The following is a 56,867-nucleotide window of genomic DNA, read 5'->3' on the forward strand; positions in this document are numbered from 1 at the left end:
TGGGATTTCCTACAAGCAAGTGTAGTGTGTGGGCTGTTTCGCTGAGCGGAGATGTGCGGGGTCATGTGTGGATACGTGGGAGGGAACGTACAGTATCAGGTTCTAAGTATATTCACTGGAAGCCACAGCGAACTAAAAGAAGTGCTGGCAAATCAAGTGTAGTTAACTTAGGAGGAAATGATCGCTGACACAGATTCCAACATAACAATACAAACGTGTCCTTCTGCAGACATTTTGCATTAAATCTTGAAATCTGTGTTTTTCTCAAGAATTCAGGGACATTGGATTTGTTTTGCTTTTGACAGTTTATGTGATCAAATTGTGCCATCTAGTGGAGAATAAATGTGACCCACAGAACTGAGCAGCAAGTTTGAAGACCCAGTTCTGTAGCTGTAAATGCCGGTTTACTGTACATAATAACAAGGGGTTGTTATTTTACACTGGGTTTCTGCAGGGCATAAAAAAGCATTAACAGTCATTAAATTGATTTTGTGAAAGTTAAGGCCTTAAATGAAATTAATAGCCATAAAATTTGATTCTCAGTGAAATTAAAAATTCTTTCTGCAGTTTTCAAGAAAAATATTTGACAATAACAATACATAGAGTGCAATTTGTCAGATATGTGCATCTGCATAAGCATGCCGAAGCATTGCAATAATTGTTCCGGTCAGTCGGCTACAATTTCCAAAAACTGCATGTTTGGAAAGTGTCCAGCATGGTGGACCAGGTGGAGGAGAGCTGGGAAATGGGTAAATGCAAATTCCAGCAAAAATGGCTAGAAAACGTGGAACTCAGAGAATGACTACAGCCCGTGGGTGGTCAGGGGTGATTTCCAGATTTACAAATAGTGAAATGTAGGGACAGTTTTCATATAAAAATCATCTTTTACAATAAAATAAATCCTTGTAATTTATTGAGTTCACAATCATGGCATTACAATTTTTACAGTATAACATTAAAATGGTATTAAAAAGCATGAAATTTGACTGTCTGATGTCTGAACACCCTGTTTACAATACTTTAATTGATTTAATAGAATAGAAGAGATTGATGACATTGTAAGAGCAGCTTATTTGGTGTATTAAGAACTATAAAACGGTAGCAAAACTGATGTTGCACTTCTGGATGATGCACATTACTGAACATGTAAGAGAATTATGGCTTAAAATAGTGCAAAAAGTCCATACAAAGTACAGCTGTATGTAAACACGCAAGTTAAGTATATAAATACAAGATGCAAAAGGTGCAGCGCATGTTTATGTAGAATATCTTAAATAAATGAAAGACTAAATAAAGTTAGGATAGATAACCCACAGTACAAAGACAGCACAAAGCAAAGACCGGCTAAACAAGTCCATCATAAACGCCTGACAATTACAAGGTGACCCTGAAGGCAGCAGTTACCATGACAACAGTACACAAACTCAGCTGCTCAGTAGCTCGAAGAACGAAGCAGGTTTGTGGTTTTCCTCTGGTTGCTGTGTGTTTGAGCAGCATTTTCAGACAACAGGTTAAACTCATTATGAACACTACACTTAAAAATATTTTGTTCATGCTAACATTTACAGCAGCTACGACCCGCTTAAGACAACACACACAAACTCAGGCTAACCTGTTGCTGCTAGCTTGGCAAGCTAATAGTTAAACTTCCTGTGAGGGCAACTAGCTACCACTAGTTTATGTTTAAGGCATGTTTTATAAGAGACACTAAAATTTAAAAAAATGTTCGTCCAAAACACAAATATTTTAGAATTAGCGTGCTAAACGACGAATTTTACTTCAGAAGAAAAAAACAGGGTAATGTAACTCATTAAAACCAGCCTACAGATAACAGGGCTAACGTTTTATCTGCATACTATTTACGGCGAAAGTCAAAATGGCCGTGTTAAAATCCACTTAGACACAAAATAATTAAACTGTTTAATGTGTTGGTAATATCAAACATGGAGATTTCAGTCCAGATTAATTAATGTGGGAATGTGCAGCATATAAGCACAATAAAAAATACAATATAAAAACATAAACAATGTGACTTTTTAAGACTTCTTCCTCAAAGGTTTAACATTTTAAATGGCTGAGATTATAAACTGATTACTACAGTTTCTCTATGAATAATCCCATTTAATCAAAATAAGCATGGCAGAACACTTTACCTTCTGCAGCATGTTTCATTCATATATCTCCCAACAGAAACAACAGCAAGTAGGAACCAAAATTACCCTCAGCCAAGTGAGTTGTAAATAAGATCCTCAAATGTTACACATATAAATATATGTATAAACTAGATACAAGTGCTCCAGCTGATTATATGTAATATGTACTTGTGTAATGAATTTAACTATGCGAAGTCAAAAAATAGTAGGAGTTATTGTGGGCTTTTCTCAATTTAACAACCCAGGATTGTAATGTGTGTACACAATAACAAAGGTTACAAGATGTAAACAGCTTTGCACACAAACAAGGCTGCACAATAAAGACAGACAATAGAATAAAATTATTAAAAACCACATAAATACACCTAGCCTCCACCCACAGGTGTTTTCACATATGCCTGATCTGGATGGCCCAGTTACCTTTATTCTTCATTTTAGTGCACTAAGTCTCACAGAAATGATTGCACATTTTCACCCAACGGTATAAAAACACGTCTTTGTTTGTTCAGAGCCTGTAATGCTAATAAATACATTATATTACTGTAATTGAGGACATCAGTCTGACTTTAAAGGTGTTAAATGTTCAGAAATGTGAATGACTTTGTTCTCTTTTTCCAACCTGCATCCAAATGAAATGCTAAACTAGTGCAGCTCCAGATGTCAGAAGTACCTGAGAAATATCGACACCACAGCAAAGCAAGTTTCTGTTATGATGCCATGCTTCACACATCACAAAATTACTACAGTTGATGACTGATAATTAATTTGTTCTATTAATGACAAGATGTTTCCAACAGAAGGAAAAAGAGACGTCTTCTGGCGTCTTGGCTGTGTCAGAGACTGATAATTCTGCCAAACTGCCAAAAGCAGGTAAAGTAGGCAAAATGGCAGATCTGAAGAATATAAAATAGAAATAATGAAACCTATAGAAAACTATATGCAAAGTTTTTTTCTTCATTCCAATGTGTGTAGGGATCAGGAAGAAAAGGACACAACTGAACCCGTTCAAAGTGCCAGACAGTAACAGCATTTTTCTACTGAGTGTAAACGAAAGAGGGGACCAAAAAGAGGTCAGTGTTTGAGCGCAAAGCTTTTCTGTCCACTGAATTATAATCATTTGCAGAATGTGAAAAATGGATCTTTGCTCTGTAAAAGTCATGCTGCTGTTTGCCTCGATGCTCAGGAGAGACGTAAATTTTTGGCTCTGCCAATTGATGAGAAGACAACCCACGCAGTGAGAATGATGGCCAAGCTGAAGAATGAGCTGGTGGGAGAAGTGGAGGAGGAGGAAGAGGAGGAGGGAAATGAGCAGATGAAGGATCTAAAACAAATCAGGAGTAAGACAGTTCTCCCTAAACAAACACCAGGCAGACACGAGCTGAAGATAAAACGAGGCAAGTAGAGTAGATAAGTGTATAGAAGGTGCTACTTCTAGCTTTTTAAAAACCCCTTTTGTGTGGTTTAGCTAATGTCTGCGCTCACTGTTCCCCAGAAAAGATTGCAAAAGACAACAAGTATGACTTAATTTCCATGGAACGACAGAAGGCCGTGTTGGAGGTAAATGATTTCAGGAGTTGCTTAGATGTTTGACTGAACCACAACCATCAGCTGAACTCAGTTGTTGATCTAAAATACTTCTTGATTTGAGATGATGGATATTTGTTCTTTCTGGCAGAACGCATGCAGCACTAATCTGACTCAGAATTTGTGATATTTGATAGTTTTTCCATTATTTCTAATCTTCCTGTAATCAAGTGTTGCTGACTGAAACAGATCTTGACTCCTTCCTTTCCTGTGATGCCTTAAGTCTCCATAAAGCTGAGATATATTAAAGCATTTTTTTTCTAGTCAAAATTGATGCAGAAGAGGTTAAAATATTCTAGCATTTAGTCCTCTATATTGGTAAAGCTCCAGAACCACCAGATTTTACAATGACATTTATCTGATTCATTACAGCCTCCCTGCCTGGTAAGTGTCCACATCTGTACGACTTGCTCCTGAATGTTGTCCATAAATTAGAATCAGCAGATAAATGCTGTTAAAAGTAATAATCAATTTCTGTTTTCTATTAAATAAACTGAAATGTTTAGTAAGTAGCCAGGATTTATGACCTCTGGGATACTGAATAAGACGTGTGTGAAAACAGATCAGCAACAGATTGACAAAAAAACATGAAATTAAGGAGGCAAATGGAAGAAGTATAGAAGTAACACACGTCTTCTTAAATTTACCTTCATCGCTTCATTTACCCTCATCTTCCTCTCTTCAGTTATCTCTCATGACAAAGAGGTCTGAGATTTTGAGGATGGACAAGGCCATTGCAAAAGAGGAGCGACAGCTGAAGCAGCTTGAAAAGACCATCGAGCGAGACAACCTCAACTTTGAAGCGTTCCTCAGGGAGAACGAGAAGAAGTCTGTGGAGGCCAGAACGCTGTGAGAACTGTCTAGATGTAAAACAGTGGCTTGGTATTGTCACTATAAATCAGATTGCTGTTGTTGAAATGGTGTTTTGATAAAAACTTGTATGATGTTTAAAAGCTGCATAACAAGTAGTTCTGTTGTCAGATTTGAACAGGAAGCCAAGTTGAAACAGGAGAGGAATACTGAGATCAAGAAGCTAACTGCTGAAACAGGAACAATAAAAAGGTAGCATTCCAAAAATCATGAAAAAATCCAACGTATGAGTGCATTTTCCTGTATTTTAGTGCATACAGTGTTTACCCAGAATACGAACTGAGACAAACTACAAGTAGAAATGAACACATTTGAAGGAGCAATGTTATGCCATGTGGATTTAAATCTATCCTTTTTGTAGTGAAATTGCCAAGTTTGAAGAAATCCTGATAGATTACAAGCGATACAAGGAGCTTCTATTCAAGCTGTCTCCTCCAGAGTGGCAGGAGGCCCAGAAGACCAAGAAAACTGAAGTCCTGTCTGGCAAAGATGCACAGCACAACCAGAACCTGGAGCCTGAAGAGATGGCTGATAAGAACAGCAAGTTAAACCCGAGTAAATCCACATGAAATACAACACAAACACTAGCGTAGTGGCTCTGTACTTAATTTCCTGATATTGTTTTAACAATTTTATTTATCTAGTCTAATTTGTTGACATGCTCACAGGTTTGGAGCTCCAAGTGTCCAGTCCTGGCAGAGAGCTGCCCTCCACCAGAGAGACCGGACCATCATCAGCCTACAGCAACACTCTGTATGAACAACAACACATGCACTTCACCCACAACATGTGTTTGTTTAGCTGCACATCAAGTGTTTTGTACATTCATTCAATCTGAAGCTATAGTGAACATGACCCATGTTTTCTACTAGATGTTCAGCACAACCTACTAACATGTACTACTGTTCAAAAGTTTGGGGTCATCCGGACAATTTGATGTTTTCCATGAAAACTCACACTTTTGTTCATGTGCTAACATAACTGCACAACGGTTTTCTAAACACCAATTAGCATTTCAACACCATTAGCTAACACAATGTAGCATTAGAACACAGGAGTGATGGTTGCTGGAAATGTTCCTCTGTACCCCTATGGAGATATTCCATTAAAAATCAGCTGTTTCAGCTAGAATAGTCATTTACCACATTAACAATGTCCAGACTGTATTTCTGATTCATTTAATGTTATCTTCTGTCACGCCCTCCTGCTTCAGCGAGCCGACTAATCAGCGGCATAATGATGAGCGTCTGCACTGAGGACACAGCCGGCTCGTATCAGCAATTAACACTGAATAAAGCCAGACTCCCTCCTTCCCTCCGACGCCGGATCATTCATCCACGCTCCTCCGTCCATGCGATAATGCACTCCGTTGGAATCCCGCACTCCGTTTATCGCAGGGGTGTCAAGATCCGTTCCTGGAGGGCCACTATCCTGCATGTTTTAGATGTTTCCCTCTTCCAACACAGCTGATTCAAATGATCAGGCTCGTTATCAGGCTTCTGCTGAGCTTGATGATAAGCTGATCATTTGAATCAGGTGTGTTGGAAGAGGGAAACATCTAAAACATGCAGGATAGTGGCCCTCCAGGAACTGAGTTTGACACCCCTGGTTTATCGTCTCCCGCACGTCGCCTCCTGGACTTTGCCCCCCTCCCTCGGATTACTCTGCCCGTCTCCTTGTCAGGTCTCACCCCCTCCTGTGTCTCAGTCTGCTCTGCCCCTCTTGCCACCCGACAGACACTGGACTATCTGGACTTTCAGTGAGTTATTTTCCCCGCTATTTAGTTCAGTTTTGGTTTAGTTCTTCTCGACCTACGGGTCCGCCCTCTGTTAGTTTACTTTTTTCCTCTCCATTGTTTCCCTCCGGCTTCCTTCTCTCAGTGTTTCTGTCAGGGGCGGAAGGTCAATAGAGGGCGCTAGGGCGCCGCCCCCTCTGTGTCACATCATGTAGTGTCACAGCCCTTCCTTTAATAAAACATTTTTAAAATTACATTTACATGTATATCCTATGTTTTTTAGCAAGCAAAATGGATAATAGAGCCTGTAGAGTTACTAAAATGTATAATTTGTAATAAAAAGTCAGATTAGAAACGTCATATCCAGCCCGGGGCGCCCCATTGACTCTCGTTATAACTTTGACATGCGCAGTTCGTTCCTCTTCAATACAAGAGATTTTTTTTTTTCGGGTTAAAGGTTTTTTTTTTATTTTTTTTTATTGAAAGCGTCAATACAAACATTTTAGGCATATTCTACAAATTAACTATAAAAGGTGTTGAAACAGCTTTGACGATAGGGAAAAAGAAAGGAACAAAACAACAACAACAAAAAAAACATAAACCAGTGAGGGATTTTATTCGTGGAGTGAGTAAAGTTCAAGTAGCGAGTAAAGTCTTAGGGCATTATTATTCGACATGAGAAATAAGGATTTCTTGTATAAATACAGTTCATTCTTCCATCCGTTGATGTGGGGTTTGACCTTGAGAAACTTGCATCTGTGAATATAATATTTACCAAGTATAATTAAATTGTTCACCAAGAAGTCCAAGTTTTTTTCTTTTAGCTGTACTCCGACCTTAACTGACATCCAGTTCAGTTGTTGCAAGGAGATTTGTTTGGTTGACATCCAGTTTCGAAAAGCCAGAATTCCAAAGTACAATCACACTCAAAGAAAACATGTTCAACAGTTTCAATGTCTCCTTCACAAAATCCACATGTATTATTTTCCACATTAAATCTTGTGTGTAAGAAATGGTTAGAAGGATAGATATCATTTAGAATTTTAAATACAACCTCTTTTGCTTTAAGGGGGATTGGATAAGACAAGTATCGCTTCCTTATCTTCTTTGCTTCTACAGCAGAATAATCACTTAATACATATTTTCTTTTTAGTTGACAAGGGTAGTAAAGAAAAGTCAAAACATTTCTAATGAATTTGTTAGAAAAAGGTTTGCTTCCCAAACTGATTCCTTCCACACAGAGTGATCTCAATACTGGGACATTAGAGTGTATCACCAGTTGATGAGTCATTCTTATAAATGAAGTTGGAATGGCTTTCATTACTTTCTCATATTCTCTGATACCACATTGCAGGTTATATTTAACATAAAGATTATCGTGGGTTAGAAGATTGCCCTGATCATCCATGAGATGCGATACTGCCCAAATACCCTTGTCTAACCAAGATTTCAAAAATAATGACTTACGATTGGACAAAACGTATCTGTTATTCCACAATGGAGAATTGTGAGGAGTGAAATTGTGTTTATACATCAGATTCCAGAAAAGGAGAACTTGCTGGTGATAATTGGAAAGCTTCACAGGCAATTTACATATATCATAGTCACAACGTAATAGAAAGTCAATGCCTCCTAATTTTTGAAAGATTGCTTTTGGAATGGTAAACCAAAAAGAGTCTTTGCGCAAAATAAAAGAACTGAGCCATTTTAATTTTAGAGCACCATTCATCACTGAGAAGTCTAAAGCGTTTAAACCCCCGTCTTCGATATTCTTTACCACATCAGCTCTTCTGATGTACTGGCATTTGTTCTTCCAAATAAATTTGAAGTTTAAATTGTTAATAAGTTTAGTCATTTTGTCAGAAATTTCAAGTGAAAAGGCAGGATAAATAACTCTTCACAGATTCTCCATTTTAGAAAGCAAAACCCTCCCAAACACAGTAATGTCTCTCTGTAACCAAGAGTTCAGAATAGATTTACATTTATCCACATTTTTACAAATATTTTCCCTCTCACTTAGTTCTTTATTCTTAGTAATAACTATACCCAAGTATTTTACATGACTTTTGACTGCAATGTTACATATTGACAGAGCCGGCTGATCATGAAGTGCAAATATTTCACATTTATCAATGTTTAGTTTCAAGCCTGATGCTTTGGAGAATATGTTGATGGAATTTAATACTTTAGGAATTTGCATTTCATTTTTTAAAAATAGAGTTGTGTCATCTGCAAATTGACTTATTATTATTTTCCTTTCTAAAATATTAATTCCTTCGAAATCATTATTTTTTTTTATCAAGATTGATAATAGCTCGGCTACTAAAATAAATAATAAGGGAGAGCTGTTGCATCCTTGTCTAATACCCCTATTTACTTGAAATCTTGGGCAGGTGCCATGTTCCAAAGCCACACAACTATTAATATCTCTATATAACATACCAATCATGTTTATGAATTTCTGACCAAAGCCAAAATAGTTTAAAGTACTTAGTATGAAGGGGTGCTCTACTGAATCGAAAGCCTTATAGAAGTCAAGGAAGAGAATGAATCCCTCCTCTGACAATACATGACTGTAATCAATCAGATCCAAAACCAATCGTATGTTGTTGTGAATAGATCTTCTGCCCAGGAAACCAGATTGTGTTTCATCAATGAGTTGTGACAAACCATTTCTAAGTCTAGCAGCAATACATCCTGAAAGCAATTTATAATCAGTGTTGAGGAGTGTAATAGGCCTCAAGTTGTCTAGTATTCTTTTATCTTTGCTATGCTTGGGAATTAGTGTTATCAGACCTTGCTTCATACTGGGCATTAGCTCTTGCCTCGTAATGCATTCTTGTATAGCCTTGAACAACAGATTTCTAATGTCTTTCCAAAAGAACTGGTAAAAATTTGCCGTGAGCCCATCAGAGCCTGGGGCCTTGTTAAGTGGCAATTTCAAGAGGACCGTATCTAATTCTTCTCTTTTTAAATCTGAATCACACAGTATTTTAAAAGAATTATTGATGTTTGGTTTAAAATTTGTAATTTGGTCAAAAAAGTTGTTTGAATCAGTAGGAGAGTATACAGAAGAATATAATTGTCTATAGAACATAAAAACTTCTTTCTCAATAATTTTGCTATCCTTGCATTCACTTCCATTAATCAACAAACTAGATATTGCTTTATTCTCCTGTCTTTTTTTCTCCAACTTGCTGAAGAATAAAGTGTTTTTTTCTCCTTCTTCCATCCATTTTGCCCTTGACCTAATAAAAGCACCCTGTGCTCTCTTCATATAAATATCATCAATTTTGGATTGTAGAAGCAATAATTTTTCTTTGTCTTCGCTAGACAAATCTGGTTTGCCACAACACTGATTGATCTTACAAAACAAATTGATTTCTTCTTCTCTATTTTTTTTAATTAATTCTTTACTGGTTTTAATAGAGAATTCTCTAATTTTGAACTTAACGAATTCCCATTTATTACAAAAACTGTTTATGCTATTATCATTCTCAATTTCAGAAATAATAATTTTTATTTTGGAAGAATAATCTTTGTTTTAATAGGTTAGAGTTAAATTTCCAGTAACCTTTGTTTTTCTTTTTCTTATAGTTCGAATTCAAAGTTATTTCAATAATACAGTGATCAGTTAAAGGGGCTTTGGAGATTAAAGCTTCAGAAATAAGTTCCTCCAGCATAACCGAAGCAAGCCAATAGTCAATTCTAGATTTGGCGGTACCATTAGGTTTGTACCAGGAGTATTGTTTTTTCCTTGGGTTTTGAGTTCTCCAAATATCAACCAAGTTGTTTTCTCTAATAAAATTTTCAATAAGGGGATTAAGATGGTGATTATTGAATTTGGAGGGCCATCTATCTTCCCATTCATCTGGCACCATATTCCAATCGCCTCCTATTACAATACAGTGGGATGGAGTGCTTTCAGCTCATTTATCTCTGAAGTAATATCTTCAAGCATTTGCCTGTTTAGAGAGACCGACTTATGCCCATATATATTAATTAAAATCAGAAAATGACTTTCAAACTTCAGCACAGCAATTAGCCAGTGACCTTCACTATCCGTTCTGTGAGTTATTAAATCCCCTGGAAATCTATGAAAACAAATAGCAACACCAGCAGACCTGTTGCTTCCATGGCTGAACAGAATTCGATCACCCCACATATTAGACCAAAAGTTCACATCTGCAACAGAGGAATGAGTTTCCTGTAAAAGTAGACAATGTGCTTTCCGCCCTTTGCAAAACAAGAATAAAGATTTTCTTTTAACCAAGTCTTTCAGACCCCTCACATTTAACGAAGCAAATGAAATAGTGCACTTAAACATTCAGTCAAAATAAAAGGAACAAATGTAATAATAACACTCACAGTGCTTACAGGTGAAAAACTTAGCTTACTCTGAATAACAAGCAACTGAGTCCCGTATTACCATATTACACTCTTATTGTATATTCTTTTAACAAAAACTGTCATTTATCAGCCAATTTTCCGACCCTCAATGTATCCATGCGGCCCACGATAGTAGGCTCGTTTACCTTCCCGTCGAGCCTGTTCAATCTGCGGCCACAATTTTTTCCTCGCCTCTCTGTCTTCCAATGGCATCATCTCCGCAAAGCGGACGCCTCTCTCTTTGCACACCGGGGAATCCTTGCTTTTGCGCCAGATCTCTTCTTTGACCAACCTTCGCACGAAAAACACAAACGGCGGTCTGTTGTGATTATTCTCCTTCTTTCCGACCCTGTGTACGATGTCGACCGCATCTTCTAGTTGGCGTACCTCTAGGTTCGGGGCGATTTTCCTGAAAAGTTGTATGGTGTCTGCTCGAATGTTCTCCTCACTTTTTTCCTTCAAACCTTTCAGCTTCAGGCACCACCGCATCTTGTATCTTTCCTGCTCCTAACTCTCTCCTTCAGTTCGTCATTTTCACTTTTGAGAAGTTGGTGTTGTTTTTCCAGTTCAATTACTTTTTCCTTGCATTCCTTCACTTCTTCAGCATTAAACTGCACCGCTTTGGTCAAAGCAGCTAGCATGCAGCTAGTTTGTTTAGCCTGTTCTTTTAACTCGTCAAAATTCTTTTCCATACCTTGAATGGCTTCCAGTATGGTGAGGTTAGAGACCTCAGTCTCGCTTTTGCTTTTCTTGCCGGATGGAGGTTTGCTCGGGGTCGGTGGGGCGGACCCAGCGTCTTTTCGTTTGGCTTGCTTAGCCAGGCTAGCCTCCATGGCATAGTCGTGGTCGCAGGCTTGCTCTGAATTAGATGACATTTCCTCCAAATCGTTTGGCACCTGAGTCTTCAAGGCGTTTTTAGTTTTTTTTTTTAGTTTTAGTTTATTTAAAAGGACAATGTGCAGTAACATTAAAAAGATGCCTGCACCAGATTTAGCACGAAGCTAATTTCCATCTGCAGTCCTTTGCACAATAAAAATACATAACACTAACAGGTAATAAAATATTGCAGTCATAAAGATGGCATACAACATAGAATACAAATATTACATTAAAAACACATAAAATTCATAACAAAATACACATGAAATTCATAGAGAACAAAAAAATGCACAAAAAATGCAGAATAGTCAAAATGTAAGATAATAATGTGCAACAGCTTTACTATTACTGTCTGCTCCATATTTTAGTGAGTGCAAAACTGTTGCTCTAAAAGCCAATTTTTGACCTCACGTGAGAAGTTTAGAAAATCATCGTTATTCTTTAGATTGTCAGGGAGCTTGTTCCATTCATTAGTAGCTTTAACAGAAAAGGCTGACCTTGAATAGGCAGACTTTCTATTAGGAACACTGCAATCTCCCCGTGATACAGAACGCAAGGCTGTGGTTATTTTTTGAGAGCGACGTTGTACATATGTTCTTAAAGGTGGTGGGGCAGCATTATGTATAATTTTATGTACCAAGCGGATGTCTGAGTATCTGATCAGATTGTCGAAACTAAGTAAATTATATTTTTCAAGTATATTACAGTGATGATATCTCAAAGATTTTTTATCAAGGATTTTTAAGGCCTGATTATATAGCGATCTAAGCGGTTTTAAAGCAGTCTGACTAGCTTGAGACCATGACGACATACAGTACAGAATATACGAAATGATCATTGCATTGAAATAAGATTTTGCCGCTTCTAATGATAAAGAACTTCTAATGTGACGAAAGTTGAAAATACTATATTTCAGTCTATGACATAAATTCTTAATATGGTTTTTAAAATTAAGAGTAGGGTCCAGATACATGCCTAGATATCTTACTTCATCAACATTTTGGATTATCAAACTATTTACGTGAATATTAGGCAGAAAGCTTTTGATTTTTTGTTAGAGAAATACATTGTGACAGTTTTCTCTGTGTTCAGAGTAAGGCAAGACTTGTTAAGCCAATCTGCTGCTTTGTTCATAGCAGCAGATAGCTTAGCAGCAACAAAGTTTGCATCAGGACCATGAGTAAATAAAACTGTGTCATCAGCATACATCACGATCTCAACATCATCACAAATAGAAGCGAGGTCATTGATGTATAAACTGAAGAGCAATGGTCCCAAAATAGAGCCTTGGGGTACGCCTGTTGTACATGGTCTGAATGGTGAGACTTTATCGTCTATTTTTACGCACTGGGAGCGGTCAGCGAGATAAGATCGAAACCAACTAATGGTATTTGCCGATAAATTGAAGGTTTGCAATTTTTTTAGCAGCACTAGATGATTAACGGTGTCAAACGCTTTACGCAAATCTAGAAAAACGGCCCCAACTACACCCCCTTTATCTAGACTGGATTTAATAACTTCAAGAAAATAAACACAAGCTGTATCAGTTGAATGTTTGGACCGGAAACCAAATTGCATGGGATTCAGCATGTTGGTAATATCAAGATGCTCAATCAACTGTTCCGCGACAATTTTCTCAACAACTTTGGAAACAGCAGGTAGTATACTAATAGGTCTGTAATTCCTAATATCTTTTCTGTTTCCTGATTTAAAGATGGGAGTTACAATTGCTGTTTTTAATGAGGAGGGGAAGACACATTCTCTAAATGATTTGTTTATTATGTACGTTATTGGACCTGCAAAAACATCTTTATATTTCTTTAATAAGAGCGGGTCAAATCCCCACGAGTCCTTAGTTTTTGAGTTTGATAATACAGAGATAATATTAAGAACTTTCCCTTCATTTACATGTGTCAAATCCAATATTTCCAACGAGGGGGATTGTTGTCCTTCAGTGGGACCCTTGGCCATAGCCCCCATGGAGGTTACAGATATCGGAGACAGTACAATGTTTAGAGGTGTGCTTAGTTCCAAGATCGAGGTCAAAAAATAGTCATTGAACATGTTTGCAACAGTTAAGCTGTCTTTCACAGTGGCTTGTGTATAAGGTATAGATGTTCCAGAGTTACAAGACTTTATATCAAGTTCAATTAATCCATTTTCAGTCCGTTCCCTTCCAGATAAAGTGTCAATACATTTCCAAATCATTTTAGTATTCCCCTTGGCTTGTTTTATTATATCTAAAAAAAAGTCTGCTTTTGGTTTTCTAAGCTGTCCTATGACTTTATTTGTAAGAGTTTTGAAAATCAGCTGGTCAGTCCTCAACCTGGACTTCAGATACTTTTTTAAGGCAGCATCTCTGTCCTTCATTAAAGACCATAATTTCCCATTAAGCCATGGTAAAATGTTTTTGCTTCTGAATCTTCGCTGCTGTGTTTTTGTAAATTTAAAGAGGATTTGGGAAATAGCATTTTAAGGGCACTACAGGCCTGGTCACATTGCTGCCCAGAGACTAGATCATTTTGAACAGTTGTTTTTATCTCAGCATATAAAAGCTTCATATCACGTTTAGGAATAAAAGATATATGGGTCTTTTCTCTATTCTGATTTCTGTAACGGGCTTTAGATAGTTTTCTGGACACCAATGTTAAATTATGGTCCGATAAACCAGTTATTAGGTTATAGGTTTTATTAATATGGTCTGACTTATTAGTGAAGATCAAATCTAGTAGGGTTTTTGTAGAGCTGGTTAATCTAGTTGGATTTTTTACCATTTGGGTTAGATTAAATTCTTTGACAAGGAGCCTTAACTTATTGGAGCTTTTTTTCTTCAGCCAGTCGAGGTTGAAATCACCCATTAAGATGGTCTCCTTATTGTCACAAACTTTAAGTACTTCTTTTAGTGAATCAAAAAATTCATTATTCTTGTCATTTGGTGCCCTATGTAAGATTACAACATTAAAAGACATTTCTGGAGATAAACAAATCGTGGCTCCTACACATTCCAGGTTATTTTGAGGTAGTTCTAACTGCTTACATTGAAATTTTACGTGGTCTGTCTTTCCTAAAAATATTGTAATTCTGCATAGTATAGACACCAACTGGGGTTTTCTTTTTCAACCAAGTCTCTGAAAGCCCTAAATAATCCAAGTTAGAGTCAAGCAGTAGTTTTTCCAGTTGTTCAGTTTTAGATCTAAGGCTTCTAATGTTAATGTGTCCACCAAGAATCCCTTTTGGTTTAGCTTCTGGTTCCCAAAGAATTTTAGCATGGTTTACAGTTTTGAATAATTTCGTTTGGGATTGTCTATGACATACCTTAGCTGATATAGGTTTTAGAGCTGAAATTTTTATTGGACCTGATGTTAAATCGATGAGCCCCGCTTGAAGTGGCGCAGGTGTTGGACTGTGCCCAGTCGCCAAAAGCAGTGGCTCTGCTCCCGGCCCGCAGCAATTTCCCGATGATGGTAACAATGGGGTTACTGTAGCTTCTCCATGGACTATGTTGGACCACTGATCCACAGGCGAGGGTGATGCCACTCCCGATGCTCTCCAACCCAGAGCGCGTCTCTGGCGGAGGGAAGTAAGGCAGACACGGTGCAGCACAGGAGAACAAGCCGTACAATCCGCTCCTAGTGTTAGATGAGTCGGGGCTGCCAACCGCCGCGTCCACGCTGATCACCGGTGCCTCGACGACACTCGGCAAAGAGATGGAAGAAATACTGAGATGAGATTGCCCAGCCGTGTACATCGTTGTAAATAATGTGCGTACCTGTAGGTTTTCTGCGGTGCTCCCATTGCCAGTGGTTGTAGAGAGGTTGTTTCTAAGCCGGGGTCCGTGATAATCAAAAACTTTAGTAGGTCCGGGGCATTGGTGGATGTCTCCGGACAACAAAAGGCAGATACTAATTATTAGTGCAAAACTTTGTTTTGGTTTTAGAGCGGTATTTGTCTGTTTCGTTGTTCCTCCGTGTAGAAGTGGTTGAATGAATGAAGCTGCCAAGACATATTTTCCGTATCCAACGTGCTTGATCGATTTGATTGCCTGCAAGTATCCAGACAGACATTTAAAGTTGTCGCCGTATATATTGTATAAATCCTTCAAGATTTGTCCCGTGTCAGTGTAGCTAAAGTTGCTTGTAAGCATTACGCAAATCAGGAGAGCTGCTGCTACTCCCTGCACACCGGGCGCTGCTAAATTGACAATACCACCAGGTATTGTCAATTTAGCGGGTTTCAGAATGTTACTCGGATTCATTTCAAGGTTCTGCATGTAATGTTAGAAAGAGAAAAAAACAACTTTGGGACTAAATGTTGCAGCCTCCAAATCGAGTTGCTGTTCAACACGCCATCTTGCCGGAAGTCAATACAAGAGATAGGAGACCGCGGGGCGCAGGCTGACAGTGTCGCTACCCGATCCGTCCCGGAAACCCGATTTGTACTGCGCATGTGCGAAAAGTACGTCACTTCCGCTACTCGTTTTTCCATGCATTTTACAGCATTTTAACCTTTAACCCGAAAAAAATTGAATTTTCTGTCAATTACTTAATGATTCAAGAATTATAGGGTTAAGCTAGTAGTAGGAACCTTTAGTAGTAAAACTGGGCGCCATCCTCCTCACTACAGCGATCTGCTTCTGTCAGAGGAATCACTCCGTTAAACTGCGGCCAAGTGAGCCGCTGGGCGTTGCGTGGCTATTCTGCGTAATACCGTAATGTTATCACAGGTGCTGAGCAGCCAGGCTGACAGACGTCCGCTGCAAATACATGCTGTTATTCAGATTTTGACTTTCAATATCTTCAAATCCTGAGGCGGTGACAAAGATCTCTCACTATGGCCTTGTCAGGGGTCATCCCAGCTAGCACCTGCACAGTATCACCTGATTTTACTGTAAAATTTTAGAGAAAATTAATGTCAAAGTATGCTGAAATTTCAGTTGTGTTGATGCATAATGGCTGATTCTCAATTCAATTCAGTTCAATTTAAATTTATTTATATAGCACCAATTACAATTAAAATGTTTCAAGACGCTTTACAAACCCATATGGCCTGAAACCCCCAGAGGAAGCCCTCAGACGACAGTGGCAATGAAAAACTCCTTTTTAACAGGGAGAAACCTTAAGCAGAACCTCTCTCATACGGGCCAGCCCATCTGCCGTTGGCCAGCCGGACGATTGAAATTTCAGCATACTTTGACATTAATTTTCTCTAAAATTTTACAGTAAAATCAGGTGATACTGTGCAGGTGCTAGCTGGGATGACCCCTGACAAGGCCATAGTGAGAGATCTTTGTCACCGCCTCAGGATTTGAAGATATTGAAAGTCAAAATCTGAATAACAGCATGTATTTGCAGCGGACGTCTGTCAGCCTGGCTGCTCAGCGCCTGTGATAACATTACGGTATTACGCAGAATAGCCGCGCAACGTCCAGCGGCTCACTTGGCCGCAGTTTAACGGAGTGATTCCTCTGACAGAAGCAGATCGCTGTAGTGAGGAGGATGATGCCCAGTTTTACTACTAAAGGTTCCTACTACTAGCTTAACCCTATAATTCTTGAATCATTAAGTAATTGACAAAAAATTCTTTTTTTTTTCGGGAGTAGCGGAAGTGACGTAATTTGCGCACATGCGCAGTACAAATCAGGTTTCCGGGACGGATCGGGTCAATGACGTATATATAGAGCTAGACCGCTCACTGCTCGGCGGACAACAGCAGCGCCATGGCAAATCGGCGCTGACTTCCGGTAGTGGCAAGAAGCTGTGGCGCGCTATTTGATCCTGTGTAAATACACCAACTTCAAGGCCTGCTTGTCATCAGTGATGGGACAATATGTGTTATGTTATGGCTTTTACTGTTAGCAGACAATAAAATCTCTGTCCTAGGCATGTTTTCACGGCAATCACAGCGTTGTTTAGCCCTCACAGACAGAGACAGAGACCACCACACAATAATGATTGCTGAATGCTGATGCAGTGATTGTGTCAATAACAAATGTTTCATACTTTCTGCAGCATTAGTGTTTCACTTACCTGGGCTCTAAAAAATATTCGAACCAATGCCAAATAAGAAAATTAGTGTTTTGAACAATTTTTCTCCAATTCAAATTATTCAGTTGGACTTTGAAAAGCAGCACATGCAGTAGAAAAAAATTCCAAATTATGTTTTAGTGTAAAGAGGGATGGAAAATTCACAAGGATATGAACAGGGCAGAAAACTCGTGCACGTTGTCATCTACAAGCTAAACTAATCAGCTTCAGAACCTGCACGGTGGTTTTTCACAGCTGCTCAGACCCACATACCCTGGAATGGTTGCTTTTTTCCTCCCACAAAAATGGCCATAAAAAGTTTCTGGAGGAGCAATTCTTGCAGTCAGAACACACAAATGTTCTGGTTGCCTCAAAACAAAGCTTCAGCTATTCTATTTGTAAGTCAGCTGTGGAATTCAAAACAATGAACGAATTAAGATCCTATGGAAAGCTTAATTTGCTTTTGTTCTGTTAAATTTGAAGCAGATGACTCAGACCTGAAATGGCAAAGAACTTTCATGAAAGTTCCACAAACACCTCAACAAGAACAGCTTGCAAAAAAGTTTTTGAGCAAGAAATCAAGCAACATTATTTATGTAGTACCTTAACATACACAGAGGTTTTTCCAGAGTAAAATGTAAAACATAAAGTAGTGTAATAAAAAATGAAGTCACTTTAATCAGAAAAGGTTCATTGAATACAATGGACACTCATTTCTAGAATAATTAAAACTGATTGAGTAAAACAGCCAAAAGAAGACAAGAAATAGAAAAAATAAAAGCATGTCAAACACTAATTGCAACAACCAATAGAAAAGAAGTTAATTTAAAGTAAATGAAAAAAAGTGCAGATAAATTTATTAAAAGTATAGTACAACATTAAAGTGTAAAACTTGTAATTTCCTCTACAGCAGGTGACGCTATGACTGAGTGCACATTGGCATATGGATGTCATCACTGCACTACTGTGATCAATCACATAAACTTTCAGGCAGATTGCAGTATGTAGACAGCATTTATACAGCACATCATGCTTCATGAGGAACCATCAAAGTTCAGTCAACCCTTTGAGTTTAATTTGCAATTTTCATAAATATTCAACCTAAATGCGTGTTGTATATATGTCCCAATTTCAGGTGTTGTGGAGTTACAAACAAATGACATTATTCTGGTAAAGAAACAGGGTCTATCAACATCAATTTACCTGTAATTGAAAATTAAGTGTGATCAAACATAGTTAATAGCTTAGATAGTTTCCACATGAATGTTGGGTATCACAGCCGCAAAACTGTTTAGATAATGTTGTGGAAGGCAAAAGTACAGTTATCTGTGAACCAGTCATCATCTCATGAAGCATTAACAAACATTGATCTCAGTTCTAGTGCACTGTGTGGGTGAGCAATGTGCAGGTACATAATTATATTTACATATGCTGGATGTCACTCATATGTACTTCTAAACAAGGAATACCTTTATATGCATCAAGCATGGAATGAGCATCATCAGACAGGGCTTGTATTTCCTTGGTTTTAGCTAACATGGCCTCCAACGTCACTCTGCAGCGCTTCTCTCTACATTTGGCATTGTTGAAGTCCTGCCTCAGCTTTTCATGCTGTACAATTAGATGTCGTACAGTATGTATGGTCTTCACTAACAGCAGCACTGCCCTCTTCAGGCTCTTGTTCAGGCTCCATGTCGATGTGCTGGTATAATGCCACTGCTGCCGGGCTGCTTTGGGTTGTCCTCACTGCGATCTAAAACATTTGATAAAAAGAATTAACATGGCAAATTCCCAAGAGATGTGTTTCTGTTTCACCAATACCTGAAAGAAAACATTATCACAATGAATAGCTGCAAATCACTATGAAAGCCAAAAACCGATCCTGAATCATTTTCATAGCCACACAAACTGACAAGAAAAGAACTAAATTGAAATAATGAGCAACCATTAACAATTAAAGAACATAACCTTTTTCTCTGGTTTCCCCAAATTGAGGGATGGTACAGCTCTTGGCCTGAGAAGCTTGTGTTGAGCATGTTTTGAAAGGATGAAGTCCTCCTCCCTGAAATGGTTGCTGCAGACATAATTATGATCATCTCCTCTTGGTCCCCACCGCTTCTCTACTGATGGCCTGTATGCATTGATCTCTCAGTGTGCTGTCCTTGGACTGCTTGGGAAACCTGAAATGTGTGGCATATTATAATACATCCATAGACAATGATGCACTGTGACTGTCATTGAATACTGATAGTCACACCAGCTTACACTGTACAGTTAGTGATTCAGCTAAACTGGCTGAGTGCAGCACTCAAGCCAAGGTCAGAAGGAGTTTCTGTTTGCAAACAAAGAAGCAGAGCAAATTTGAGGCAGAATGTCCCAAATAAAAGAGCCACTTACTTATGAAAGGAAATATTACAAATGGATTGGTGCAGGAGATGGCAGCACACGACTTCACCATGGTCAGATATTAGCCACATCCACCTGAAACCACAACAACAGAGACACTTAAATTAACAGGTTCATGATGTGATGATTGCAAGGTGAGTGTCAGCACGTTTCCTTTCACTTACATTCCAGAGAAGGAATCACAAAACTGGTGGCATTGAAGGAGCTAGCATAAGTGCTAACTGGTAAGTGCTATGCAGTGACGTATGCACTGTCAGTGTCAGATATGATCATGCCGTGCTGTTCACCTTCTCAAACAGATTTCTAGTTCATTGACACATATTTTCTGATGACAAAAATAGCCTTGTCACCCGTCACCAGGTCAGAGTGAGACCACAGGCACAGGGGGAATGGCGAGCCATGAGCATGACAGCGAACTGGGCGCTCTCCTGAGGAGAGTCTGTTCAGCTGCAGTCACTGAAAAACCCAGCCAGTGCTGGTCAAGGGCCTCCTGGTCTGGTGTTCTCAACGTATTTCAAGCATTGTGACTTGATTCCAACACAGAAGTTTACTGTACCTTGGTAAATCACGAAACACAAAGTCACATATCGTGCTGGCGTTCCAATGTGAAATCCCCGTCTTGCCACTACCGGAAGTCAGCTCCTATTTACCGCCTCTCAGCGGCCAGTGAGCGGTCTAGCTCTATATATACGTCATTGGATCGGGTAGTGACAGACAGCGCCCCGCGGTCTCCCTCTGATCGCTTTACACACCACCGGCCATGGGGTGGCAGCAGAGAGCGAGCGGTTTGTTCATCCGCTTGCCTTTATTTAAAACCACCAAGCGAGTGACGTTCAGCGCAGTGTAGGAGTAATTAGCAAGCAAGATAGAGAGAGCCAAAAAAAGGAGAAAATGGAGAGAGAAAATTCAGTGAAGTCACTGAAAACAACGCCGTTCGAGAGGACAACACTGCAGGAGAAACTGAGAATGAAGCAGCTCGGACCTGACCGGTCGGACGTCTTAATTAGACAACAGTCGGAGGACAGAGGGAGGAAATATACGCGGTCTTTTTCACGGGCCTGGTATGAGAAGACGTCTTGGTTGACAGGATGCAGTGAGGCAGGTGCTTTATCATGCTTCCCTTGCCTGCTTTTTCAAACGAAGGTATGGATTGTAAATATAAATATGTTGTTCCAAAGATTTTGCTGGACAGAAGAAGTACTTGGCACTCTTTGAAGCTGGAAAAATGAATTGTTTCTTTTTTTTACTTTGGAAGTAAAAATAGATTTGCATATTTATACATTCTTAATTTGTTTAATTATAGAAAAGGAGATTTTAAGGGTTTGTGTGTACCAATTACACCTTATCTGGAGCAAATCATATCAAACACTGTGCCCCCCCCCCCCCCCCCCTCAAAAGAAAAATTCACCAGCTGCTGCTGGTTTCTGTTCATTCATATTCTTAGTTCTTTTGATTAAATCATATTTAATTTCACCATCCTGTCATCGCCTGCTGCTTGGGTTCACACGCCAGTTGTATGACATCTTCACTGAAAAAAAAATAAAAATCTTTCAAAAATTAATACATTTCTAAATGACCCCACACTTTTGAACAGTAGTGTAGATAAAAACAAAACACCCTGTAATTTGGCAGTGACTTGATAAACTCAAATTTAGCTTGTATAGATGGTTGCTGAGTGCTCTGCTACAAAAAATGAAAGTAAAAAGTAGGATAGCTTCAATTAAACTGTTATTTTATGCATTTATGTTTATTGCAGCTGACAACAGTCTTACAATGAAGCTCAGGTGAGGTACACTATCATTAATTTATGCTTCTTTTTTTTTTAAGATATAGATACTGATACAGTATAATTAGATGAACTGAAGCAGCCATCCAATGCAGTTATCATATGGCTTATAGCAAGAGCTAGTTTGCAACACTGGTCTCTAGATAGGCTTTGAGGTGACCAGGCAGTCAAAATAAACAAGATACTATAGAACTAAATAAACATAACCAAGTTCAACAGTGCAGCCAACAGGAAGACTTGTATTCTAGATACCAATGGTACCAAGAAGCAGCATGCAGCAACAAAACAAACCTAACTTGACACAAATCATATTACAAAAAGCAGCACAAAGAGAAATCTCTGAAGCTGGAACTCCCTCATAGCTCATAATGCAAAGGTCATAAAGCTTGATGATCATAAGCAGTGAAATATCCAGCTGCAGGAGTCTTCTTATTACAATTAAAATACCACATGGATTTTTGGAAATGCTCATTTTTAAAATGTGTTTTGCTTCGCCAAGATAAAGTAAATCAAACATTGAAGTAAATGGATTAATAAAGTAGTGATTCTGTCATCACCGAAAAGGTTTCTGCAAGCTGAAGAATGAGTGAACTTATTAATTCTGTTCACAAAGTTGGACTGTGTACAGTTATTACAAAGAAAATAACAAAGTGGCATGCTGGCTGTGATAAAGTCTAGACTTTAGTGACTTTAGTCAGTGTTTATAAAACCACATCTGTAGCAAAAACAAAAATAGGACTGCACATTGACATGCTCGTATTGTAATTTGAACATACATTTGCGGTGCACTTTTTCTGTATTGCAGCACATAGCCTGCTGGTACAATTCTCAAACATCCCGCTGTTGTTGGTCATAAACACATCCAGAGTCACTAATAAATGCTGCTGCAAAACGTCACTCATGAGTCTAAAACTTTGTCTTTCAGAGTCACAAATTCTAACCTGGACAGTGACTGCTTAGAGTATGAGGTCAGTTTTCCTTTGCTGAAAATCACACATCACACGTCCTTTTGATCTTCAGTATTTATCTGCAGTGCTCACAGGGTCGTACCCTCTGTGCTGCGTCACCTCTTTCAGGATGAACCAGAGCTGTACTTTACTGATCCCCAGCAGCTACTGGATCTGATGACAGAGCTGACAGAGCAGAATTTGTCCCTGATTCAGAACTCTGCACGGGTGGAGGAGAAACTGGAGGAGTTGAAACAGTTCATGGAGACAACTAGGAGGGAAATGTAAAAACTTAGGCCTACTTGGTGTTTTATTTGTTCACCTGTTCAATTTTCCCAAGCTACTGAAGCTTTTTGTGCATTTACTATTCATTCCCCCGGATTCATCGCATCCATTCAGTTTTCCTTCCTCTTTGTCTCAAGTGAAAAGGATGAAGAGCAGATAGCACTGCAGATAACCGACATGAACCAGAGGATTGACAAAGAGAAAGCAAGAGGGGCCAAACTCAAACAGAAAGTTCAACTCCATGTGTCACTGAACACAGAGGACCAAGTAAGTAAACAGAATGAACTGTGATTGACCATGTTTTTACTCAGACTCACCTCTTTGCGAATGTTAAAGCTGCTTATGGCATCTTAAAGTGGATCTAACTGATAGACTGTAGACAACATGCTAATGCTAACTGTCTGAGTGTGATTCTCTTGCTTCCAGGACATGATGATGGATGCTCTGGGTGAGAAGGTAGCAGAGGTGCACCGCAGCTGCGTGGATGAAAGGATGACCAACCTCAGCACCTTGGAGAAGCTGGTCAATATTGAGCACCACATGTCTTTGCTGCTGCAGGGCCTTGAGAGCATCCCTGAAGAAAAACTGGAGCTGATGAAGAAGATCAAGGACAGCGAGAAGAGGACCAGGTACTTGTTAGTGACACATTTGGTGCCAGAAAGAATTAATCAAGAAGCAAACTGTTCTCAAAGTAACAGCAATAACATACCATACCTTCTGGAATACACAGCAGGACGCTTCTGTTTTTAAATGTTATTTCTAATATTAATTTTTAAAAAATACAATAGAATTCATCTGTATCTATAGAGGGTAATAAGGGGCTGAAATGTATTCCAGATCTCACAGTCCATCACAGGGATAACAAACAAGGAGACAAATAACCATGTGCCCTGACACTCATATCTGTGAATTTACATACATGTCTTTGGACTGTGGGAGAAAATCTTCACTGGGACAACATAAACATGCCACAGAACAGCCCCGATACAGTACAATCTCACTTAAAAACCTCTTCATCATGTTGCAGACAGCGTGAAGAAAAGCTGAGAGAGCAGCAAGAGAAACAAAAAGAGAGGATGAGGAGGTATTTGGAGAGATCCCTGGCTGACTCTAAGAAAATAGTAGGTCACTTCCCTTTTATACTATTCCGTGAATTTTGTTTTTCCTCTAGTAAACATCTGAATTTATTATCAGCTAGTTACTATAGTAATCTTTTGGATGCTGTCCTCCATTAAAAGGGAGTGTTTTGTTTCTAAAATGCTGCTAAAAAGGAATTTGCTGTTTTCTCTATAATTTTGTGGGGTCTTAACTTACATTTTTCATTCAGTCTGGTAAATTTGAGTTCTATACATTATCTTTAAGTTACTGTGGTAATTCAGATAATAAATAATACTGTAGTGTTTTACATTAATATTTAATCTTGTAAATTCATAATGCCAATCTACCTTCTCTATTGGAAAGCACTTGAATGTGCTGTATAAATAAAGGCGTAATATTGCAGCTAATCTAAAAAAAAAAATTTTTTTTAAATCCTTTTATATATATATATATATATATTTAAAAATACATTTTACTTTTAATGACTTACAACAGTAACAGCTTCAACTGGGCATCTTTTCACTATTTTCTTTCAGACTGGGAGAAAGCTCATGCCCAGATGCATGCCAGTTGCCCAGAAAGTCAAAGTGAGCAACGAGGATAACGTCCCTGCAGAAGATGAGCTCCATGAATACCTCTTTGGCCCTGAGGACACAGAGTAATGAAAAAAAAGACAAAAATTATGGTTATTATTATGCATTCCTTTACCTCTTGTTTGATTAGTGAACATTTATTATGATGCAACTGATAAATACCACACTGATGTGAAAAAATCAGTAAATCAGCTGAAATGTTAATGAAAAATTCAACTAGATTTTTTTTTTTTTTGGGGGGGGGGGGGTGAGAAAGTTCCACACATCAGTAGTAGTAGTATTTTCAGTGAGAAATTTTACTTGCACTCATGTTCTTTAAAAAAAAATTTTAATGTTACATTGAGTGTCCTTCCTTTGTTATAATGTAATAATAACCTTTGTTAGTATGTCACATTAAAAGAACATTTTATAAAAAACATTGTCATCAGATGTCTATTTGAATGTTGGTTCTTGTTTTAAAAAATAGAAAATGTATTGTACAGTTGCATCACTGCCACAGTAAGGAGGAAAATGCAAGCAGTCTCCTACTCCTAAGAGACAGTTGGTTAGAATGGTCAAGAGTCAACTAAGAATCACCAAAAATCAGATCTGCAATGAATTAGAAAAGTGATTATGAATGGGCTAAATCAGGCAACAATTAAGATTTTAGACTGGCCAACCTAAAGTCCTGACTTAAAACCCATCAAGAACCTGTGGACTGTGATGAAGAAACCAGTCTGTGCTCGAGAAGGCCCAAAGATGCATCCAGAAGCTTGGGGATGGCAACCAAAGGTCCATAGTTGAGGTGAAAGTGGCAGAAGACCTGCAAAAAAATCTGTGAAAGAATCAAAATGTTATTTTGTGACAAAGACCCATTCCATTGAAATTCAACATTATAGAACGCCACGATACACATGGTCTGGTACAAGTGTATGTAAACTTTTGTCATGACTGTATTGGGAACCATCATCAAACATGGTGGCAGTATTATGCTGTGGAGCTGTTCATATTTCCACTCAAGACTCCCTTGATACACATGGTCTTTACAGGTGAATGTAAACTTTTCTTTGGCTTTTCACGTCAAGTAGGTTTGTTGTTTCCTTGTGCACTTACATTGTATCTGGGATGGGCAGTCCAGTCTGTTTAGTCTATTGTTTATGTATTGCTGACTTTGTCTTTAGTTCTGTTATCTTCTGATCGCGTTTTTACTCTTCTGTACAGCACCTTGGTTGCTTTAAAGTGCTTTGTAAATAAATTTGACTTGACTTGATTTTTGTCATGACTGTATTGGGAACCATTATGAAGCATGGTGGTGGCAGTATTATGCCGTGAAGCTAGTCATATTTACACTCAAGTCTGCCATGATACACATGGTTTTCACAGGTGTATGCAAACTTCAGTTCACTACTGTACATGTTGGGTTTGGAAGTGGACAGCAGCGGGCGGTGTTTCATTTTCACCACTGTCTGCTCTGCTGTGATCACAGAGGAAGCAGCAGGATGAGGAAGTGTCGGGACCCGGGACCACGACTGACTGACTGGAAGATGTAGCTTCCTCCACTGAAGCACCAGCAGCTGGCAGGAGTTTACCGGCTGGTAGCTAACAGCGGTATTTGACAATGCGATGGGTAACTGCTGGGCTTTCTGCGTGGGGCTCTTCAGGAGAGAAGCCAGCAGGATCCAGAGAGGTGGCGGGTGAGTGATATGTAGCATTAGCCGCTGTTAGCTAGCATCACCTAAAGCAGCGCATCCGATAACTTACACCGCAGTGAAGACTTATGAGCTGTGGTGTGTTTTTCTGGTGGTGGTGTGATACCAGGGGGACACAGGAGGGCAGGTTAGACTCTGTTAGGGTGCCCAGTACGGGGTGCTACCCTGTAGTCAGTCAGTGTCAGTAAGAACCAAGACCCCACCCCTATTATCAACAGCCTGGACATGGAGTTTAGCTAATTAAATTATAGCAACAAGACCCCCTGAGCTACAGCTTTAAAAACAGTCATTACACCATTTCAATTAAACCTATTTATGGGTATAAAAATAGTCTGTTTCTTACCTTAGTTTCAGCATCTTTTGTCACCAAATTCAGCATTAATAATTGATGTTTTTATCTTGTGCTTTGTTCAGACAAGGCTTCTGTTCATTCACCTACTGCCATGTGTCTCCATATTGGAGCTGACAACAGTACTTCATTATAGTACTGCTGCTGTGGTAGTGCTTATTATAATGGATTACTCAGGGAAACCTCATCACTAAAGTGTCCTCTTTGCCTGGAGTAATAAAATGTGGATTAGATTTGAGTTAGTTGCCATGAGCATTGGTTCAAACATCCTGAATCAATGTTAATCCAGAACATAACGGGCAAAAAGCCCAATAAGACATTTGACACATCACAGCAGCAACATCACTGCTCAGATCAGTAATGTTAATTGTACCCTCATTTGATTAAAGGCATCCTGTTCCAGGGTCCTCCTATTGGCATCACTTAATGGGCCACTTAATGAAACGGAGCCATTACAGTATTACTGTTAGTTACACCTGAGCGCTACTTCCATTTTACAGCAGGGTTGCTACTAAGGATTAGTTTCATTGTTAAAGAATCTGCTAAACTGTTTGCTTGATTAATTAAGTAGTTGTTTAAAAATGCTGAAAGTAAGGTTGATCTTTGTTTCCCAAAACATCAGATGATGTCTTGAAATATCGTTTCTTTATATCCACAGCCCAAAGATATTCAGTTTACAATCACAGAGGAGCAAAGACCAAGAATATTCAAATTTAAGACACTGAAGACTTTTCATTTACACTACCATTCAAAAGTTTGGGGTCACTTAGAAATGCCCTTGTTTTCAATGAAGATAACATTAAATTACTCAGAAATGCATTCTAGACATTGTTAATGTGCTAAATGACTATTCTGATTGGAAATGGCTGATTTTTAATGGAATATCTCCATAGGGGTACAGAGGAACATTTCCAGCAACCATCATTCCTGTGTTCTAATGCTACATTGTGTTAGCTAATGCTGTTGAAAAGCTAACTGATGATTAGAAAACTCTTGTGCAATTTTGTTAGCACAAGAATGAAAGAGGGAGTTTTCATAGAGAACTTTTAACTTAAGTAATAAATTCTGAAAATAATTGGTGATTATTTTAGTAGTTGTCGACTAATTGATTACTTGTTGCAACCCTAGTCATGAGTCAAAAGATGAAGTGTGTCTTAACTGTGGTGTTATGCTCAATTAACTGTTAAGTTATGATATTACATTTATTTTTTAACATTCCTATCTTCATCAAAAAACCCTTCTTCAGTAACCTGGACAAATTATTCCTATCCTTTATTTGGGGTAATAAGGGTCATCGTATTAGAAAAACCTTCCTACAAAGACCAAAAAAACTAGGGGGAATGGGCCTTCCAAACTTCCTTTTTTACTACTGGGCTAGCAATATTCAGAAGATACTTTTCTGGTTTAACCATTCAAAAACAGCTGAGGCCCCTGTGTGGGTGCAGGGAGAGGAATCCTGTAGCCAGTTTTCTCTTTGCTCAATTGTTTGCTCATCTCTTCCTATATCTGGTAAGGTTACCTCCTCCAATCCCATTGTTTTTCACACAATGAAGATTTGGTCCCAGTTTAGAAAGCACTTCGGATTGCAAGAGGCATCAATTTCATGCCCTATTATCTTTAATATAGCCTTTATTCCCTCTAATACGGACGCAGCTTTTCAACTGTGGCATAGAAACGGTATAAAATGCTTTAAAGACTTGTTTTCTAATAATACTTTCCTCTCTTTTGAACAACTTAGCCAAAAGTTCAACCTTCCCAGAACTCATTTTTTCCGATACCTACAGATCAGACACTTTGTACAGAAAAAATTTTGTTCATTTCCTAATCTGCCAATAATGTCACCGATTGACAAACTCCTTGACTTAAACCCCACTGCCAAGGGGCTACACACATGGACAAAATTGTTGGTACCCCTCAGTTAAAGAAGGAAAAACCCACAATTCTCACTGAAATCACTTGAAACTCACAAAAGTAACAATAAATAAAAATTTATTGAAAATTAAATAATCAAAAACAGCCATTACTTTTGAATTGTTGATTAACATAATTATTTAAAAAAACAAACTAATGAAACAGGCCTGGACAAAAATGATGGTACCTCTATAAAAGATTGAAAACTATTTGACCAGAGTGACATGATTAACTCAGGTGTGTCATTTAATTGACATCACAGGTGTTTCCAAACTCATAATCAGTCAGTCTGCCTATTTAAAGGGAGACAAGTAGTCACCCTGCTGTTTGGTGAAAAGGTGTGTACCACACTGAACATGGACAACAGAAAGCGAAGGAGAGAATTGTCCCAGGACATCCGAAAAAAAAATGATAGACAAACATCTTAAAGGTAAAGGCTATAAGACCATCTCTAAACAGCTTGAAGTTCCTGTGACAACAGTGGCTCATATTATTCAGAAGTTCAAGACCCACGGGACAGTAGCCAACCACCCTGGATGTGGCCGCAAGAGGAAAATTGATGACAAATTGAAGAGACGGATCGTTGGAATTGTATCCAAAGAGCCCAGAGCAACCTCCAAAGAAATTAAAGGTGAACTCCAAGGCCAAGGTACATCAGTGTCAGATCGCACCATTCGTCGTTGTTTGAGCCAAAGTGGACTTCATGGGAGACGACCAAGGAGGACACCACTGCTGAAAAAAACTCATAAAAAAGCCAGACTGGAATTTGCAAAAATGCATGTTGACAAGCCACAAAGCTTCTGGGAGAATGTCCTTTGGACAGATGAGACCAAACTGGAGCTTTTTGACTCTATGTTCATAGACTCAAAAACCAAGCATACGAAGAAAAGAACACTGTCCCTACGGTGAAACATGGAGGAGGCTCAGTAATGTTTTGGGGCTGCTTTGCTGCATCTGGCACAGGGTGTCTTGAAAGTGTGCAAGGTACGATGAAATCTGAAGACTATCAAGGCATTCTGGAGAGAAATGTGCTGCCTAGTGTCAGAAAGCTTGGTCTCAGTCGCAGGTCATGGGTCTTCCAACAGGACAATGATCCAAAACACACAGCCAAAAACACCCAAGAATGGCTGAGAGAAAAGCGTTGGACTATTCTAAAGTGGCCTTCTATGAGCCCAGATCTGAATCCCATTGAACATATGTGGAAGGAGCTGAAACATGCCATTTGGAGAAGACACCCATCAAACCTGAGACAACTGGAGCTGTTTACTCATGAGGAGTGGGCCAAAATACCTGTTGACAGCTGCAGAACGCTCATTGACAAATACAGAAATCGTTTAATTGCAGTGATTGCCTCAAAAGTTTGTGCAACAAAATATTAAGTTATGGGTACCATCATTTTTGTCCAGCCCTATTTCATTAGTTTTTTTTTTAAATAATTATGTTAATCAACAATTCAAAAGTAATGGCTGATTTTGATTATTTAATTTTCAATAAATTTTTATTTATTGTTACTTTTGTGAGTTTCAAGTGATTTCAGTGAGAATTGTGGGTTTTTCCTTCTTTAACTGAGGGGTACCAACAATTTTGTCCACGTGTGTAATTCTATTAGCATGAGAAACTTAATGAGGCACTGCACCGTGATTTGCCCTCATTGATTTCATATAGAAGTCTAAAATACACCAACAAATCAATCAACATAACGTTGGCTGAGGCCGTTTTCTCTACATACTAGATTTAGACAGAAAAATAGTAAGAATTCCAGCTTTCCTCTTCTTCACTTGGGTATTTAGTGGTTTCTTTCCTCCTGTATGACAGCAAGCATAATATCTTTGGGTTGTGGACAAATACTGATTGATATTTTTCACCATTCTTTGACATTTTATAGAGAAAACAACTAATTATCTTCTTCATCTAAATATTGGGTATGGTTACATGGAGTTTTTTTTAATTAGGAATTAACTCATTTGGAATTAAAGTTTTGTGCTTTGAGTTTAAATGGAAATATTAATTCCAAATTAAGGTTTACATGGACCACACATTTTTTGCCCTTCCTCAATTCCGCTTTAACGTTTGGGCCTTTGAAAGGATTCTGATTGGACAGGGAGTGGATGTGATGTATCCCTGTTTACCGGAAGAAAACAAACTCCATGTGCCACAGCATTTCTTTTCCCCAACAACACGGAGGAACAACTAATAAGCACGCTTTTTGCCTTGCTTTTATTGTCGCTTTGAAACGGCAACTCGACAAAGGTCTCAGAACGTGTACGTCGCTACGTGAGGAGCCAAACCGGATGCAGAATGACCGGACTTAACTTAAGCGGAATTAACTGTATACATGAATAGAACGTACACAGGAATTACTGTATTCGGAATTAACATTAGAATAAACCAGGTAGTTTATTCAGAATGAAGTTTATTCGGAATTAACTTTTTAATTCGGAATTCAGTGTTTACAAGGAGATTTTAAAGCAGAATTAACTTTAATTCCAGATTAAAGAGGAATAAAAGGTCCCCTGTAAATGTGCTGATTCTCCTCTTGTCATAAGCTTCTCTTTGTCAGTAATATACAACGTAAACACAGCATTTCAAAATCCATATTTAAGTCCTCTTCATTTGTGTTCACAGCTGTCAGTCTGAAGTATAAAGTACCATGATATTACATATTACATATTCACATTGCATTATTTATTTGTGCAGGTCTAAATACTTCCGCAGCAGCACCACAGGGGAGCATTACACCATCGAGGTAAGAGTCCTGCATTATTCATTTCCTGTCTTCAATGGTGACTCTTCAATATAATGCTGCATGTCTGATTATGTTTTTTTGTTTTTTGCAGTTTGAAAATCTGGTAGAAAGTGATGAGGTAAGTGTTATTTGTATTTTTTTGCTTAAAGAAGACAAGACTCTTGTGTGTTTATTGTCAGATTTGTTATTTTTCTGAGTGTTTTATTTATATTGGTGTCTAATTAAACGCTGGATTAAGCTGGTACTCCCGGGATAGTTTTTGCTCTCTGACTGCAATCAGGCTTTCCGCTGATAGTCGTCCTCGAAGGAGTGGCTGGACCTACAAAGCAGCCATTACTGTGATGCTGCAGTACTCCATTTTTCTTTCCTGAGACTAACTCGATTATTTTCCGCATCGTCCCAGAGTAGTAGTGCTTGAGTCAAACAGTGCGGCGGGGTAGATGCATTTCACGCTGAAATTCAATACTGTCTGGTGTTTGTTGCATTGCAGGCTGAGAGCCCACAGCCCTGCCCGAGGTAAGAGGTCCAGTTAAGGAAATGATAATAATGATAATCAGGGGTATATTCCAAAGAATAGCTCACCTTAAAGTGTGTTTATTTCATTAGGCCCATCAGTGAAGATGAGATCAAACACCTCAGAGAGCATCGCTACGCTGCCATCTCAGACAAGCAGATCCTCATAGACCAAAAGCTACAAGCCGAGGTAAGACAAGCTCAATAAAGCGTCTGTCTTTGTTAGATTAACAGCCCCTCATTGTTTGATTTTCCGTTGTTTAGACTCTGTTTTCTGGCTTATTTTTTAATTTGCATTTTCATAGTTTTTTCTGTTTTTGTAATTTTTTCTGTTCTGTGTTTTGTGTTCTGTTTCGTTTCCGTTATTTCTGCTCAGTTAGAGGCACAAGAGGAGAAGTTAAGGCTAGAAGAGGAGGCTAGAAATGCTGCCCAGCGTGAGGCTGCCAGGCTGGCACGTGAACGCAAACTGAAGGAGGTGAGGCAGCACTGAGCGCTCCCTTCTGCCAGTTTACCTTTTACTGCAGAGGCTTCCCAGCAGTTCAAGTCCTTCTGTGTTGTAAACAGAGTGATATTTTTCTATGTTCAGCCTTATTTTTGTCCTCATTAACTGTCTTTGTTGTCCAGTCAGGGAATTCTATGATCTCTCAGTGCTTTAGTGACCTGGCAAGCCACTTGGTAGCATCGTTGCTGCTAATTATTAATGCTAAGGAGCAGTATTTTTCGAGCTTTATGCTTTATATAGGAGGGAGTTATTCCTAAGTACAAGCAGTGAAATGAGGAAAAAAGCCTGTTCAAGCCTGACTTTTAAAGTCATGTCAGTCCCCACAGTCATGACTTTTTGTAAATTTCCCTATTTGCTAACTGTTTTAAGTAAAGGCCTCTGAAATAATAAAAATGAGACTGGAGTGGAAAACATCTCCGACTGCCGGGACTGAGATTTCTACATCGCTTCTCATGCCACATTCCACTGCTTCTGTTTTGTGTTAGAAATATCTGCTCACGTTTTCTCAGTAGCCCCAAAAATAGTTTAAATGTTTTTGTTTTTTTTTGTCTTCCGAGAATATATGACGGTAGTATTTCACGTTGATCTGTGGTGTTTTTTTCAGCAGCTGCCTGCCCAGAGGACACGGGGGAGAGCAGATGGCTCAGGCGGTGAAAGCCAGCAAAAAAAGTGAGTTATTCGAGTTCAGTGGACAACAGGACGGTTGTTGGGCCGAGGCCACGCTGCGGTCATGAGGTTGTGCGTAGGTTTTAGTAGGCAGAATGAAGTAGATAGAAGTGATGCATCAGAAATTCCAGTAACTGCAAATCAGCTGTTTAGTCATTTGTGTGAATCAGATGTGTGATGTGGCTGGAAAAGAGTCTCAAAGTCTTTTTTAAGCTCTCAGCGGAGGTATTGATTTAGTGATGTGAGCACTCAGTTTGTTGCTGCAGTGTGGAGGCTGCAGAACACATATTGAAGCACTACAAGGTATCCAGTCTCTCAATTCAATGCTTAACGAGTTTGCACCGATAATAAAAGGAGCCTGCAGAGCGGAGCGCAGTATCAGCTTCCATGTCTCTGAAACAGACTGAAGTAAAAGTCAAGTTTTACTTAGCAAGATTTTTATTGTCTTTTTAACAAATACAGCTGTTGCCTTGTGTTAATTCTTGTCACGCCTTTTTTCAGACAAACCTCGGGGGAGGATTTTGATGCCTACCTCCAGAATGTTAAAGCGCAGTCTGAGGCGTTCAGGAGCAACAGTGAGTGAAACTTCTGAGCTTAATTATACCGCGGTCCCTGTCCATATCGTGGTCCACTTTTCACGGTCTCACTGTGTCACAGATTTTTAAAGTGCATTTGGTATCACGGGATTTTGCAGTATATAGATATCAGTCTGCGCGAATGGGCACAATTTATTACTGGACCGTGGACCAGTAAACAGTCATTTTTTACTGGACCGAAACAGTTTTTACTGGACCGAATATTTTATGCACAAATGTACCAAAAGTTGATGTATAATTTAATTTTAATAATTGTTATACAAATTTACTACTTTATTAATTATGTCCCAGATACAACACGACGCCATGGGCGAAGAGAAATTACTGTTTTTATATAGAATAAACCATACAAAATTAACTATTGGATAAAGAAAAGCACTCATTTGAGATCAAAACATAAATCATGTACTCAACCATGCTAGAAGTACTATAAATCACAGAGCAATGTGGCTGGGTCAAGCAGAGCGACCTTGTAGAAGCGAAATGAGGTGTGGTTTATTTATTTTCTGTTTATATCATGCGTTTTTATCGCGTGATATCGCTGTTCACACGAGAGCCTCTCTGAGGAGCAGCCCTCCCCATCCGGACGGCGCTGCGCTTGCTGTTTTGACTTTCGGAGCAAGACAGCGGCGCTTCGTTCCGTTGCACGGCGCGGCGCAATCGCATTATGTGGAACTTCAGGGTTACAGGAAAAAAATTACACTGGACATGAGACCAGTAATGTAGTAAGTTTTACCGGACTTTTGGTACACAAATCGGATTTGACCGATGGTCCGACGTCATTGGCGCACACTGAGATATATTTATTATGGTGACGAGCTGCGTTTCAGAAAGGAGAGAAGATATCTGCCTTTCATACACTCTGCAACTAGCAGGTGCTTTTATTTTGACATTCTCAGAGAGAAGAACTGTAGAAAATGTAGCAGGAAGTCATCAAACATGCTTAACACGGTCCTGACAACATAACACTGACCAAACTAACTAGACTGACTAAACCACAAAAACACAATGAAACACTAATAACACTGTAAAACAAACATAAACCACAATAACATTTAAACCCCCGACACCCCAAACTCCTATAGTGCATTGCAGCACCACAGATCAGTCATAGTGTCCAAGTCTATGATCGCTACACAATTCTATTATTATTTATTTATTATTATTTTTGTGGTAAAATAAGCATTTTCTGGCGTAAAATTTTTTAAAAAACATAAATTTAAAAAATAATGATAATTAAAAGAATATTGAATCAAACCAGGCATATGGGTTCTGTAAAGGGTCTTGAGACAAATTAAATTGTAATTGACGCTGTGTAAATAAAACTGAATTGAACTGAATCTAAATAAAATGCATAGTGTTCAGTGATGATTGGCTGAGTGACCACTGAGCGTCTTCTCTGTCTATAGCAGCATTCAGCATCTCTCCTCCATTTCACAGACGTCTGATCTCTGTAGAGTGTGTGGGGAGGGTTTATAAAGCCTTAAAATATAAATAATAAAATTAATATGGTCGCTACTTCACGAATTTTCATCTATCGCGGGGGGGGGTCTGGAGCGTAACCCCCATGACAGATGAGGGACCACTGTATCACCACTCATATTATTATACTCTTCATTTGTGCCAGTATGGAAGTTTTGATGTTTATATGAGTTTTTAAATTGTAAATTTGCAAATAAGAAGTAGTTGCTTTAAAAACAAATCAGACATGCCACAATATCATAGCGGCAAAAAACAAGAAAATAAGACACACAAATGAGTAATAAACAAACAAACAAAAAATACAGAACCTAAAAATAACATCTGTAGGATGAAGTATACCTTATTGACTCCTACCTGCTACATGTCTGTACATCTCATATTTTACCTCATGTTTGCCTCATACCTTCTACTTACATACCTCTTTAGAAACTCTAAAAACGGTTCAACTCTTCTTCATGGTGGTGCAAGCAAATAGCTTTGCAAAGATTTCGTGAGGTGATGATTGTGTTTTTGTTTCCAGGACTTCCCTCAGACACAAACGTTGTGACTCCCAACACAGAGTGCAGCTGGGATTTCACCACCAAGACTCGCTCCACCAATGATGACGGGACGTCGCTGGATCTGGAGTGGGAGGATGAGGAAGGTCAGAGTTTACCCCTTAACTAGGAATGAAAAGCTTGCTCTGGCTAAAAAAGCCAAGATAATGTTTGATCTGTCACCAATTACTGATCATCAAAAATCAATGGAACACTGTCTGAGCTTCACCAGTTTGATCGCATGGAGGTGGTGCTTCCTCTGCTTCAGCTGCAGGGGTGGGGTTGTTCTGCAGGGGAGACTAATTCAATTACAAGAGACATTGCATCTGGAGAGAACACAGAGCACGCATGCTACTTGTACGCATCAGAAGCTGTATATTTACATTTGTTCAGAAGCTGCAATTCAATTATAATTATCCAGTTTATTAATTTGATATATTAAACATGAGTTAAAAAAAATGCAACAATCTCAACCAAAGATGTTCAGAAAACATCAGCCTCTTGCTGGAATCTTTACATGGTTGGCATCTTTGCTTAAGGAATATTTAACTGATTATGAAAGTAGTTTTTTAATTAAAGAGGCACTGCAAAAGTAAGCTTATTTTTGACGATTAAACTCATCAATGCTCGTGTTAATATATCTGAATTTCATGGGTTGAAAATGGCTTAAAGTTCAATCTACTGTTTCAAATCTTACAAAACCCCTTTTGAAATATGCCCTGATTGAGAGTCATCATCCAGGAGGTTACACTATTTTTTGCTAATCCTCTGCTTCATGTTTTTCAGTTTTGGTGCAGCTGTTCAGACTAGTGCCTCTCTGACAGCCGTAGAAGCACCAGCAGATTGCATTTTATACCTTCAGACCCTCATTCTAACTAGAGATAGACCGATATGGGTTTTTCAGGACCGATGCCGATTATTAGTAGTTAGAGGAGGCCGATAACCGATATTTGGAGCCGATATTCATTTGCAGTAAAAGTGTAAAAATTGGCGTAAAAAAATTGAATAATGCAAACACTGAACTTCATTGAAATGCCTAAAGCATGTTTATTGAATCACACAAATAGAAAATAATAGCTCCAGAAGTGCCTGAATTTCCTAGACTCAGAAACATCTCTTATAAAGTTGAATAAAAGGTTAAATAAATAGCTCTCTGAAATTTTTCCACAGAAAATACAGTAAAATTTAAATATAACTACAATGACTTGTCTTTGTTTTAAGTTCAAACACAACAAAAAATACAGGGAGTTCTCAGGCTCAGCAGCACCTCTTGTAAAGTTAAATAAAAACTTAAATAATAGCTCCCTGAATTATTTTCACAGTAAATAAAGTAAAATTTCAATACAACTGAAATGACATATTTTTTTTAAAAACTTCAAACAAAAATGAAAAGTGCAGGAGTTCTCAGGCTCAGCATTATCTCTAGTAAATGCAAATAAAAACTTAAATAATAGCTCCCTGAATTATTTTCACAGTAAATAAAGTAAAATTTCAATACAACTGAAATGACATCTTTTTTTTAAAAACTTCAAACAAAAATGAAAAGTGCAGGAGTTCTCAGGCTCAGCATTATCTCTAGTAAATGCAAATAAAAACTTAAATAATAGCTCCCTGAATTTTTTCACAATGAAGTAAAAGTTCAATATAACTGAAATAATTTAACTTTGTTTTAACTTCAAACAAAAAGTGCAGGAGTTCTCAGGCTCAGCAGTATCTCTAGTAAATGTAAATAAAAACTTGCTTCCAGAGATTTTATAAAGTAATGTCTTTTCTGAATTTTACTCTCTCATCTTCCCATTCATTTTCAGATCATAGGACCAGAAATCTCATAGCAACGTTAGTCGTGAGTTGTAGAGTTTTTCATGTGACTTTAACTACATACTATTCTCCACATTACATACCGTAATTTCCGGACTGCTGAGCACACCTGAATATAAGGATCCGAATATTCGGATCTCAAAATAAATACGTGCAGTAGCTCTGTTTACTTCTTTGACCGACAGATCGTTTGCCTTTAACTTAAAAGCTAAATCATATGCATTCCTTCCTGTGTTTTCCATGATGAGGGTGTGTGGATGAAGCACAAAATGACTGATCTGAAGAATTTAGTGTGAGTGCGTTTGATTTAATTCAAACAGTTTCATTGGTCCACTGTGACCGGTTCGGTAATTTCATTCTGACGAGGATAAACGTATTGACGGCATGAAGCTGGCCCGTAGAAATCTATACATTAGCCACATTGTTGTATAAGCTGTAGGGTTCGAAGCGTGAGAAAAAGTAATGGCTTACTGTCCGGAAAGTACGGTGTATTTTCCCCATTGCTAATACATAGTCTGCAGAGCGTTTAGAGCCAGATCGACGAACTAATTTTATGGTAAAAGCTAAGCAGCCTCCACCTTAGCGCTCCCTAAAACAAGTGACTCTCTCTTAATCACACACACATGCTTTTCTGTCATGGAATGTTTCCATCTCGATATTATCAGCAGTCTTCAGCTGCAGTCAATTCTAGCCATTTTCAGTACAAAAAATCGCTAATATTCTATTTGTAAATAAAAATATGACGAGAAGTACAGGGAATATTGGACGCGCATCGCGAGGTGCATTTCCTTCCTTGAAAACGACCTATTCGTGGAGTATATACAGACTTCAAGACATGTTTTGGACAAAATATGTTACTGGCTTGTTTCGTCTGGATGTCCAAGGTTGGATTATGGCCGTTTTTTGTGGAATATTTTCATCTGTGTGTAATAATGAACCCGGAAATGTGAGTCGCGCTGTGTACGCTGAAGCCGTGTATAGAGAACGGATGGATGGATATTCGTTGTTTGTCGGACAAATGTGTTTATATTACCCACTGTGGTAATCACATCTGAAAGTGTTTTATACCGGCGGATTCATGAGAATCTAAGCTTTCCATCGGCGTATAGTGTTTGTATAATCGCGTTTGCAGTTTCAGACATTTAGCAAATTGCTTATGCAGATCTCAAAGTGTACCGCGGGCGGGACACTGAAGCTCAACTGAAGCGCAACGGGTTAAATAATTCACAGACATGTTGGGACGTAATACGAGTTAGCAGAGCTGCTGCTAAGGTTTACTCTGCTCTTACGTTATTCTGCTGCTCACTGTAACGTTAGTAGTAGTTGTGAGATGGAAAGTACTGGGATGTTTATTACACTTTCGGAAGAGCTTTCTGCATTTACCTTTGACACGTGTTTTCTGTCCGGAGCTTCTCACACAAGAAAACTTTTCCTCTCACTCTCCAGTGTGTGTGAGGACAGCTTCTTCTTCGGAGGCTCTGCCTCTGCCGCTTAACCAATCATTGGACGGGGTGAATAGTGCAGGAGACAGCAGGCAGGAGAGAGAGAGGCGCGGCTACATCTGAGCCGAAATAACCCAGTTTTAAATTGATTTCTTCATATTGGTCAGTCGGATTAAAAAAAGGCCGATGCTGATATACGTCAAATTTCCAAATATCGGCGCCGATAATCGGCCCGACCGATAATCGGTCGATCTCTAATTCTAACCTTTTTCTAAGTAATGTTATGTTTCAGCTCAGAACTGCCTCCATCCTCTCTTGCGTCTGCATTTCCTCAGCTCCAAGAATTCTGGCTTCACGCTTTATATTTTACTACTTCCACCTCATACATCCACATCCGCCCCTCTTCTCAGCCCACCTTTTAGCATTTCTCAAAATTACCCAGAATATACAAAGTACTATTTAACCCTTTAAGCTTCAGTCAATTCCAGCCGTTTTCAGTACAAAAAATCGCTAATATTCTATTTTTAAATAAAAAAAATTACGAAAAATACGGGGAATATTGGACGGGCATCACGAGGTGCATTTCCTTGAAAATGACCGATTCGGGGATTTTATACGACTTCAGGACATGTTTTGGACAAAATAGTTTACTGGCTTGTGTCGTCTGGATGTAAAAGGTTGGATTATGGCCGTTTTTTGTGGAATCTTTTTTTTTGTGTGTAGTAATGAACCCGGAAATGTGAGTCGCGCTGTGTGCGTTGAAGCCATGTATAGAGAACGGATGGATGAATATTCGTTTTTGTCGGACAAATGTGTTTTTCTCACCCGCTGTAGTAATCGCATCTGAAAGTGGTTTATACCGGCGGATTCATGAGAATCTAAGCTTTCCATCGGCGTATAGTGTTTGTATAATCGTGTTTGCAGCCGTCGGACATTCTTGAAATTCCTATGCAAATTAGTAGGTGTACCGCCGGCGGTACACCTACGACGCACTGAAGCGTAAAGGGTTAAAGAGAAGTTTTATTGTATTTATATGCAGCCATTCATTCATTCAACCTTTATTTATACTCTGATTGTAATAAGGTATGAAAGCCTCATTTACAATGTGGCCGAGTTAGAGGACACAAAATGTAAACTCAGATAACAAGAAAAGCACTCAGAGAGCGCAGTACTCCTCCAGGGCTGTTCAATTGTTGTATCATTTCCAACGGATGAAATCTTTAATGAAAAATTACCTTGCAGTGACTACATGCATCTGTTATGCATGTGTACGTTATGTACCAATACCGAATTGCGTGACCTAAATATGTAGCGCACCGCAGGAATTGATGGGACTCAGAAACACCCCCACAATTTAATCAGTTGTTCCTTGTATCGGATAAGTCCCGATAAGTCTGTGAAGGTGGACTTGTAGTAGGATCACAATCATGTGATGACCAGCAGGCAGCTGATGTAGTGTTCACTTGTTGTCATGCAGAAATCTTTAAAAAAAAACATGGATCCAGACTGTAAGCTGCATCACTGCCAAAATCTAATCAGTTGATCCTTGTTACATTTCTGACCTTACCTGAAAATTTCATCCAAATCCGTTGGTCTGTCTTTGAGTAATGTTGTGCACAGACAGATGTAAACCCATCGTCATATACCTCCGCTATGCTCCTTGGCGGTGTAATAAAGTAATAAAAGGCAAAATTAATTAAATTAAACATTATTAGCGCATTTAAGCTTGAAAAACTTCTAAGCCAGCTAAAAGAAGAGCAACTGAAAGTTAATTAGGATGGAATAATAAACCTGGATTGCTCAAAGGTTTAAACATGAGTCAAGCTTTACATTGTTTTGCAAGTTATTCCATGTTGCAGGTGCACAAAAAACAGGATAAATCCTAGTGCAGACTGATAAACTGCATCTTAGGGCCTGAGAATAGCTGCTGAAGGATGTATAAGATGTCACCATAATCCAGGACTGGTACATATACTGTACATGTTCATGAGTATAAAGGATCCTGTTTGCCTAATATTAAAGTTTGGTGCTCTGAAACACACACATGCAGTAAAATGTGGTACTTTAAGTATTAAAACCTGTTCAGAGTCCTGAATATGAGCAGGTTTTAGAGCTGTGCCCCATGAGCCACCAGATTAGCGCCTGCAGCAGCTTCTGACTCCTCTGACTTTGGTGTCACTTCTGCTGTCAGAATGAACCCTCGTGTCCTTGCATTGCAGGAATCAATCGTGCACTTCCAGTCTGGGAGAGGTCTCGGACGGAGGAGGACATCTTGCGTGCAGCCCTGAGGCCCGGCAGCAAGCAGATGACCAGCGGCCCGCCCTCGGCCTCTGAGGACTCCAACGCGCTGGAGTGGGAGAATGATTTTGTGAGTACCCACCCAGAGGACGGTGCAGACGCAGAGTTTGAAGGGTTTGTCAATCCCGTCCTAGACACTCCCTCCGAGGACGCCTCGGACTGTGGACTCAGATCGGACAACCAGGACAGATAGTGTCCAGCACCAAAGGAGACGTTTGTGGCAGCCTCGTCGTGTTTAAAGCTCACCAGCTTTTTGCCTCATGAAGCGGAAATGTACTTAGACGCTCTTCATTTTCTGTAATGAGACTGTGATGCTGCGGGAATGTGTTGTGTTTCTCTTCACTACTGGTGTAGTGAGGTTTTTATCAAACACTCATTTTTTTCAGTGCCTTCATTTGCTAAATTAGCCCACCATCTTGTGCATTGTAACTGATTAATTACATACATTTTACACGTTGTTCAATAAGTGCTTATTTTCAATGCACAGTATCCGGATGGTGGAACCAATATGTTGCCAAGTTGATCTGAAGTTAATGATGGATGATGTTTATTTTACTCACCGATGGAATTAGACAGAAGTCACTATTATTGTGAAATTGGTCATGATCTACTTTAAAATCCCAGGAGGAATAATTCTTTTTTCTTTGTTAGTTTTTTTTACTCTTTTAGCAGACAAAGCAGTGCCTGGGGACCAAATGCAGCTCTGAGACAAGTTTGGAGGTTTCCTTCGTGTCTTTTTTCAGGGCTAGACGACTAACTAGAGCCTGACTGATATCTCGATACCGGCCTATCACAGATACATCACTGTCTGTGTGTTGTTTGAAACTTTTCTTTACGGTACAAAGTGCAGAAAATGGTGGCGTACTTTAGAAATGGTGTTATTACACAGTTTGTCGAGCAGAGTGCGCTCCACCTCCACCATTTACAATCCTCTCAGCACTGTGCAGCACATGTAGCAGAGCTGAACTGATGGTGCAGAGTGAAGAAGTGTTTTCATGGCAAACTGCTAACTTGTTTGCTGGAGAATTAATCATCATATAATTTGCTATAAAATGAATCTAATTAATTAAAGGCTTTTAAATTAATTGCATTAATCGCATTTTTGTCAAACAGCAATATTTGACAGAATAAGCAAAGTTTTTGGATTTCAATACATTTTGGTTGATGACTGAATCAATTAATAGACATACAAGAACTTAAATCACAAAAATGTTTATTTCATTTATCTGTCTATTACATTCACAGATTGCGGCAAAATCAAAGTGCAATTATCATGATTAAATTCAGCATTTTAAGACTTTTTGTAAACTCAAGCACTTTCAAAGTCTTGAAAAGTAGTGTATTGTGGGCTGGCTTACACCGTCCTAAGGTATAGTGTGAGCTCATTTGCATAAAGTAGTTTCATTTATGCAAATGATGTGCGAGGATCACAGGTTCAGTGCATCGTGAAACTTTTGTTAAACGTCTAAACCAGCCGTCAGTGAACTAAAACGAGGACAGATTCACGTTATTTCTCACATCAGATGCTTTCAGAAATACTTTTTGCTGAACAGTTTTCGGCATAAAAGAGAAAGTTTGCGACCAAGCCGCCATGCTGGTCCGACGTTTCTGCGGCTGAATCCCAAACCGCCCCCTACACACTACCCCTACACACCCCCCCCCGTTGCGCGTTCCCGCGGAGGGTCCTCCATATTAAGGGCCGTCCCAAACCACGAAGTGCGGAGGGAGAGTGGACTGTTCAGCCCTTAAATAACGAGTCTGCATCGATGCTCACTCTGGACAACTTTTTCAGGAAGTGCAACGTCGAAATGGAGGAGGAAACAAACATATTGATGTGAGTTCCACATGCGTCCATTATTTCTCCCACGCATTTTTCACACTGACAGAACATCACAAAAAGAGTGGTGTAAAAAGGTAAATCAAAAGAAACAAATCTTCTTCTCTGCTGACGTTTGATTTAATTGTGCACCCCCTGACACCTTAAAATTTGAACACAACTGACAGAATTCATTTATTCATTTATTCATTTGTTGGATTTGAAATGCCAGATAATAGGATTGGAAAACATGTGAGTGAAAAAAAGTGGGATGCTTTCGTCTTCTGGAAGCAGCAGCGATCCTTGTTAGTTGCAACCTGTGCCACAGCGCTACAGCCATGCACAGTAGGCGTCTTTGTGTTACCATGGCGATGACGTCTTCCATTTTCCGGTGAGGCGACAGGGCGTCCCATTCCTGACGATCGTATTTATACCCTCCCCCTTCCATAATAGGTGCCCTCCACAGCTGCGAGTGTGACTTCTTTTGGAGTGACACTCAGTAGTGTAGGGGGAGTGTGTAGGGGGCGGTTTGGGATTCAGCCTGCGTCTGTGTATCTTCTTCACGGCAGGCAAACAGACTTTAGGCTAATTACCGCCACCTACTGGGCTGAAGTGTTCATCAGAGTTACCAGTATGCCAGACATTAGGGAACTGAGAAAATACATTATTTTTTCTGTAATTAATTAATCATAACTAACACATTAAAGTCCCAGCCCTAGTTGTCACCCTAATATATATTTAAAGAATATCAGCTGATACACCGATACCAAAACATTGTTTACTCCCTAAAATTGGTATCAACATTGGCCCTTAAAATCAGGTACCGTTCAGGCTCTAGAAATAACCCACAAAAGCACAAAACTACAGATGCTTTGCCCTACATTTGTTGCCCTTTGATTTTTATTTGATGCACGATGACAAAAGAGGAACTGATTTCTATTTCCAGACATTTTGATGAATGTTACAGCCTCTGTATTTACATTTGGTGCAAAGACAGGACCCAGGACCGTTTCCTGACTTGTTTGAGGTTTTGAATTGTTGTTACAAGTTACAAAATACCATCTCTGTCATACCTGTATGTCAGTTTTGCTGCTTGTTGGGCAGCGAGCGCTGATAAACTGCACATCAGCCAGCAGCAAACAAAGGCATGCGTTTTACAATATGTCATCGGTGCATGTACTCTGATGAGAAAGCCGTGCTCACTGCAGCGACCTCATAAATCTGTTTTCTTGTATGTGGAGGCTTCATATGGTGCAGTGTAATATGGGCAACATGGGACCCATCAAATGACAAATACATATCACTCAAACTGGTATTTTCTTATATTTTAATTGATCGACAAGTATGAGAAATCCAGGTTCAAAACAGCTTTGATTTAATGTGTCAACGTGGAAAAACAAAAGCAAGCAGCTGGAGCATGAAAGCTTTTGCAGTGACTTATCTCATATAATGTGAGATTGGAGAAAAACTGAGCTTTAGAAAAATATTGGGTTGTTAATGTGAATATTTTCTCTAAAATCCAGTGAAATCATTGCAGAAAATACAACATAACAGGAGATAACCTTCATCTAAACAGAAGTTACTCTGCTGTTTAGCAGCTACAAAATGAGACATTGCCATTTTGTTTGGCATTTGTTCAGGAGACAAATCATTTCTGAGTGTATTAAATATGCATTTAATCTGCTATTAAATACAAACCAGTTGATCTGAGCTGAAAACATTCATAAATCTTAATGCAATTGTAAACTGCACATGATGAAAGCAGTATTTTTGGAGTGTCTGAGGCTGGATTGAGAAGATCAGGATGGCCAAACAAGCAAACACGACTCTAATGTAAAATATGATTTATCTGATGCTGCTGTACCAAGGAATCCACTGTACACATCATTTTTATATCCTGATCGTTTTTCACACTGATCGTTTAATTTAAATCAAAAGTAGTTCACTGGTTCACTGCACTGTGTGGATGTTCAATTAATTTTTGTTTATCAGTTCTTAGAAAACTGAAATGATTCACTGGTGTGAAGAGGAAAAAGATGTGCACTATTGTCCAAGTGTGTAGACGAGGCACTAGTTGATTTGCAGAGATTTTACTTAATATTTGAATACATAGCAGTTTGTTTTTTAACATGTCAATGTTATGTTTTGCTATGAATTTATGATCTTTGATTAATCACTGTAAATTTATGTAAAGACAATTTCACATTCCTTGTCACACTGAGCTTATGAGAAAAAAAACAAAAAATAGAAAAAAATCTCCTGCCTTTACTGTAGTGAAATAAACACAGCTGGACTTTCTTTTTTTTTTTCTGTGTCAGAATGAGCTCTTGGAGAGTAACTACGCACAACGTTAAACATCTAAGCCATAAAAGCATGAATCTCTCACTGTAATTGATAGACATCCCATTTTCTGTTATTTTTTGCTTGAGTACGGGAATGAAACCAGTATTAACAAATTTGTTTAAGAGTTTGTTTTTTTAAATTCTCAGTACCACTGCAGAAAAAAAACCCGGATTTGGTACATTCAAAGTGACATTAACTACAAGAACCACCATCAGTTTAACTGGTCTCAATAGCTGCTGCTGGAATTAAATTGTTTATTTAAATTTATGTATTTTGAAAGGGATATTTCACACTGGCAGAGTGTTGGAGTACAAGACCCAAGGTTGACAAACCAAAGTAGTAGAAACCAATCGAAGCCTATTTATATTCATCCTTATACAGGGGTGAAAGTAGTTTTAAATTCTTGTCGGTATTATTACCAAAACCCTCGTCTCGCTCTAACTTCATGCATTTTAAAATAGCAGAGTTAAAACACAAACAAATAAAAACATATTAATATTTTACTGTAGGCCAATGGAATAGGTAGGAATTAATAACACTTGAAAATACGGTAAACTTTTTGCTTTAATTGAAACACTGATAAACATCCAGAATACAAGGCTCTAAGAACAGACATGAGGTCAAGAACAAACACTCAGAATGGAACTAAACATCAAAACACATCACCTAAAACATTTTCCACAGAGGCCTAAAGTAGTTATAGTAGTAGCAGTTAGTTTCAGATTTTCTGTGGTAACCCATCTTCAGTGTCCCTGTCTTTTCTTTTAATCAAACAGGGTATTTTCCTCTGCATTATTACTTTGACAAAAATTTTTTTGACTGTTTTGTAGTGCTTCTCTCCGTTTTTATTTAAAATATGCATCTGTTGATGAAAACTGCTGTAAATCCAGTTTAAAGTTTTTCAGCCAATCACAAGAACGTGTGAAATTTCAGGTGTACTTTACTGCTCGCCCTGTCGCGGCTCAAGCGGCGCTTGTTGACGTCTATTGACTAGTTGTGGAAAATGTCCCAGTGCAATAAATCAAGCACACCTATTTGCTATTGGCTGCTACTGGCCATAACATATTTTTGGTCTGTGGGAGGAAGCCGGAGTGCCCGGAGAAAACCCACGCATGCACAGGGAGAACATGCAAACTCCATGCAGAAAGTTTCCAGGCCCACGCCGGGATTTGAACCAGGGATCTTCTTGCTGCAAGGTGAAAATGCTAACCACTACTCCACTGTGCAGCCCTAAATATTGAACGAACCATCCATCCATTCTCTATACACCGCTTTATCCTCACTAGGGTCGCGGGGGGTGCTGGAGCCTATCCCAGCTGACTCGGGTGAAGGCAGGGGACACCCTCGACAGGTCGCCAGTGTGTCGCAGGGCTACATATACAGACAAACAATCACACTCACATTCACACCTATGGGCAATTTAGAGTAACCAATTATCCTCAGCATATTTTTGGACTGTGGGAGGAAGCCGGAGTGCCCGGAGAAAACCCACGCATGCACAGCGAGAACATGCAAACTCCATGCAGAAAGATCCTGGGCTCAGGCCGGGATTCCAACCAGAGATCTTCTTGCTGCAAGGCGAAAGTGCTAACCACTACTCCACTGTGCAGCCCTAAATATTGAACCAATTATCATGAAACAACAGCACTGTTACACCCTGTTCTGAATTGTGTTATAAGGCATATTGGACAGTATTGCAGCAAAATTACATGGATGTTTCCTCAGAAACTCCAAAGTGTTTACTTCATTAAACAGAAGAGTGGAGTTACTTCACAAAAGTTTGGTTATCTAGATTTTGCTGAAATGTGGATGTCTCTGAGGTTGGTGTTAAGCTGGTTTCACTAAACTACTCTCAATAAATGAATAAATAACTCAATAAAATAAATTGAAATGGTGTCTCCAATCAGAGTTTTTGTTTTTGGCATGAATTCTAGAATGCCTTTAAAAACAATTTAAAATTTCTCAGCATTGTTTAATTTTGAAAATGGCATGTTAAATTACCAAAACTGGCACTGTTTTTCTCATCTATCTGCACTTAATAATCTATGATGACATGCTCTGATTAATGTTATTATAAACTGCTGAAATTTGTTTGAATATTTCTGCTCAACCATGTCTCATTTGTGTAATTTTTTATAGCACAAAATATGAATATTTATAACTGTATTTGTATATTTTTATTAATATCAAGTACTTTCAGATAATTAAAAAAACTCAAAAGCCTGTTTATCCACTTCCGGCACATTTTTCACACAATAAAGATAAGATAAGATAAGATAAGATAGACTTTATTTATCTCACAAAGGAGAAATTTACCGTTACAGGGCTCTTAGAAACAAAAAACAGAGGAGTGCAAAAGTCATGAAAGTGCAAGAACAAGGCATTTGAGGTAATGTTTAAATGACAATAGTATAATATTTGAACCGTAAGGGAATCCTGAAAGGAAAATCTCAGTTTGTTCTCAAATCCCAAATAGACTGGTGTCAGCTTTGAACAATAAGAACAGACTTCCACCCTCAGAATGTTCACAGTCGGATTTAAGAGGCAGATGGAAAATGTCGCGAATTGATCTGTCCTTAATAACTCCGAATGAGGACGCCTGGAAATTGCTCTGCCAAGTGACACATGCCCTGCTGTTTTCAAATGATGTTGTGCTTTCCAGGATTTCTAGACGCAGTTACAGTATACATTCTTCTTTGGTGAGTAAAGCTGTGAAGTGATGTGATTCTGACATTTTGAGTTTTTATTGTTTAGAAATTGACTCAACTGAACTGAACTGAACTGTATGAACAACTAAAGGTTTAAAAGGCTTATTTCCACCAAAATACTACTTTCTCTCAAAATATGTAAAGGTTAAAAGTTTATTCCACTCAAATAGCACTTTCTGTCTTAACAACAAAGTTTTTTTTTCCCAAAAAATACTGTTTTGTGTTCAAGTATGTATAGTTTTAAAGGTATATTCCACCAAATATACAACTTTCTCCTCAAGTACTTAAGTTTTACAGTTATTTCATCCAAATAGTACTTTCTGTCTTAATGACTAAAGGTGAAAAAGATTGTTACCCCTCAAATGATTCTTTCTCTCCAAGTATGTCATGGTTTAAAGTTTATTTTACCCAAATAGCATTTTCTGCCTTCATAATTGTGGTTTTAAAGGTACACTGTAAAAACTGATGCTTAGATCCTACTCAAAAAAATGAGGCAACATTTTCCAACCACTTTTTAGTAGTTTAGTGAACTTCTTGTTTTTTTGATTTAGGAAAACTCAAAAATGTGTATTTCACCAAGTTAAAAGTTTTGAGTATAGCCTTGAAAAAAACTAAAAATTGAGTTTAACTCGCTTAAAAACAGTCAGTTGTTAATGACATCATACTTAATAAACTCAAATAAGATGATGTCATACACTCAATCTTATTGATTTAAAAAAAATTATTTTGCATGTTTTGAAAGTCTAAATTACTTTATAAAATTAGTATGAAAAAAACAATAAAATCTAGTACACCGAAGAAAGAAAAGTATTGGTGTCCAACATTTATTAATCAAAAGCATTTTCTTCAACTTCACAGTTCTTAACTGTTTAAACGCAATTTTCGTTTTAAAAAATAAAATAGATCAAAGTAAACTGTGACCTGATCTTCAAGTGCTGAACAGAACAGTGTTTTAGCATATGTACATATGCCCAAGGGTATGATAACAAAACAAAGTTTTTGATTTCAAGATTCATATTATAACACTTCAACAATTTACAGAATACAAATTCTGACCTGCAGCTGATAAAATCTTCACAGTGAAAACATTTGTCATCAACTCCACCTACACCTGCCTACAAGGACAATTAACAAAAGAACAATTGACTTGTTGGTGGGTGCTCTCCATTAAGCTCCACAGCTGTCTTTGAAACCCATGTTGTTGAACAGGAGCTAAAACTGCTCATGGTGGACCAGCTTAGGCAAGAAGCTTGCTGTTGATTTTGGCCGCAGTAAGTCGTGATGTTCCAGTGAGCAGCACAGGGCTCCTCCAACTCTAATGAAGTCACGACTGATTATGTGTAGATCTATATTAAATTAACTTTCCCAGCCAGAGGCCTGAGCAAACTTTTCTCTGACTGGTGCTGCTTTCCTGCATCTGCTTTAAGTCTGAACTTTGGTTGTCATTGTCTGTCTTTAGTATCAGACATACAGTTGGTTTCCCAGACCTGAATTAAGTCTAGTCCTTGACTAAAACAATCAGATTTTCTGAAGCGAGGTTAGAGCTACTCCAGGACTAAACTCAATAATAACTCAAGCCTTATGTAGGTTTGATTTCAGATTGATGCTCAAAGAAGACTTCTGAATTACTTGGACTGTGTCAATGAAGATTAATGAGCATCATCAGCTGAACAAGTTCTTGTCAACAGAAGTGACCCATTGCAAAGATTTTCTCACCTTCTGCTTGGATTAGATACAGTTTCACATGTAATCAGCAAATGTCTGTTAAAAATAAAGAGTAAATTTGGTCTTATATGTTGCAGAAACAGCCATGATATCCAACATGAGTGAACAAATCAGATTTATTTCACAGATTCATGAATTAAAGTGACTTTTGTGGGAATTCCATCTGTCTCTCCTTCCTCTTGATTTCCAGTGATTTGGCGTATCTTCATTTTAATTGCATGGAACTTCTAAAATACTTGAATTTATAGTAACTTTCCACTGTAGAAATGGCTTTTTGATGAGGACATCAACAATGTTTTGACATTTTGCCAATCCAGTATCTTGCATCCTTATTTATGTCTAACTTGTTCAATCTATGAGCAGACATAAAAATAAAACCAACTATTTTCAGTTTCAGTCGGAGTTACGTGCTGCATCCACATCTTAGCTTAGTATTTTCAATGTTTTTGCTCATTCACAAGCAGCCTCCCCTTCTCTCTGCAGTCCTTTCATAAATTTTGAATCCTGCTCTTCCTGATCCTGACCCTCCTGAACCTGCAGCAGCTATCACTTTGTTTGCTTTCAATTCAATTCAATTCAATTCAATTCAATTTTATTTATATAGCGTCAATTACAGTCAAATTGTCTCAAGACGCTTTACAGAACCCATATGCCTGACCCCCAGAGCAAGCCCAAAGGCGACAGTGGCAAGGAAAATACCCTTTTAACAGGGAAAAAAACCTTGAGCAGAACCCGGCTTTATATAGGGGGGACCCATCTGCCTGCTGGCCGGGCGGGTTTAGAGGGACAGAGGAGGGCAAGGGGGAGGGATGGGAGGAGAGGGAGGGGTGGGAAAGCAAGGAAAGTACAACACACATTTGGATACATGTATGACAAGATATGTGACGCAAACAAAGTATAAACTAACATTGAAAACTGACTCATAGTTTACTCTTATGATGTACGGCTCTGACATTAAATATACTACATATATAGCTAGAAGTAAAATTCAAACAGTATGTAGATTAGCATAACAAGTATAGTGAGGGCGATGCAGAGTTGACGGTGGAAAAGGGGAGCTGGAAGCGGAGGGCTGGAGGAAGGTCAGCAGCAGCATCCCACAGTGGACATGATGGAGACTGGACCAGCTGGTGGAACATCGACCGCAGATCTGAAGCATCCAGCTCTGGGACCAGGGACACTTGGAGAAATAACACAAGGGCAAACAGAGTGAATGTAATGCAATAACGGTATACATATTAAATGTAAAGGTAGATAGAGAAGGGCTCAGTGCATCAAGAGAAGTCCCCCAGCAGCCTAGGCCTACAGCAGCATGACTAGGGGCAGAACGAAGGGACATCCAAGAGAGAGTCAGCTGTGAAAACAAAGACACAGGCCGAACCCCTCTGGGTTACCCAGTCAGCCCTAACTATAAGATTTGTCAAAAAGGAACGTTTTAAGCCTGGTCTTAAAAATAGAGAGGGTATCTGCCTCCCGAACCCAAACTGGGAGCAGGTTCCACAAGAGAGGCGCCTGATAACTGAAGGCTCTGCCTCCCATTCTACTTTTAGAAATTCTAGGAACAACAAGTAAGCCTGCAGTTTGAGAGCGAAGAGTTCTACTAGGATAATATGGTACTATCAGATCTTTAAGATATGATGGAGATTGGTTATTAAGAGCTTTATATGTCAGGAGAAGGATTTTAAATTCTATTCTGGATTTAACAGGAAGCCAGTGAAGAGAAGCAAGTATAGGGGAAATATGATCTCTTTTGCTAACTCCTGTCAATACTCACAGCAGCATTTTGGATCAACTGTAGATGTTTGAGAGAGCTATTTGGACAACTTGATAATAAGGAATTGCAATAGTCAAGCCTGGAAGTAACAAAAGCATGAACTAGTATTTCTGCATCAGTCTGAGACAGGATGTTCCTGATTTTTACAATATTACGCAAGTGAAAAAAGGAAGTCCTACAGACTTGCTTTATGTGTGAGTTAAAGGACATGTCCTGGTCAAAAATACAGTGCCTTGTGAAAGTATTCGGCCCCCTTGAACTTTTCAACCTTTCGCCACATTTCAGGCTTCAAACATAAAGATATAAAATTTGAATTTTTTGTCAAGAATCAACAAGTGGGACACAATCGTGAAGTGGAACGAAATTTATTGGATATTTTAAACTTTTTTAACAAATAAAAACCTGAAAAGTGGGGCGTGCAATATTATTCGGCCCCCTTGCATTAATACTTTGTAGCGCCACCTTTTGCTGCAATTACAGCTGCAAGTCGCTTGGGGTATGTCTCTATCAGTTTTGCACATCGAGAGATTGAAATTCTTGCCCATTCTTCCTTGCAAAACAGCTCGAGCTCAGTGAGGTTGGATGGAGAGCGTTTGTGAACAGCAGTCTTCAGCTCTGCCCACAGATTCTCGATTGGATTCAGGTCTGGACTTTGACTTGGCCATTCTAACACCTGGATACGTTTATTTGTGAACCATTGCATTGTAGATTTGGCTTTATGTTTTGGATCATTGTCCTGTTGGAAGATAAATCTCCGTCCCAGTCTCAGGTCTTTTGCAGACTCCAACAGGTTTTCTTCCAGAATGGTCCTGTATTTGGCTCCATTCATCTTCCCATCAATTTTAACTATCTTCCCTGTCCCTGCTGAAGAAAAGCAGGCCCAAACCATGAGGCTGCCACCACCATGTTTGACAGTGGGGATGGTGTGTTCAGGGTGATGAGCTGTGTTGCTTTTACGCTAAACATATCGTTTTGCATTGTGGCCAAAAAGTTTGATTTTGGTTTCATCTGACCAGAGCACCTTCTTCCACATGTTTGGTGTGTCTCCCAGGTGGCTTGTGGCAAACTTTAAATGAGACTTTTTATGGATATCTTTGAGAAATGGCTTTCTTCTTGCCACTCTTCTATAAAGGCTAGATTTGTGCAGTGTACGACTGATAGTTGTCCTATGGACAGACTCTCCCACCTCAGCTGTAGATCTCTGCAGTTCATCCAGAGTGATCATGGGCCTCTTGGCTGCATCTCTGATCAGTCTTCTCCTTGTTCGAAGTGAAAGTTTAGAGGGACGGCCGGGTCTTGGTAGATTTGCAGTGGTCTGATACTCCTTCCATTTCAATATGATTGCTTGCACAGTGCTCCTTGAGATGTTTAAAGCTTGGGAAATCTTTTTGTATCCAAATCCGGCTTTAAACTTCTCCACAACAGTATCTCGGACCTGCCTGGCGTGTTCCTTGGTCTTCATGATGCTCTCTGCACTTTAAACAGAACCCTGAGACTATCACAGAGCAGGTGCATTTATACAGAGACTGGATTACACACAGGTGGATTCTATTTATCATCATCAGTCATTTAGGACAACATTGGATCATTCAGAGATCCTCACTGAACTTCTAGAGTGAGTTTGCTGCACTGAAAGTAAAGGGGCCGAATAATATTGCACACCCCACTTTTCAGGTTTTTATTTGTTAAAAATGTATAAAATATCCAATAAATTTCATTCCACTTCACGATTGTGTCCCAATTGTTGTTGATTCTTGACAAAAAATTAAATTTTATATCTTTATGTTTGAAGCCTGAAATGTGGCGAAAGGTTGAAAAGTTCAAGGGGGCCGAATACTTTCGCAAGGCGCTGTAACTCCAAGATTCCTCACAGTAGTACTGGAGGCCAATGTGATGCCATCCAGAATAACTATTTGCTTTGAAACAAGTTTCTAAGATGTTTGGGGCCAAATACAATGACTTCAGTTTTGTCTGAATTTAGCAGTAGGAAGTTAAAAGTCATCCAGGTTTTAATGCCCTTAAGACAATCTTGCAGTCTAGCTAGCTGATCAGTTTCATCTGGCTTCATAGATAAATACAATTGTGTGTCATCTGCATAACAATGGAAGTTAATACAGTGCTTCCCAATAATATTGCCTAAAGGAAGCATGTATAATGTGAAAAGTATCGGTCCTAAGACAGAACCCTGAGGAACTCCATGATTAACTTTAGTACGCTCAGAATAGTCATTGTTGACATGCACAAACTGGAACCTATCCGATAAGTAGGATTTAAACCAGTCCAGTGCTGTATCTTTAATGCCAATTGAATGTTCTAGATGCTGTAATAAAATTTTGTGGTCGATTGTGTCAAACGCTGCAGTAAGATCTAACAAAACAAGTATAGAGACTAGTCCATTATCTGATGCTATGAGAAGATCATTAGTAACTTTCACCAGAGCCGTTTCTGTGCTATGATGCACTCTAAAGCCTGACTGAAACACTTCAAACAAATTATTCCTTTGTAAGTGTTCACATAATTGATTTACAACTGATCTTTCCAGAATTTTAGAGAGAAATGGTAGGTTGGATATTGGTCTACAGTTAGCTAACACATCTGGATCTAAAGTGGGCTTTTTAAGCAACGGTTTGATGACAGCAACCTTAAAAGCCTGTGGTACATAGCCTGTTACTAGAGAGAGATTAATCAGATCTAACATTGAAGAATTAATTAAAGGTAAAATCTCCTTGAAGAGTCTAGTTGGGATAGAATCTAAGAGACATGTTGATGGTTTGGATGTAGAAACTGTTGAAATTAGTTCAGAGAGACATATAGGAGTGAAGAATTCTAAATATTCATCAGGTCTAACAGCCAATTCAAAAGCATCTGTGACATTTGTAGGAAGGGCCAGATTAATTTTATCTCTAATCATAACTATTTTATGTGTAAAGAAGCTCATGATGTTGTTACTGGTTAGAGGTAAAGGAATACAAGGTTCAACAGAGTTCTGACTCTTTGTCAGCCTGGCTACAGTGCTAAAGAGAAACCAAGGGTTGTTCTTGTTCTCCTCTATTAAAGATGAATAGTATGTTGTCCTAGCATTATGAAGAGCTTTTTTATAGATTACTACACTATTTTCCCAGCCACATACACTTCCTCTGAATTAGTGGAATACCACTTTCTTTCACCGTCACACGTTTTAAGTGGGACATCAAACAGAGAGTCACCGTTTGTTGTCTTGCCGTTTGATACTTTCTGCAAGTGTACCTTCTCTTTTTGGGGAATTAAAGCACAAGAAGCTAAAAGTTAACGGAACAACGTCATTCCTTGATCTGACTGCCTTTCCCAGGTTCAGATAAAAGCCATAAGAAAGAAAGAAAATGTCACTTAATGCCTGTTTGTTATTTAAAATACATGCATTCCTGTAGAAGTGTTTTTAATAATTTGATCAGTTAATGGATGGTGATGTTATTTGGGTCCATTCATCCCTATTTTAATTTTTAGACTATTACAAGAACAAGATATCAATGAATTTTTTTTGTTTGTTTGTTTTGTTCTGTCCAGCAACAGAGCAGGCAGAATGGGGATCTGGCTGCTGCATTGTGCCACACAAGTTTGCTTTTCCAAAGTGAGTTTATACACACGTGGACAAAATTGTTGGTACCCCTCAGTTAAAGAAGGAAAAACCCACAATTCTCACTGAAATCACTTGAAACTCACAAAAGTAACAATAAATAAAAATGTATTGAAAATTAAATAATCAAAATCAGCCATCACTTTTGAATTGTTGATTAACATAATTATTTAAAAAAAACAAACTAATGAAACAGGCCTGGACAAAAATGATGGTACCTCTATAAAAGATTGAAAACTATTTGACCAGAGTGACATGATTAACTCAGGTGTGTCATTTAATTGACATCACAGGTGTTTCCAAACTCATAATCAGTCAGTCTGCCTATTTAAAGGGAGACAAGTAGTCACCCTGCTGTTTGGTGAAAAGGTGTGTACCACACTGAACATGGACAACAGAAAGCGAAGGAGAGAATTGTCCCAGGACATCTGAAAAAAAATTATAGACAAACATCTTAAAGGTAAAGGCTATAAGACCATCTCTAAACAGCTTGAAGTTCCTGTGACAACAGTGGCTCATATTATTCAGAAGTTCAAGACCCACGGGACAGTAGCCAACCACCCTGGATGTGGCCGCAAGAGGAAAATTGATGACAAATTGAAGAGACGGATCGTTGGAATTGTATCCAAAGAGCCCAGAGCAACCTCCAAAGAAATTAAAGGTGAACTCCAAGGCCAAGGTACATCGGTGTCAGATCGCACCATTCGTCGTTGTTTGAGCCAAAGTGGACTTCATGGGAGACGACCAAGGAGGACACCACTGCTGAAAAAAACTCATAAAAAAGCCAGACTGGAATTTGCAAAAATGCATGTTGACAAGCCACAAAGCTTCTGGGAGAATGTCCTTTGGACAGATGAGACCAAACTGGAGCTTTTTGCTAAGGCACATCAACTCTATGTTCATAGACTCAAAAACCAAGCATACGAAGAAAAGAACACTGTCCCTACGGTGAAACATGGAGGAGGCTCAGTAATGTTTTGGGGCTGCTTTGCTGCATCTGGCACAGGGTGTCTTCAAAGTGTGCAAGGTACGATGAAATCTGAAGATTATCAAGGCATTCTGGAGAGAAATGTGCTGCCTAGTGTCAGAAAGCTTGGTCTCAGTCGCAGGTCATGGGTCTTCCAACAGGACAACGATCCAAAACACACAGCCAAAAACACCCAAGAATGGCTGAGAGAAAAGCGTTGGACTATTCTAAAGTGGCCTTCTATGAGCCCAGATCTGAATCCCATTGAACATATGTGGAAGGAGCTGAAACACGCCATTTGGAGAAGACACCCATCAAACCTGAGACAACTGGAGCTATTTGCTCATGAGGAGTGGGCCAAAATACCTGTTGACAGCTGCAGAACGCTCATTGACAAATACAGAAATCGTTTAATTGCAGTGATTGCCTCAAAAGTTTGTGCAACAAAATATTAAGTTATGGGTACCATCATTTTTGTCCAGCCCTATTTCATTAGTTTGTTTTTTAAAATAATTATGTTAATCAACAATTCAAAAGTGATGGCTGATTTTGATTATTTAATTTTCAATAAATTTTTATTTATTGTTACTTTTGTGAGTTTCAAGTGATTTCAGTGAGAATTGTGG

General features: G+C 38.8%; 2 protein-coding genes and 1 long non-coding RNA gene across 7 annotated transcripts; 2 read left to right on the forward strand and 1 right to left on the reverse strand.

Annotated features, from left to right (window-relative positions):
- Positions 1 to 1,402: 1,402 nt before the first annotated feature.
- LOC110972417 (cilia- and flagella-associated protein 100-like) lies at positions 1,403 to 25,997 on the forward strand. Of its 2 annotated transcripts, none has more exons than XM_051954184.1 (16): positions 1,403 to 1,456; positions 2,800 to 2,849; positions 2,951 to 3,023; positions 3,126 to 3,223; positions 3,337 to 3,547; positions 3,646 to 3,710; positions 4,423 to 4,586; positions 4,719 to 4,799; positions 4,969 to 5,162; positions 5,276 to 5,360; positions 22,751 to 22,793; positions 22,902 to 23,056; positions 23,195 to 23,324; positions 23,484 to 23,686; positions 24,085 to 24,178; positions 24,692 to 25,997. In XM_051954184.1, the coding sequence occupies exons 2-16, from the start codon at positions 2,811 to 2,813 to the stop codon at positions 24,815 to 24,817; spliced, it is 1,761 nt and encodes a 586-aa protein (XP_051810144.1). In that variant the 5' UTR covers positions 1,403 to 1,456; positions 2,800 to 2,810; the 3' UTR covers positions 24,818 to 25,997. The 2 variants fall into 2 exon arrangements, with proteins under 2 accessions (XP_051810144.1, XP_051810143.1); XM_051954183.1 differs by having other exon boundaries at positions 1,425 to 1,456; positions 2,805 to 2,849.
- On the reverse strand, positions 18,284 to 20,857 carry LOC127535667 (uncharacterized). The gene is made up of 4 exons (XR_007944512.1): positions 20,596 to 20,857; positions 20,031 to 20,114; positions 19,602 to 19,813; positions 18,284 to 19,386 (listed from the first exon to the last, which is right to left on the reverse strand). It is a non-coding gene; the product is annotated as an uncharacterized LOC127535667 (long non-coding RNA).
- A 116-nt stretch (positions 25,998 to 26,113) lies between the features above and the next one.
- Positions 26,114 to 45,409, forward strand: ap1ar (adaptor related protein complex 1 associated regulatory protein). Of its 4 annotated transcripts, none has more exons than XM_022222801.2 (10): positions 26,114 to 26,421; positions 31,394 to 31,442; positions 31,534 to 31,560; positions 31,933 to 31,958; positions 32,049 to 32,145; positions 32,332 to 32,430; positions 33,062 to 33,126; positions 33,625 to 33,698; positions 35,722 to 35,844; positions 41,217 to 45,409. In XM_022222801.2, exons 1-10 carry the CDS (start codon positions 26,351 to 26,353, stop codon positions 41,486 to 41,488), a joined length of 903 nt encoding a protein of 300 aa, XP_022078493.1. In that variant the 5' UTR covers positions 26,114 to 26,350; the 3' UTR covers positions 41,489 to 45,409. The 4 variants fall into 4 exon arrangements, with proteins under 4 accessions (XP_022078493.1, XP_022078494.1, XP_022078495.1 ...); XM_022222802.2 differs by having other exon boundaries at positions 33,065 to 33,126; XM_022222803.2 differs by lacking the exon at positions 32,332 to 32,430.
- The last annotated feature ends 11,458 nt before the right edge of the window (positions 45,410 to 56,867 follow it).

This window comes from Acanthochromis polyacanthus, chromosome 10, assembly GCF_021347895.1.
Source record: "Acanthochromis polyacanthus isolate Apoly-LR-REF ecotype Palm Island chromosome 10, KAUST_Apoly_ChrSc, whole genome shotgun sequence".
Taxonomy (NCBI): Eukaryota; Metazoa; Chordata; class Actinopteri; family Pomacentridae; genus Acanthochromis; species Acanthochromis polyacanthus.

What these genes read in the sequence shown, in the direction of transcription:
- LOC110972417 (XM_051954184.1), top strand. Translation starts at nt 2,811, where the DNA reads ATGTCAGAAGTACCTGAGAAATATCGACACCACAGCAAA. An exon ending in TCTGTGGAGGCCAGAACGCT is followed by an intron (nt 4,587 to 4,718) that starts GTGAGAACTGTC and finishes TTCTGTTGTCAG; the next exon opens with ATTTGAACAGGAAGCCAAGT. An exon ending in GAACAGCAAGTTAAACCCGA is followed by an intron (nt 5,163 to 5,275) that starts GTAAATCCACAT and finishes ACATGCTCACAG; the next exon opens with GTTTGGAGCTCCAAGTGTCC.
- ap1ar (XM_022222801.2), top strand. Translation starts at nt 26,351, where the DNA reads ATGGGTAACTGCTGGGCTTTCTGCGTGGGGCTCTTCAGGAGAGAAGCC. An exon ending in AGCCCACAGCCCTGCCCGAG is followed by an intron (nt 31,959 to 32,048) that starts GTAAGAGGTCCA and finishes TTATTTCATTAG; the next exon opens with GCCCATCAGTGAAGATGAGA. An exon ending in GGAGTGGGAGGATGAGGAAG is followed by an intron (nt 35,845 to 41,216) that starts GTCAGAGTTTAC and finishes CTTGCATTGCAG; the next exon opens with GAATCAATCGTGCACTTCCA.